The sequence below is a fragment of the Enhydra lutris genome, unplaced genomic scaffold (assembly GCF_002288905.1).
Source record: "Enhydra lutris kenyoni isolate GAN:26980312 unplaced genomic scaffold, ASM228890v2 scaffoldscaffold12, whole genome shotgun sequence".
NCBI classification, from domain to species: Eukaryota; Metazoa; Chordata; class Mammalia; order Carnivora; family Mustelidae; genus Enhydra; species Enhydra lutris.
The window spans coordinates 47,214,060-47,286,148 of record NW_019154096.1 but is presented as its reverse complement, the minus strand read 5'-3'; the positions used below and the strand labels follow the sequence as shown (position 1 = coordinate 47,286,148).

The 72,089-nt window shown below is 41.5% G+C and overlaps 1 protein-coding gene and 2 pseudogenes across 5 annotated transcripts; 2 read left to right on the top strand and 1 right to left on the bottom strand.

The window, feature by feature from the left end:
* The first annotated feature begins 4,873 nt into the window (after positions 1-4,873).
* On the top strand, positions 4,874-6,890 carry LOC111145113 (annotated as a pseudogene). The gene has a single exon (XR_002640455.1). The product of XR_002640455.1 is annotated as a heat shock cognate 71 kDa protein pseudogene (transcript).
* Positions 6,891-17,045: 10,155 nt separating this feature from the next.
* On the top strand, positions 17,046-18,950 carry LOC111145016 (annotated as a pseudogene).
* Positions 18,951-29,524: 10,574 nt separating this feature from the next.
* On the bottom strand, positions 29,525-68,989 carry LOC111145230 (leucine rich glioma inactivated 1). Of its 4 annotated transcripts, none has more exons than XM_022499992.1 (8): positions 68,419-68,989; positions 67,941-68,012; positions 48,941-49,012; positions 48,770-48,841; positions 37,368-37,439; positions 34,177-34,346; positions 33,740-33,904; positions 29,525-30,946 (listed from the first exon to the last, which is right to left on the bottom strand). In XM_022499992.1, the coding sequence occupies exons 1-8, from the start codon at positions 68,631-68,633 to the stop codon at positions 30,111-30,113; spliced, it is 1,674 nt and encodes a 557-aa protein (XP_022355700.1). In that variant the 5' UTR covers positions 68,634-68,989; the 3' UTR covers positions 29,525-30,110. The 4 variants fall into 4 exon arrangements, with proteins under 4 accessions (XP_022355700.1, XP_022355701.1, XP_022355702.1 ...); XM_022499995.1 differs by having other exon boundaries at positions 30,128-30,165; positions 68,419-68,633; XM_022499993.1 differs by lacking the exon at positions 67,941-68,012 and having other exon boundaries at positions 29,760-30,946; positions 68,419-68,633.
* Positions 68,990-72,089: the final 3,100 nt, after the last annotated feature.

Here is a 72,089-nt window from a genome sequence, read left to right as displayed (position 1 = left end):
CAACCACAGAGATACTTGTTCAGTTAATCAGGTGAGGCCTGGGAATCTGTATTTGTAACCAGCACCTCCAGGTCATTGGGATGTTGTTTACCTGTGGGCATTTTGAGAAACACTTGCATAACGGATAGTAGGGGACCATTGCCCTACTTGCTCTGACTTCTTCCTTGTGTGACAGGGCACTCTGTTTTAAGACAGGATCCTAACACTCGCATTCATTTAACATGTATTAACTTAAGCCGAATACCATACTAGGCATTCAAGGGAGTAGAGCCATAAAAATATTTGGGACATAATTATACTAAAAAATTATCCATTGTTTATCTGAAATTTGGATTTCACTGGGCAGAATTTTATTTGGCAATAAAATTGGCAGGGATTAGGAACTGTTGTAGATTGGTTCCTTTGGCAAGCAGACCTTGAGATGGAGTTTAGTGTGCAGAACTTTTACTAGGAAGTGCCTTTGAGATCAACACACTCAGAAGGGGAAAAGAAAGCTGTACTGGGTTGAGAAAGAAGGCGAACTGAGATGTAGGCCCAATGGCCTCAAACAGACCTACAGGCAACCAAAAGCATCCAAGTTGTCTCACATGGGGCTAAATGGCTGGGACTTTCTACCCCTGCGTCCATCCATCATGGGGTATAAGCTGTCCTAGGAAAGCTGTGGCCTCTGTTGCTGAAGCTGACCCTGAAGGAGCTGACAACTGAAGTTTCCTTGCTGACAACAGTACTAGCAGCCAAAAAAATCCTTCCCTGAAGGATGACCTGGGATTCACCATCCCTGTGTCCGCTACAAACTCTGAGATCTAGCAATGATCCCAATGGTTCCAGTCATTCAAATGTGGACATTAAAAATTAATGTGATCTTGTTTTATACTTGAGAGATAGTAATACCTGGTTATAGTGGGTGAAAAAAATTTGTTTGGCAAGAAGCCTCTGGCCTATAGTCATATATTGTCATTGGCTTTCTTGAGCTGGCTCATAGGACATAGTGTGATTTTTAAACACCTACAGCCCAGAAATAGGTTTCTGAAAATTGAATGTGTGATTCATAGTGAAATCTCTCAAAGTTTAAGGAAGAGAACTGATGGAAGGCTGGGATCAGTAGTTAATCATCAGGTAAAGAACCCCTCTAATTCCCATAACCCAAGTGAGGAGTAAAGCATGATCAGTTTATCCAACACTGTCTCAGGGTTACCTTGTATCCCATTATTCATCCATCCATCCATCCATCCATCCATCCATCCATCCATCCATCTAGTACTAATTGACTTTGTTCATAGAAGTAAGGGCTCTGATTCCTCACGTAGTAGAATTTCTGCAAGTTTTCCATTAGTACAATTTAAGTGCAGAATGAAAAGCTCTTCTTGTTACTACTGTGTTCAGGTTTTTAATTTTTTAAAAATATCTTCCCATGCCTCATTTGTTTTTCTTTGAGATATGGAATCAAAGTCTCTTTTTCCTTTACATAAATAATTTATTTTAAAAACACTGGTTCCTATAGCAACTTCAAAGGTTAACAGCACATGTAGGCCACAGGAATCTTCAGAAAATTGTTTATGATAGAATTACCAAGTCTTCCCAAAAAAGGAAGAAGAAAGAAAGAAAGAAAGAAAGAAAGAAAGAAAGAAAGCTGCTTAAAACATTTAAAAGCTGCTTAAAACTGTGAGCAAAACACACACATGGAATTTGCTGATGGTGTAATGTGGGATTTTCTGCATTCTAGCAGCTTATCAGGAATGTAAGGGACAGAACTCCCTGAGATGGATGGGTACACACCATGCTAGGGGCTCTGGGGTTAGAGAAAAGGGATGGGCCCTAACAATAGTGACAATAGTATTTTTCTGCTGTAAAATTTCAAAGGGGCCTCTTGGAGAGCTGGGGTTCCTCATCTTTGTCAGATGTTAGGAAAATGCATAAGGTTTGGTACCATCTTTTTGATTTTATAGAGGAGGGATAAGAAGCTCAGAGAAAAATGATGCTTGGGAGATCAAAGGCCAAGAAGACTAGAAAGTAGAGAAAGAGGATAGGGTGGCTATGAAAATATACCACCTGTATTTTCTACTGTGAAGAGCAAAATTCCCTAGCTGGCCACAACCTCTGCCTTTCTAGATCTACTGCCTCCATTGTGTTGGGACCTGCTTCTCAGGGCTGCTCCCTCCAATGACTGAACATGGCAGAGGGACTAAGTTGAGCCCATTCTATCGAGAGGACCCTGACCTTGGCTTGACTCCACATCAGCTTGCCCAAGACTCTTCCTTTCCAATCTTCATTTCTTTCCAGTTTTTAAAATGAAGTAATTTATTTTCTCATTATTGAGTTAGAAGAATTATTTATATATTCTGGATATAATTCTTTGGTCCTATATATGTATATGAATATTTTATCCCATCACATGACTTATCTATTTCTTTTTCAATGGTGTATTTGAAAGAGCAGAAGTTTATAGTTTTAATGAAGCCTGATTTATCAATTTCCTTTTATATTTTGTGCTTTTTATGCCCAATCTATCTTTGCTTACCCCAGGGTCACAAATATTTTCTACTATATTTTCTTTTACAAGGTTTACATTTTTATTTTTATTTTATTTTATTTTATTTTTTTAAAAGATTTTATTTATTTATTTTACAGAGAGAGAGAGATCACAAGTAGGCAGAGAGGCAGGCAGAGACAGAGAGGGGGAAGCAGGCTCCCCACTGAGCAGAGGCCCAATGTGGGCCTCGATCCCAGGACCCTGGGACCATGACCCGAGCTGAAGGCAGAGGCTTTAACCTACTGAGCCACCCAGGTGCCCTATATTTTTAAATATTATATTTAGATTTATGATTCATCTTAAATTTTTATTCATGATAAAAAGTAATAGTTGAAGTTTATTTTTTTCATACGGATTTTCAGTATTTCTAGCCCATTTATTGAAAAGACAATTCTTTCCCTTAATACTTAATAAAAAATCAATTGACCATATATGTGTGGGTCTATTTTAAGATCTTCTATTCTTCTCCACTTATCTATATGTCAAGTCTTATGCCAGTACCACTATTTCTTTCCTTTTTTTTTGAAGCAGTTCCCCCACCCCCAGTTTTATTTATTTTTTTTAAAGATCAACCTAAGTATACCTTTTTTTTTGGTAAATATTTTACTTATTTATTTGACAGAGATCACATGTAGGCAGAGAGGCAGGCAGAGAAAGAGGGGGAAACAGGCTCCTTGCTGAGCAGAGAGCCCGATGCAGGGCTCGATCCCAGGACCCTGAGATCATGATCTGAGATGAAGGCAGAGGCTTTAACCCACTGAGCCACCTAGGTGCCCCGCCTCCCAGTTTTATTAAGAAATAATTGACATACATCACTGCATGAAGTTTAAGCATGCAGTATGATGGTTGATTTACATATATCATGAAATGATTACCACAGTAGCTTAGTTAACATCCATCATCTCATAGATACAATAAAAAGAAAGGAAAAAGATTTCTCCCCCTGATGAGAACTCTTAGATTCTACTTGTAAGGTTTTGCAGGCAAGGTAAACACAACACAGGTGAGGTAGGCGCAGGGCAAGATTTATTGGCACCTCCCGCAAAGTTTCAGGGCTCAGGAGAAGGGGAGCCAGGAAAGTCGCACCGGGAGGAGGTGGGCACCCTCCGGCGAGGTTCCTCGACTCTGGAAAGGGGAGTGGGGGAAGTCGCACTGGGAGGGAGCTGGCGGGGGGGTGGGGGGGTTTATTGGGCCAAGGTAGGGCATGGGCTCACATCCATATTTGGTGATCAGAAGGTATGGGGTGAGGGCTCCTGATACTGCTGTTTCCTGCATAGGTATCGGGTTACCTATGCAGATGTGACCTGGGCGTATGCCCTTTTGGCGGGAGAGTCTAGGGTTAAGGAAGGGGTGGGGAGGGGACTGGAAGATGGCGGCCCCGGTGGTCATGGCGGCCCCGGTGGTCATTTCTATTGTTCTTCCTGCATTCCCTGAACTGCCGACCCAACACTACTTTCTTAACTGCTTTTCTATATATCATCTAGCAGTGCTGACTATAGCCATTGTGTTGTAGTGATATCTCTAGTACTTATTTATCTTATGACTGAAAGGTTGTACCTTTTGACAAACTTCCTTCAAACCCTCCTTTTCCCTTCCCCACCTCTGGTAACCACAAATCTGATCTCTTTTTCTATAAGTTCGGTGGTTTTTTCAGATTCCAAATATAAGTGAGATCTTACAGTATTTATTTGTCTCTGTCTGACTTATTTCACTTGGGGTAATGCTAAGTCCATCCATGTTGTCATAAATGATAGAATGTCCTCTTTTTTTAAGGTTACATAATATTCCATTATATGGGTATATATACCACGACTTTATCCTGTCATCCATCAGTGGACACTTAGGCTGTTTTCATGTCTTGGTTATCGTGAATAATGCTGGTATGAACATGGAGGTGCAGATATCTTTTCAAGTTAGTGTTTTTGTTTCCTTTTGATATATTCCGAGGAGTAAAATTGCTGGATCATATGGTAGTTCTCTCTCTCTCTCTCTCTCCATTATTATTATTATTATTATTTATTTTTTATTTTTTTTGGAGGACCTCCGTACTGTTTTCCCAAACTGGCTGCACCAATTTACATTCCCATCAATAGTGCACAAGGGCTCATTGAACGCGGGGCTAGATCTTTGGATTACTGTCTTCTTCTCAACCCGAGCCAGACCCACACATAAGCAACCATATCTCAGGGACCTGCAGTTGACATTGATCTTGGCACTACCTACTCCTGCGTGGGTGTCTTCCAGCATGGGAAAGTGGAAATAATTGCCAATGATCAGGGAAACCGGACCACCCCAAGTTATGTCACCTTCACGGACACTGAATGATTGATCAGTGATGCTGCGAAGAACCAAGTTGTGATGAACCCCACCAACACAGTTTTTGATGCCAAACGCCTGATTGGACGGAGATTTGATGATGCTATTGTCCAGTCTGATATGAAGCCTTGGCCTTTCATGGTGGTGAATGATGCTGGCAGGCCCAAGGTCCAAGTAGAATACAAGGGAGAGACAAAAAGCTTTTATCCAGAGGAGGTGCCTTCTGTGGTTTTGACGAAAATGAAGGAAATCGCAGAGGCTTATCTTGGGAAGACGGTTACCAATGCAGTTGTCACAGTACTTGCGTACTTCAATGATTCTCAGTGTCAGGCTACCAAAGATTCTGGAACTATTGCTGGTCTCAATGTACTTCGAATCATCAATGAGCCAACTGCTGCTGCTATTGCTTATGGCCTAGACAAGAAAGTTGGAGCTGAAAGGAATGTGCTGATCTTTGACTTAGGAGGTGGCACTTTTGATGTGTCAATCCTTACTATTGAAGATGGGATCTTTGAGGCTAAGTCCACAGCTGGAGACACCCACTTAGGTGGAGAAGACTTTGACAACCGAATGGCCAACCATTTTATTGCAGAGTTCAAGCACAAACATAAGAAAGATATCAGTGAAAACAAGAGGGCAGTTTGTCGCCTCCGTACTACTTGTGAACGTGCTAAGCGTACACTTTCTTCCATTACCCAGGCCAGTATTGAGATTGATTCTCTGTATGAAGGAATCGATTTCTATACCTCTGTCACTCGTGCCCAGTTTGAAGAATTAAATGCTGACCTGTTCTGTGGTACCCTGGACCCTGTAGAGAAAGCCCTTCAGGATGCCAATTTAGACAAGTCTCAGATCCATGATATTGTCCTGGTGAGTGGTTCTACTCATATCCCTAAGATCCAGAAACTTCTCCAAGATTTCTTCAATGGAAAAGAACTGAATAAGAGCATCAACCCTGATGAGGCTGTTGCTTATGGTGCAGCTGTCCAGGAAGCCATCCTTTCTGGAGACAAATCTGAAAATGTTCAAGATTTGCTACTGTTGGATGTCACTCCACTTTCTCTTGGCATTGAAACTCCTGGAGGAGTCATAACTGTTCTCATCAAACATAATACTACCATTCCTACCAAACAGACACAGACCTTCACTACCTACTCCAACAACCAGCCTGGTGTGCTTATTCAGGTGTATGAAGGTGAACGTGCCATGACCAAGGACAACAACCTACTTGGAAAGTTTGAAGGCATACCTCCTGCTCCTCGTGGTGTCCCTCAGATTGAGGTCACTTTCGATATTGATGCTAATGGTATCCTCAATGTCTCTACCGTGGATAAGAGCACAGGAAAAGAGAATAAGATTACCATCACTAATGACAAGGGCTGCTTGAGCAAGGAAGATATTGAGCACATGGTCCAGGAAGCCGAGAAGTACAAAGCTGAAGATGAGAAACAGCGGGACAAGGTGTCTTCCAAGAATTCACTTGAGTCTTACGCATTCAACATTAAAGCAACTGTTGAAGATGAAAAACTTCAGGGCAAGATAAATGATGAAGACAAACAGAAGATTCTTGACAAGTGCAATGAAATCATCAACTGGCTTGATAAGAACCAGACTGCAGAGAAGGAAGAATTTGAACACCAGCAGAAAGAGTTGGAGAAAGTCTGCAACCCCATCATCACCAAGCTGTACCAGAGTGCAGGGGGCATGCCAGGAGAAATGCCTGGAGGCTTCCCTGGTGGTGGAGCTCCTCCCTCTGGTGGTGCCTCCTCTGGGCCCACCATTGAAGAGGTTGACTAAACCAACCTGAGAATAAATAGGTTGAGCATTGTTCCACACACAATATTCAAAGGACCCAAATTTGTAGCAAATTCCATGGCAGTTGTAATGTTGAGCTGCTGTAGCAAAAAAACTGGGCATTCTTGATACTTGAATATGGAATATGTGCACAGGGAAAGGAAATAAACATTGCACTTTATAAGCACTGTATTGTTAAGTGGAAAATGCAATGTCTTAAATAAAACTGTATTTAAAATTGGCAAAAAAAGAAAAAAATAGTGCACAAGGGTTTCCTTTTCTTCACATGCATGCCAGCATGTGTTATCTCCTATCTTTTTGATGATGGCCATTCTAACAGATATGAGGTGATATCCTATTGAATGCCATTCTTCTTGCTTATGGCTCAAAATCAAGTATTGTAAGTCCTCCAACTTTGTTCTTTTCTTTCAAAATTGTTTTGGCTTTTCTAGGTTTTTACATTTCTGTATGAGTTTTAGAAATAGCTTATCAAGTCCTACAGTAAAGTTTATGGAGATTTTGATTGGGATTGAGTCATATTTCAATTTGGGGAGAACTGATATCCTAACAATACTGAGTCTTGTGAAATAATAGGAAAAAATATATATATACATATATATACATATATATATGTATATGTATATATATTTCTGTCCCTGGTTCCTGGCACAGAGATCCTAAAGCCCTTGCAATTTCTTAAGTGTTGAGAGCACAAGTAGCATATTCTGCTCTAACATTTAGTCTTTGATCTTGGTTTCTAACATAAATCCCCTAAATCTCTTGGGATTTCCTGGGGTAGAAATGTTTTTTTGTTTTGTTTTGTTTTTTAAAGGTTTTATTTATTTATTTTAGGGAGAGCATTAGAGAGAGAGAGAGAGCATGAGCCAGGGGAGGAGCAGAGGGAGAGGGAGAAGCAGACTCCTAGCTGAGCATGGAGCCCAATGTGGCTTGATCCCAGAACTCCATGATCATAACCTGAGCTTAAGACAGACACTTAACTGCTTAACTGACCGAGCCACCCAGGTGCCCCAATAGGAATTTTTTTGTGAGGTGACTCTTTGTGGGTTCCTGGATAGCTTCAGGATGCATGCTGGTCACCAGAAAGATGTAACCGCAATTAGAAGCTTTGAACTTTCAGCCCTGCCCACTATTCTTTGAGAAAGTGGAAGGAGCTAGAGATTAAATTAATGATCAATCATGTCTACACAATACAGCCTCCAAAAAAATCCCAAAAGTATAGGGTTTGGAGAGTTTCTGGCTTGGCGAACACATCCATGTACTGAGAGGGTGGTACACTCCAACTCCACAGAGACAGGGGCTCCTACATATGGGAAACTTCCAGACTTTGCCCCATGCATCTCTTTACCTGGATGTTCCTCTGTGTCTTTGATCATGTCTTTTGTTATATACTAAATATAGAAAGTGTTTCCCTGATATCTGTGACCGGTTCCAGCAAGTTATCAGACCTGAGGAAGGAGTTACAGGAACCCTGACTGACAGCAGGTTGTTGGTCAGAAGTATAAGAGATAATCTGGTGCTTTAAATAGGCATCAGAAGTGGGGACAATCTTGTGGTACTGAGCTCTTAATTTGTGGATCTAATGCTAACTGCAGGTAGTACAGAACTGAGTTGAGCTATAGGACACTCAGCTGGTATTGGAGAGTTGGTGGGTGTAGGAACAGAGCCACACTTCTAATACCCAACACTGTCAGAAGAATTTAAGTATGAGAAGAAAGGAGAAACAAAGAGTTTTTCATAGACAAGTCTATAGTCCAGTATGAGGAACACTGACATCTTAATAATGTTGAATCTTCTAGTACCTGAACATGGTATATGGCTCCATTTTGGATTGTAAGTTTACTTATTTATTTATTTTAAAGATTTTACTTGTTTATTTGACAGAGAAAGACACAGAGAGAGAAGGAACACAAACAGGGGGAATGGGAGAGGGAGAAGCAGGCTTCCCGCCTCACAGTGAACCCAATGCGGGGCTGGATTCCAGCATCCTGGGATCATGACCTGAGCCAAAGGCAGATGCTTAACGACTGAGCCACCCAGGTGCCCCTGGATTGTAGGTTTAAATACAAGTTTTTTTCCAGTGTTTCATGTCTTCTTCAGGGGTTAGGATGATCTATATCCTTAATTTTTTGTCTTCCATTTCAACCACTTTCTCTCTGAATCTTTTTACTTCTTTCTTTATTTTATTTCATTTTCTTGTTTATCTTCCTCCCATTCCTCAATACTCTATTAAAACTTCATTTGAGTCTATTCTCCATTGGGTACTTGTAATAGAGCTTTCATTCCTAAGATGATTTTATCTTTTCTTTCCTGACTTTGATCAATCTGTCTATCTATCTATCTATCATCTATCACTTTGTCCATTTCTGTTCTTGGATTTTGAATTTCTGATTTAAGGTAATTTTTCATATTTTCAGATGTTTATTTAAGGATATTAATTCCATTTGGAATTTTGTGTTTTGTGGTTACTCTGTGGTTGATTTTTGGTAAAAAATTTCTTCAGCTGAGCTATTTTTATCTTAGTTGTTTTCTTCCCCCCGGAGTAGCTTTGTGTGAATTTATGGTGCTTAATTTCTTGTCATGGGATATAAAGTAATTTGCCATTGCTTGTTCAAGATCACCCTCTTCTGTCAATGTAGTGAAGTACAGTTCCTTTAAGGACTGGTATGGTTTTTAAGTGCGGGGGTGGATGAGTTGTTTTTTTTTTTTTATATTCTTTTCATTATTTACCTATTCCAGTTTTAGAATATCCTATTGATTTTATTAATGTTACGTTATTTTTTTCTCTGAAGGTTTCAGACAGCTTCATTTCAAACTTCTTTTCAGATTCTTGTATATCTGTCACCTCAGGATATAAATCTTTCTTTTGTGACTACTTTTCATTGCACTAAACGTGTTTTTATTTTTTTTATTTTTTATTTTTTTTAAAAGATTTTATTTATTTATTTGACAGACAGAGAGATCACAAGTAGGCAGAGAGGCAGGCAGAGAGAGAGGGGGAAGCAGGCTCCCCACTGAGTGAAGAGCCCGATGCAGGGATCAATTCCAGGACCCTGGAATCATGACCTGAGCCAAAGGCAGAGGCTTCAACCCACTGAGCCCCCCAGGCACCCCCTAAACGTGTTTTTAAACTTTTCCTGGAAATCTCATATTGTGTGGGAATTTTCTTCTATACCTGCCTTGTCTGTGAGGTAATTTCTTAGCTGCCTTAGCCTTGGTCTTATAGGTTGACCAGACTCAACCAATGTCATATATTTGTAGTTCAGCTCAGGACTCCCCATTTCTGGAGAGACAATTCTCTACAATTCACATGGTATAGACCAGAAGGGGACTCTGCTATGGACACTGGCCCTGAGTAAGTAGTGTGTTTCTGCAACAATTCTAGATGCATGGATGGAGCGATATCACCCACCTTTCTTCAGGTTCTTGTTACAGAAGGTGTATTCTGGCTTTTTCTAGGAGGTATTTAACCCCACTTCTGCCTGCCTGGCTCCAGTCCCATCTTCAGTTCCTGTGACTTAACACTTTCCTTATTGTTTAAGTTTTACTCTCTGTTTTGAGCCACTGAGATTTTTCTCTTGTGTTTTGAGAGTAGTGTATAAATATATATCTTAATATATTATCTCATTCTAATGGATTTGGGGTACAGGAAAGAAGATTATGAGTATATTTACTTTGAGAACTTTATCCAGAGATTTTTATGATTTTTAAAAAGTGATGATGACAATACGTATCAAAACAAACAAAAAAACAAAATCCTTTGATCCAGTAATTCTGCTTCTGGATATCTGACTTGAGGAGGTAATCCAAAAGGTAAGGGAAAGAAAGCTACATGGATAAAGATGTTCATAATTTTGGGGGGGGGTATAAAAATCTGGATATATTAAAAATATTTTTTGACGGAGCACCTGGGTGGCTCAGTGGGTTAAAGCCTCTGCCTTCAGCTCAGGTCATGATCTCTGGGTCCTGGGATCAAGCCCCGCATAGGGCTTTCTGCTCAGTGGGGAGCCTGCTTCCCCACCTCTCTCTCTGCCTGCCTCTCTGCCTCCTTGTGATCTCTCTCTCTCTCTGTCAAATGAATAAATAAAATCTTAAAAAAATATGTTTTTTGACAATAGGGAAACATTTCATAAATATACTCATTCAATGTAATATTGTGCAGGTACTAAAAATAATAATTTACAAAGAATGTGCATATAAAAATGCTTTTATAATGCAAGAGAAAAAAAATTGCCTTCAGACATTTTTTGTTGTTTTAAACAAGTGTGCTTTAAAAAAAAAGAAACCCCCAAAAAACCCAAAAAACCAAAAAAACAAAAAAAAAAAAAAGAAAGAAACTCAGGAAGATAGAAAAATGGAAAGAAACTACATCAAAATGATGAAAGTGGTTGTCTTTTGGTGATCTATCCTTTTATTTTCTGTATTTCCAAAATTTTATGTTATACTTGTATATCATTTTTATAATAGAAAAAGACCTAAATAAGTATGTTGTCAAGAAGCTGAATCATAAAAGAATGAAATTTTAAATAGGAATGCTTTCGTGATTATAAAGAATGGATTGGCCACATAACTGTTAATTACAAAACATGGTTCTGATGGCCACAAACAAGAGGAAGCTTTGTGGTGTGGGCTTGTGGGTTGTGATCAGATCACTTTTCAGGAGCACCAGTTGGAGGTACAGAGTAAGAAGGCAGGGCTAGGAAGGGATGGCAGATGGCAAGAACCTCTAGTTTGTAGGCACCTGGCCAGGATCCAGGCTCTGATGAGCAATTAGGAGACTGCAGTAGGGGCAAATTGGCTGAAGGCATAGTGGGGAGCCAACATTTATTGAAGGGTTGCTGAGTTTGGGCCAGGCACTGTTTGGACCCTGAAGATAGAGACGAGCAAGACCGACACAGTTCTTACCTTCATGAAACTTACAGTTGTCAAATGTCAGGGGTTGTCAAATTTTGCTTGGATAGTAAGCATTTTAGGTTTTGTGGGGCCACGAAATCTCTGTCATAACTACTCAGCTCTGCTGTTGTAGCCCAAAAGCAACCATAGACAATAGTCAATGAACAGACATGGCTGAGTTCCAATAAAACTTAATTTACAAAAACAGATGGTGGCTGAATTTGGACAATGGGTCATCATTTTGCCAACTCCGATCGAGGGGGAAGACAGGCAGTAAATGAATCAACATAAACACTAGATTGTGATCATTGTTAGGAAGGAATAAAAGGGATGATGTGGTTATGAATTACTGTGGGCGGCCCACTTAATATTTTATCTTTCACTGAGTTGTGACATCCATACAGTAAAACACACAAATCCTCAAATAATACAGGATGCTTTTAGCACCTTAACCCAAATGATGTGTGAACCCATTTCTTTTCTTGTGTTTGGTTTTTTTTCTGTAGTGGTGCTTGGTTAGGGCCAGAGCTGAGGAGGCATGAGTGAGAAAAATCCATCAGAGAACATCAGTACCACTGCTGAACCGTAGACATCGATCTGTTTTGTAAAACACTTCTTTGAAGTATTGCTGTGATGGAATTTATTGATATCTGCCACTTAATTGGTGGGCGCTTTAAGAGTTGTGCATTAATCACGGGCAAAGACCTGAGAAAAGTTGGGGCGCCTGGGTGGCTCAGTGGGTTAAAGCCTCTGCCTTTGGCTTGGGTCATGATCCCAGGGTCCTGGGATCGAGTCCCACATCGAGCCCCACATCGAGCCCCACATCGGGCTCTCTGCTCGGCAGGGAGCCTGCTTCCTCCTCTCTTTTTGACTGCCTCTCTGCCTACTTGTGATCTCTGTCAAATAAATAAATAAAATCTTAAAAAAAAAAAAAAAAAGACCTGAGAAAAGTGCCCACAGGGAGCTCAGAGGTAGGGTCAACTGGTACAGGTATGGATCCCGCAGGAGCAACTGGCAGCTGCAAGAACACTTAGTGAGGTCAGTGTGAAGGCTCCAGGTGAGGCAGGAGACGAGGTCATCACACACAGGTAGTCGCCAGGAAAAGACAGCCTGAGCTTGTAGGAATCAGAGAGGTTTGGTTTGATTGTGTGTGGTTTTGTTCTGATGGGATTGTTTGAAGACACTGAGTAGGGAATAGTTAGGGAAAGTTCTGTGATGGCGAGAGAGAGAGGAGCGAGCAGGAATGGAGTGTGTGTCAATAATTAGAAATGAATCATGCCATGTTCAGATCCTCTCTCCCTCCCTCCCTTCCTTCCTTTTTGCCCTCCTTGTCTCTCTCCTTTCTTTGTTAAACATACAGGGGATGAGAGAACAAGAAGACATTTAATTAGTGGGTTGCCATGGAACATAAACCTACTAAGATACTATTTGCTGCATGCAAAATTAATGGGCATCCTGTATTCACATCTGCTGCTTATGGGCATCCTGTACTTCCGGTGTTGGTTTTTCCACTTCAGCCTCGGTAAGGGAATCTCTTGGAAGACAGCTGCCACCAGGAGGCAGCCGGATGCTGTGTTGACTCTAGATGCCCACAGTCTCTGGGCTTCTGGGTAGTTCTGAGTGTGCACTCCTTTCTCCTCCAACCCTCCCCATCCCCACCCCAACCCAACCACAACTTTCCACTGCTCACTCCTAATCTCGCTTTGTTAAAATAGCTAAACTCTAGAAACATTTAAAGCATTTTCTAAATGTAAAAGGAATCCATAATGTAACACGCATCCTGCCTTCCTGGTTAATTGCAGTCACAAATTCTTTCTTCTTTTAAAAACCTGAATTTAGGAGCGCCTGTGTGGCTCAGTTGGTTGAGCGACTGCCTTTGGCTCAGGTTATGATCCCAGACTTCCAGGATCTCGTCCCGCATCGGGCTCCCAGCTCCTTGGGGAGTCTGCTTCTCCCTCTGACCTTCTCCTCTCTCGTGCTCTCTCTCACTCATTCTCTCTCAAATAAATAAATAAAATCTTTAAAACAACAACAACAACAACAAACCCCCTGAATTTAGCTTAAAAGCTCCTGTCACTCACCATGTTGACCTGGGTGTCCCCTCCCCTCCCAGCCTTCTCTCCTGCCCTCTAACTGCACTGGCTCTTTGCTCCCTCCTCTTCCCACCACTTCCTTCCTCTGCTTGTCACCATGGTTACATGGGGACCTGTTTCTGTGGTGTCTTCATCCATAGCTGGTTTCCGAGATAATTTCCCCAGTGAATTCCAGCTCCTCTCAGTTATCTCTGCCCTCATCTTCCTCCAATGAAGAAAAAAATCTGGGAGAGAGAGAGGAAATCCCAGCTGCTCAGATATCAAAATTCTATCTGTAACCAGGAGATTTTCTCTAGGTAATGTTACCTCTTCTGTTTGTTTTCCTTTTTTAAGAAGGAAAAGCCACTCTTGTCCCCATGCCTGTTACTCTGGTGTCACCCTCAATCCACATGTAACATTTAATTGATTAAGTGCCTTTGGGCCTTGGATCTGTAATAACACCCAGCAACTGTATTCTTCTTTAAATGCCTTCAATTATGGAAGTGAAAAGGACAGAAAAAGTCACCGAACCAAGATCACTGGCTGTCATGTGGGGGAGGCATCAATACAAGAAGGCATCAGCCTGGTCAGTCTGGGTCATGGTGAGAGCTTTTGCAGGACAGCCTCAAGCTGTGTAAAGAGATAGTAAAGCTAACGGTCCCTAGAAAAAGAAACTTTCCAAGAGCGATGGAGTGGAAATATCTCCAATAGTTTTCAAGCAGCAAAGATGATTCTAAAAAGCTTTAGGTGCAACAACATGGAAATGAAGATCAGAAATGAGAGAGTTTTGATAAGTATTTTTGGCTTTTGATTTGCTTGGTTTTTGGTATGCTGAGATTCTGTGAGTTAGGTAATTTTCCACACTCCTCATGAGCTACAGGATAACCTACTCAAATTATGCAAATCATTGTTCAAAGGAAGAGGCAGAATTATGTTAGTGTCTTCCATAATTCTATTGGAACTATGATTCATAGGGTCTTCATTCTCAAAGAGGACTTGCACCAAATGAACACAATCGAGCAACATTTCTTTTTTTCATGTCAGGAAAGGCTGTAACTCACAGAAACACTTCTTAGAATCCCCATGTCCTCACCCACCCACTCCCCTTCCACAGCTGCTTCTGGGCCTCTCTCTTCTAAAACACAGATTTGGACATCCTCCTTCAGCCTGATCTGTGAGTTTCTTTGTGTTATTCTCCTCCCAAATCTGCCTCACGAGAGACCCTAAAACAGGAGCCTGCTGGGAGGACCGTGAGAAAGGAAGAAACTGAAAAGAAAAAGGCAGAACCTTCTTTAGTTTCCAGGGCCAGGGGAAGGACTGGAAATACATTGACATCAACATTTTTGCCTGGTTAGACTTACATTTTTTGATAACAAAACTAGCCACAATTTCCTTTAAGCATCTGAGCATCTGCCCCGACCCTCTGGGACAGTCATCTTATTAGCAGTAATTTTTAGTGGTATGCTTGACCCTTGGCCCTATCTCTGCATGTGGGGTGTAAGGAGTCTTGCTATTTTTCAAGGGCAGTAAAATTCAACTATCTCAGTTATCTCTGGCTTAACCGAAGAAGAACGGGAGGCAATGAAGCAGACCCTTTCTGAGCATATTGCCCATACTCACCACCCTCTGAGTGAGAACACTGACCTTCTGGAAAAGAAGATGGAAGGCAGGACATCTGTTGGGAAGATGAGAGCAAGGTGTTTATATTATCCCTCTTTATAGTGGAGGTGGTGGACATTGGTGGCACAGGCAATGCGATGGTAAATCTGTTGGGGCATATAGGGAAGCATGAGTGACTGTTTCAGGCTGAATTTAATGAATTGTTTCTATCTTGATGGAGACATTAGGAGTTTATGTTCTAGTCTTCAGCTTTGCATGATCAAAATCGCTATTCTGACTGTCCTCTTGGGATGGCCAGGCTTTGGAAGATTCATCTTCCAGGAGGCTGGACCATGGATTGATTTTAGGAAAGAATATCATCACTGGGAAGGAAATCTCTTTCCCCAAACTTCCTTTCCCACTTTAGCTGTATCCTTTTTAGGGACTACCCTTTGTGGTCCTGGTCTCCTGGAGCACTGATGTTCACAGCAGATGCCGCAGGATCATAGGGTCCCAGGGGCAACCTGCCGGAGTAGTCTGGTTCTGCTGCCCTCTGCTGGCCACAGTGGGCATATTCCTCTTGTTAACCACTGGGTGGTGTCCCTCTCCCCCAAGAGGCTGCAATTCTTTTTTTTTTTTTTTGAAGATTTTATTTATTTATTTGACAGACAGAGATCACAAGTAGACAGAGAGGCAGAGAGAGAGAGAGGAGGAAGCAGGCTCCCCACTGAGCAGAGAGCCCGATGCGGGGCTCGATCCCAGTACCCTGGGATCATGACCTGAGCCGAAGGCAGAGGCTTTAACCCACTGAGCCACCCAGGCACCCCAAGAGGCTGCAATTCTTATCCTCCAACCCTTCTTCCTCTGCAATCCCTCTTATTATTAAGGAGATACCAAACCCTCTCATTATAAAGGAGGCTGGCATGGAGCCAGCAGCTTCCATGTAGAGTTTATCTAACGTGCCTGGAAGAATGATTCTGGCACCCATCACAATGGATAATGGGTTATTTCTGGGAAGGGCCCTGAAATATGTCCAGGAAATGTCTGAGCTCATCAACTATGCCCTGACTCATTCAGTCTGTTATCAGACAGTGATATCTCTTGACCTCATCCCCACATATTATGATAGTTTCCATTTGGGAGCCTCTAAAGAGGAAACCTCTTTCTATAGCATAATAATAATTGTTATTGTTATGATTCATCCACTATAGCATCCTTGAAGCAGTAGCTGAGCATTGCAGAAATCTCAAATGTCAGCATCAAGTTGACCCTTTCAACTGAAAGTGAAGGGGAGAAGGTTGGAAAGATGCTGACAGAGGTGAAATGAGGTATCCTGAAGATAAGGGAGACTAGGTTGAGATAGCCCAATGTGCTGGGTCATCAGGGAGCAGTAATACCTACCAAATTTTATTGTACATTGTAGACCTCCTCAGAGTCTTGCACTGGCCCCTCTGGGCCTTCCTAGCACACCAATGTAGGCTGGTAGTGCCGTGCTTGGGTTGTACTTCTAGGAGAATCCACCTACCATGTAACCTTTCTTCTTTGTCATGGAGGAGCCTTTTAGCAGATGTGTGTATATATAAGTGGTCTGCACTTTGCCCCATTCCAGTGTAAATATTACAAATATGGCCATCTGGCTCATGTCGCTGACAACGACACAGCATATTGGCCTCAGATTAGGAGGACAAGACAGTAAAATCTTCATCAAACTAACAGTGACATCTCCAAGGGCTTAGGCCCTTTTAATCTCTCTATTTTGGGGGAAACTTTCCTTGAAAAAAGTTATCAAAGTATGAAATTAAAATAATTTTTAAGGGTTGAGAACATGGAGTGGATGGAATTGATTCAACTGGGTTCTGGGCCGGGCTATGGAGTAGGTCAATGAGCTAAAAGAGAAGGGTCATAGGCCCTGAGTGCCGGCAACATCGATGACTACATCGATGCTACAGTGCTCCTCTGAGGCAAGTTAGATCCCCAGAACCACATGCTTTACAGCAATTGCTGGGCAGCCTACACCAAGAAAGTTGACTACTAGAAGGCTTATGAGGATGGTTGCAAAACTATTGACTTAAAGCCTGACTGGGGCAAGGGCCATTCACGAAAAGCAGCAGCTTTTGAATTCTTACACTGATCTGAAAAAGCCAAGGGAACCTACAAAGAAGGTTTAAAACATGAAGCAAATAATGCTCAGTTCAAAGAGGGCTTACAGAATATGGAGGCCCGGTTGTGCAGAGAGGAATTTTATGAATCCTTTCAACATGTCCAGTCTGTACCAGAAGTCAGAGGGTGATCCCAGGACAAGGACGCTGCTCACTGATCCTACGTACCAGCAACTGATAGAACAACTATGAAACAAGCCGTCTGACCTGGGTGCCAATCTGTAAGATCCCGGATCATGACTACTCTCATTGTCCTCCTGGGAGTCGATCTGGGCAGCACGGATGAGGAAGAAGGAGTTGCAATAGCGCCATCACCACCTCCTCCCAAAAAGGATACCCAGCCCGCGCCAGTGGAACAAGATCCTGCACCGAAGAAGAAGCAGGCACTGAAAGAAAAAGAGTTGGGGAGCGAGGCCAAAGACAAGACTTTGACATAGCCTTGAAGCGCTATGACAGAGCCAAGGACCTGGATCCCACCAGTATGACCCACACATGACCAGTCAAGCAGCTGTGTACTTCGAGAAGGGCGACTACAGTAAATGCCGGGAGTTTTTTGAGAAAGCCGTCAAGGTGGGGCGCGAAAACCGAGAAGACTGTCGACAGGCTGTCAAAGCTTATGCTCAAATCGACAACTCCTACTTTAGACGAGAATGGGCAAGTTCAGGGTGGCATGGCCAGAGACGGCAACTCCTACTTCAAAGAAGAAAAGGGCAAAGATGCCATCTATTTCTATAACAAATCTTTGGCAGAGCCCTGAACCCCGGATGTGCTGAAGAAATGCCAAAAGGGGGGCGCCTGGGTGGCTCAGTGGGTTAAGCCTCTGCCTTCGGCCCAGGTCGTGGTCTCAGGGTCCTGGGATGGAGTCCTGCATTGGGCTCTCTGCTCAACGGGGAGCCTGCTTCCCCCTCTCTCTCTGCCTGCCTCTCTGCCTACTTGTGATCTCTCTCTCTCTCTCTGTCAAATAAATAAAATCTTAAAAAAAAAATGCCAAAAGGTGGAGAAAATTCTCAAGGACCAAGAGTGGCTGGCTTATGTAAACCCTGACCTGGCCTTGGAGGAGAAGAACAAAGGGAATAAATGTTTTTAGAAAGGGGACTCTCCCCAGGCCATGAAGTATTACACAGAAGCCATCAAACAGAATCCAAGAGATGCCAAATTGTACAGCAATCAAGCTGCCTGATACACCAAACTCCTGGAGTTTCAGCTGGTGCTCAAGGACTGTGAGGAATGCATCCATCTGGAACCAACCCTCTTCTGCTGCTTACACTCGGCAAGCAGCTGCGCTAGAGGACACGAAAGACTATATGAATGCCAGGGATGTTGTTAAGTTAGAAAAACTTAAGGCCTTAGATCTGTACTCCAACAGTTAAGGAGGCAGACGGTTACCAACGCCATATGATGGCCTAGCACAACCCACACAACAGCCTGCAGGTGCAGCGGATAACGAGTGACCCGGTCATGCGGCTTATCCTGGAACAGATGCAGAAGGACCCCTAGGCACTCAGTGAAAACGTAAATGATCCTGTAACACCACTGAATATCCAGAAGCTGATGGAAGCGTGGGTCTGATCACATTGGGTGATGACTTGCTCACCATGTTCTTCCCTTGGCCCTCGTGTGGAAAGAGGAGCTGGAGCTGTAGCAAGGAGCTCAGAGCAGAGGGGAGAGCAAGGTAAAGCGAACAACTTCTCTTTCTAGACTTACATAGATCTATGTGGAAGAGACCCACTCACGTTACTCGTACTGCCACTGCCTCGAGACCTCCCAGCACATGCATGGTCTCTTCTGCTGCCCCGGGGTTCCGTGTTCCCCATCCTCAGTTGCTGTCTCCTTTGCTCTCCCATAGTTGTTTTGTTTTGTTTTGTTTTGTTTTGTTTTATTTGAGGCAGTGGGCATGTATCGAGAGGGGAGGGTGTTCTCCCCGACCTCAGGTCCCAACTCTTTTCACCTTAACTCCACGTACGCTTCTCCAATTAAATAAGCCAGTTGGGCGTGGTTATGAAAAGAGAAGAAAAGAAGGGAGTTTTTAAAGAATCAGATAAAGAATTCCAATCAAGGCAGTAGTAGCAGTCATGCATACTTTGCCCTGGCTCTTTTTCCCTCTGATATTGTTACTTAGTAACGTCCCAGATAGTGGCTATGCCATCAATGAGTGTATCAATGCATGCACATTATGATGACTTAAAACAGTGCTCTTAGTAACATACATAAGAAATGTCTTTATTATTTTAAGCCAGTAAGATTTCAGTGTTACCAAAGTATTACCAAATAACCCAGTTTATCCTGACAGATAACAATCAGAGTTAAGTATATGAGTGTAAGTCAATCACTAGGTCTCTGGTTGCAGAGAGATCTGGTTTGAATCCTGGTTCTGCTGTGTGTTAGTGGCATGCCTTAGATAGACTTCTCCACCTCTCTGAACTTCCATTTTTTCTTTAGAAAAAAATGATAATAATAGCATCGTTGCAGGGGTTGAATGACTAAATACATATAAAATATTCAGCACATGTTCAGCACACTGTAAGTGCTCAATAAATGGTAGCTATGATTATTTTTTTAAAATATTTTATTCATTTATTTGTCAGAGAGAGAGAGAGAGAGAGCCTGTGCGCGCACAAGCAGAGGGAGCGGCAGGCGGAGGGAGAAGCAGGTTCCCTGCTGAGCAAGGAACCCGATGCGGGACTTGATCCCAGGACTCCGAGATCATGGTCGGAGCCGAAGGTAGACGCTTAACTGAGCCATCCAGGCGTCTCAATGGTAGCTATTATTATTGCTTTCAATCATTAGCAATATTTTAGCCTATTGATCATAAATAGGCCATGCAAAGACAAGAGGAATGTGTGTGAGCCAGTAGAGTTATTAAAGTAGATGGAATACTGCCTTTTCGGAGATATAAAAAGGGGTAAGCTCTTCAAGCTTTGTGGTGAAAATATGTACACATATGACTATTTTGTGATGGGGAGGGGGTTATATTTGGTCTTTTAAAATAGTATCTCTGCTTGTTCACACTCCATTCACAGAACAAGCCCTCTTTACTAAAACTTAGAGAATTCTGTGCTAAAAATATTCCATTCCCATTTGGTGTAGTGAAATGTCATATCCATTAAACACCAACATACCAAATGCTTCTTGCAGATTCTCAACCCAGCAAACCCAAGTCAACAGGAAATCATGATCAACAGCTTGTTCATACTATACGTCTTGACAGATTAGTTTGGAGAATTATCTAAGGCTTAATTGTTATCTTACAGCTATCTTAGAATTGTAACTCATGTACTTCAGTTAACTAATTTTTAAAGAGAAGAATTTGTGAGCCAGGGAGTGAAAGGGACTTCTCAAGGTCACAAAACTATAAAGGTGGTTGAATTGGGCCAAAAGCTCCAAATTTCCAAGCCACATTTTCCTCCATTGTAACAGTTACAGATTTTCGACCTGATCTAGTTCTAATATAGAAAAAACTAAGGCCAAAAGAAACTCAATGTCTTGTTTTAGGTGATCCTTAAAGCTAACATGTCCCAAAGCTTTGGCCAACTTTTGTAACCACAGGCTTTGTGCTCCTGACATGCCCCTGCTTGGTTCAACATGGTTATTCATTTATGTATGTATGTATGCATGTATGTATGTATTTAAAGATTTTTATTTATTTATTTGAGAGAGAGAGTGAGACAGAGAACGAGAGGACAGGTCAGAGAAGAAGCAGATTCCCCACTGAACAGGGAGCCCGATGTGGGACTCGACCCTGGGACTCCAGGATCATGACCTGAGCCGAAGGCAGTCACTCAACCTACTGAGCCACCCAGGTGCCCCACAATGTGGTTTTTTAGAGTAGAGGCCCAGCAAGTGGACTGGTGATGGGTTAGCAACATCACAATCACTTAAAAAATGTTTAAAAATAAAAACTCCTAGGTCCTGTTCTTTGAGGATTCAGTTTCAGTGGCCCTGAGGTGGGGTCCCAGGAACCTATGTAGATAGTTTGCTTTCTTAGATAGTTTGCTTTCTAGGGGTTTCTTGGGGGTGGGGGCTGCAAAACCAGTTCCGGGAACCATTATTAACAGAAGTCAGTGTTTTATGTTCTTCTCTTCTCTGCTAAGATTGATCTATGATAATTTCCAGCTAATGACTAGACACCTGTGGGAAAGCTAAGTCAGGAAAAGTCCTGCGCCAGGAAAGAGCCTCTAAGATTTTAATCTTCAAGCCAAGCTCAAGGTGATTAGAGCAAGGAGAAAGCTGCCCTTGCCAGATAAAGATTGAGCTGAAGCCGAAACACATCCAGGAGAACAAAATGTGATCTAGGAATGCTTGCTCTCATTTCCCAGGGATGGGAGGCCACAGAATCAGAATTGACAGTTTGACTTCACTTGGGAAAACATCATTTTGAAACAGAGGATATCAGTTTAAATATTTTAAAACAGAATGTTTGAGAGAACACCATTTAAAGATGTATATAGAAATTGTAACAGTGAATCATCATGAATAATAGACAAAGATGGGAGATTGTATTTTGTCAAGTTTTGCAAAATAAGAGCTGGAAGGACTCTTTGAAACCTTTTAGCGAAGGGATTCTAGACACATCTAAGGGTGTGGCCTCTTCCCTAGTAACTCCAGCTCTCTAAATGGAGATTCTCCACAGAGACCACACCTTTGGCTGACGACTTTTGTTGTTTTGCCTGTTCAACATCCTTTCTTTCTTTTTAATAGCACTACAATTTCACTTTAGGGAAATACTCTTACCTCACTCTCATTGCATGTGGTTATCGCCCATGGGTTCCAGGGGTGGGCATATGACCCACGCTTGGCCAATCAGACCCTTCTGTCCTTAGCCAGAACAATTGCTTTGGGGATGGGCACTGGGCCAGTGAGCATCAGCCCCCAACTTTTGCCAGAACTACTGGAAAAGGAATACCGTCTTTCCGTTAGGCACGGCCGAGCTGTCAGGATATCCTGCTGGAGGTGCTGATGGATATCTCTCCACCATGAAAGAAGAGACTGATTTAGAAAGTAGTCAATAATCGAGTCAGAGAAAAACAGATTTATGAAAATATCATCTGAGTATCTGGTCCAGGTATTTCTGAAGCTATGTATTTTTATATTTAAACTAGTTGAGTTGGGATTTCAGCAACTTATAACCAAAAGAATCCTAACCACCCTGTCTCCTCAGGGATCAGAACCTGGGTGGAGAAATGATTAATGATTAACTTGCCTAAGTCTCTAGCATTGTGAGTAGCCACAGTAAAATGCAAACCCAGATCCACCTGAGTCGAAAACGTGTTGTTACTCATTATGTCCACTGCTCTAAAGAGAGAAATATTGTGGCCACCAACAGGATAGATCTACAGGCAAAAGGCAAGAAAACACTGGTCATGTTTCACTTCTCCTTTAGATCCCTATAGAACTTACTTTTCCCCCTTTGTTGTTTGTGCATGCTGCCTTTTAGAAATAAACCCCAGAGGTATGTAAATCCTTTAAGAGTAGGGACAACTTCTTGCTCATTTTGTTTTCTTCATACCATCTTCCAAGCACTTTGGCTATAAAAGATGTTCAAGAAAAGTTTTATTTATTTATTTATTTGAGAGAGAGAGAGAGAGAGAGACAGTGAGAGAGAGCATGAGCGAGGAGGTCAGAGGGAGAAGCAGACTCCCCGTGGAGCTGGGAGCCTGATGCGGGACTCGATCCCAGTACTCCAGGATCATGACCTGAGCTGAAGGCAGTCGCTTAACCAACTGAGCCACCCAGGCACCCAAGAAAAGTTTTTGATACAATTGAGCTTGCTGTGTCGGTTGGTGTAAAAACCAATCAGTAGTCATAGGGTACTTAGAATTTCCAGGTTCTTGATTAGGGTGTCTCTCCAGCAGTTTACAAAAGTACTGAATTTTTCTTTCTTTCTTTTTTTTTTTTTTAAGATTTTATTTATTTATTTGACAGACAGATCACAAGCAGGCAGAGAGGCAGGCAGAGAGAGAGAGAGGAAGGGAAGCAGGCTCCCTGCTGAGCAGAGAGCCCAATGCAGGGCTCGATCCCAGGACCCTGAGATCATGACCTGAGCCGAAGGCAGAGGCTTAACCCACTGAGCCACCCAGGCGCCCCAAAAGTACTGAATTTTTCTTTTTTAAGATTTACTTATTTATTTGAGAGAATGAGCGGGCTTGAGGGGCAGAGGGAGAGGGAAAATCTCAAGCAGACTTTGTGCTGAGCACAGAGCCCAATGCTGGGCTCTATCTCACAACCCTGAGACCCTGACCTGAGCTGAAAACAAGGGTTGGACATTCAGTCAACTGTGCCACCCAGCTGCAGAAGAATTCAGAATCCTGAATTTTTAGTATTTATTTTGTTTGTAAGCACTTCAGAGCATGGTGCCACTGATGGATACTATCCAAAATGAATCTTGACTTTGCTTCTTAACTGGCTATATATGACTGGGCAAATTACTTAGCTTTCTAAGCCTAAGTTTTCTCATTTGTAAAACAATACTCTTATTACAGAATCATAGAGGATGGAATGATAATACAGTTAAAGCACTTAGTATAGTGCCTAACTCATAGTAAGTGCTTAAGAAGTGCCACTATTATTATCATGAAATTAAAATGTTAAAATATAAATTATAATATTAAATTAAAATATTAAAATTCCTAAAGTTTTTTTTTGAATTATTAAATATTGTGGATAGATAGGGTTAAGGGAATGAAGGACAAAAAACAGTTGTCCTGGGATCTGGCCCTGTTGGGAGGACTGGTTTCTGGGACACAGTTTTACTGAGAATTATTGTTAAAAGCTTTAGCTAGAGAAGATGCTCCCTTTGGGGCATCTCTGAGTAGTGCTGACCATGGGTGGGGTTCCTTCTTGAGAATAGAAATTTCAAAGGTATAGACTTTCTGGAACTGTTAGTATCCCACTTCCTATTCTTTGGGTCTCCATGGATTAATTAAATTAGTTCTCACCCTTCATTTTTGTGGATCAAGTTTTAGGTAGATTTGCCGCATGAGTTTGAATAAGGATTTACTCAGGAAATAAATTGTGTATCTTTTATTTCCAGACCACCCAGTTATACCTGGGAAGCAGGAGGGTTTGGTAGGTCTATTCTTTTGGGGTAACCCATGGCCAGGATTCTTTATGAGGCTGGAAATTGGCTATGCGGGGGAGGCTGCTTCTCAGATACGTGAACAAGAGGGGTGAAGCTGGTGAGCTTAAAGCTATTTCATTTCCACCAGCTTTATGGATTTTCTACAAAGTAGGACTATTCCAAGGGGTAGAGGGTGGGACAGGATAAAAGAATCACAGACCCCTAAGGCAAAGTCCTGACCAGCAGGGATAGGTAGGCTGGTAGAAGAGATGGATAGGTCAACAACCAACCATAACACAAGGCAGAATAAATTATGAGACTTGTTTATGGTAAAAGCCATGGGCTGAGGAAGCTGGAGAAAGGAGAAACCACATCTAGCTGGTTGGATGAGGACTAAGATTTCCAAAGGTAGAAGAGTAGGGAAAGGGAATTGTTGATGGTTGGGGTAGCCTGGGCACAGAAGCAAGTACATGCTCAGATGAATAATTTGGCAAATTGTGAGCATGAAGGGAGCGTGGGTGAAATGGATGATGGTGGAGTGGAAGGAGAAGTTGGCCAGATTTTGAGTTCCACCTTTAGGACTTTATAGGGACACTTGAAGGTCTTCCTAGGCCTGGGTGGTCCTGGATGCCCCATACCCTTGATAGCAATCATCTTAAAATGCATCTACATCCCACATGAAGATCAACATGTAAGAACTGTGTTGAGTGGGTTGAGCCCTTACCGACTAGCAGTATACCTACAGATGTGGTCCTAGGACCAGTGCCAGGCGAGGAGGAGTTTGGAATCAGCTTGGGATGGAATGAGTACAGGACTTGAGAGGAAACGTTGAGAAACTTGCACAGCAATTTGGCATCGCCACAGTAATGAAGCATGTGGACATTTTTCTGGTAATTCATTTTTATTCTAATTTCAAAAAATATTGGTCCACAACACAATGGAAAGACATTGGCCAAAAATACATTGGAGATTTTTTTAAAAATTTCCATAGTTGAAGCTTTTTTTTAAACATTAGAAAACTTTTTAAAAGTAGAGCAGCTCTGATCTAGTTGAAGTAATATAATATTACTTTTTAAAGAAATTTGAAGTGAGAGATGACAGAGAAGAGAGTCCGTGAACTTGAAGATAGATCAATAGAAATCCCAGAGGAAAAGGAGATGGAAATATCTAGTACTCAGCATCATACCCACATTGAGGTAACTATGCCTAAACATTCTTAGGTGAAGATAATTGTGTGGCAATTACAGAAATCCACTCAAACTAACACAGAACAAAGCCAGACGTGTATGTGTGGTCATGGCGGGGCAGGGTTGTTATTAGAAGGCTCCAGAAGTATGTCAAGGAACTCAGGGACAGGGAGTGCCATTGGCTGTAATGAGGGATGAGCGGGAAATGGATATGAAGCCCCTAGGGATCTCCCCCGCTCTTCTCTCTCTTTCCCCCTGTGAGAGATGCTGTGTTACACTGCCCAGATCCTCCTTCAGGAATAAAAGACTTACTTTCCCAGCTTCTGGGAAGACTCCCAGAAACAGCCTTTGCGGCCCTTGCTAGCTTGTGGGGATTGCTGTGGCTGACACACAGCCTCACCTCAGGCCATACTTTCTTCCAACCCACATCCAGTGACTAATCCCCATGAAGCTGGAAAGTTCTGGTGGGTCCCCTCGCTCCAACTTGGGGTGCCTGAGAAGGAGCATCTCAGCTCCCTACAGGGATGCTTTTATTGGAACTGCATCATGGCTCAGCTGCTCTCTGCCAAATTCTCCTTTCTTCTCCTCCCTTCCAGGTGGCATTTCAAGGGTACTACCTAATAAATGTATGTACGTTAGCCTGACAGAGTCTGGTTCTCAGGCAACCTTACCGGAGCCACCAGACCTCCCTCCTCCTTCCTTTTCTTCCCCTTTCTCTCTCTCCTTCCCTCTTTCTCTTTGCTCTTCCTCCCCTTCCCTCTCAGACTATGTAGTTTCTCACCTCTCCTTCTCTCTGACCTTCTACCTCATTCTCTTCTCACCTTTCAGACCAGCTTCCTCTGCTCTTACAGCTGCTCAGTCACTGTCCCTGTAGCATATGCCATTGGTTCCCACCCAGAGGCTCCTTACTGGGTTGAAGTACCCATCCTGCAGCTGCCATGGGTGTTGGTTTATAACAGCCTACATCTGCATACCTCTCTAGAGGATTGTCCTTTGCCAATGGGAGCCTTCATCACTGGAGATGTCGGAGAGGTTATGCCCCATATTCTTGAGTTTGATGACTATCAGATGGGGGAGGGGGTATAAACGTCTATCCTCCTTGCCTTAAGGCAGGACACACTGTGTGGTATAATTCAAACTCTGGAGTTCCCCGTGGAGTCAGTCTGAAGCTAATTTCTCCTGGAAGGACATCTCTGTGTAACACCTTCCCCTGTCCTAGTCTCAGTCCCTTACAGGTGTACCAGGAGAGCACTCCCTCAATAAATACCACTGCTCTGAGGGAACCTGATTTAAGATAGTCACTTTACAAATCTGGTGCCTGTGGCTAAGTGACCCAGCCTCTGCTGTCCTAATTAGAAATATCCAGAAGAACTGGATCAGTTCAGGCAGAGCCCAACCCACTGGTCACTCCAGGTCCAATCATCTGCAACTAGAGAGGAGGCAGAGTTTTACAGTATAGGGCAGAAGAAGGGTACAGGGGAAAAGGGGGGCAAGTCTCAGGGAGGACTGGCCAGTTCCTAAGTAAGTAGACCCCACTACATGTCCTCCTCCTCAGGTTTTCTTGAATTTCTGTCAGCCTACTCACTCCTCACCTCTTCCCCATCTATAGTCCCAGGTTCAGATTGGAGGCTGAGGTGTTGAAGGGTAGTACCATGTGATGAAGATGAGTCTGGATTGAGTGTCCAGAGGCCTGGATTGGAGCTACCTCCCTCTGCTCACTTCATATCTCTGGCTCTCAGGTTTCAGGTGAATTAGAGAGTTGGTTTGCTAATTTAAATAGTCACTGTTTCTGTGAACACAAACAGAGAAGAATCTAAGCCTTTCATCTCTGCATCCCTGAATTAAGCAGAGGGCCTGGCATAGAGTTAGAACACCAGCAGTATATTGACAACAGGAGAGATCCTTTACAAAGGATCTCTGTGAATTGCATTAAAGGGCTGTGAATTGCATTAAGGTAATAAATATAGAACATGACCCCGAAGCATGCAATATTCTGGGTGTGGAGCCGGCACACTCTGTGAGTGCTGATTTGTGTCAGGTCGGTGTTAAGTACCTTGTGTGCATTTCCAATTACTGCTGCAGTGTAACAAGTCACCCCAAAACTTAGATGCTTGAATTGACCGTTTTATGATGCTCATAGATTCTGTGGGTCGGGAATTTGGACCAGGTACCGTGGGGATGTCTTGTCATCCAGAGCCTCAGTGGGGGTAGGTCCGACAGCTCAGGGCTGTCTTCACTCGCCCAAGGCATCTTCACTCGCAGGGCTGGTGCTTGATGTGGCTGTTAGATGGGACTTCAGCTGGGTGGGCTTCCTCACGATGGTGGCCTCAGCCTCGTGGGACTTTGTGGGTGGCCATTCAGGATTCCAAAAGCGATTGTCCCAGTTCACAAGGTAGAAGCTTCATTGTTTTTATGATCTAGGCTCAAAGCCAAACTGCATCATTCCCACCACATTCTATTGATTATAAGCCTGCTCACACTTAAAGACAACAGAATTGGGTACCACCTATTGATGGGGTGGAAGCAAGGTTCTCATAGAACACATGGGATGGGAAATATTGTGGCCATATTTGGAAAATTCAATCCACTGAGTGCATATTATCTCATTTAATCCTTCCACTGTCCTTGGAGTAGGCATTAGTTTCCCTTTGCAGATAAAGAACTGAGGCTCAGACCATTTAAGTAACTTGCCTGTGGACAAAGTCAGTACATGGCAAGGCTGGATTTAAACCCAGTCTGTACAAAGCAGGTGTTCTTCAACAGCATATATGCTGCTTATAGAAAAAGGGGACTGAAAAAATAAATTCAAAGGCCAGTTCTTCCTGTGTGCAAGATCGGCAGTGGGTAAGTCTTCTTGTCCCCCATAACTCTATTGTCAGTTCATATCTTCCCACGTGGTAAAGGAATCTGGCTCCTATGCATAACTTCCCAAGGCATTGCTTCTTGGAGACAGTGTAACTACTCTGTGTACCTTTGGTGCCTCTAGTTTACCAGATAGGTGCTGGCACCTACCCATTCATTTGGCAAAGGAATACAGGGAGCAATAAAAGCTGTAGGAAGCTCTGATTCACACAGAACCAATTCATGCCAGGCATATCTTCTCTGCCACGATCCCCTTTTGAAACCATATCTCCTCTTTAAGTTCAATCAAGGACCACTTCCTCCAGGAACTCATCTTTGATACTCCTGGGATCTTTATAATCAGAACGTTAAGATGATGATTGGCACTTACAACTTACTCTGCAGGTTTCTCTGTCCTAACCCTCCAATTGGTCTAAGGCCCCAGAGGACAAGGGTCCATGCCCTGGGGCCATGCCCTATTTCTCCTGAATTCTGCTCCACAACACCACAGGAACAATACCCCATTCTTAATAGGTACTCAATAAATAGGACTGATTAAATCAAAGGGACTTGTGAAATTTATTATTACATTATAACAGGAGGACACACATGCGTCTTCGAATGTAATTTTTGAGAGCCTACCCTATAGGCACTGTGCTAGGTGCTAACAAACCATGTGACTCGGGAGCAGGAATTTGGAAAATCAAACATGAGCCTCCTGCACACTCTGCGGCATGTCAGTAACATCCAAACTGATGTCTAGAAGTGAAGCTTCCTTGATAAGATTAAGAGGCCCACATATGGGGTGAATTTGAGGCACGTACTCTAAGGTTACCTCAATCAGCTCTCAGATGATTCTAGGGTCAGACACTTAGAAAGTCCTTAAATAGCATTTTTAAAATTTAAAATCTTGACTTTCTCTTTGTCTCTAAGTTTTTTGAAGAATTTTTTTAGCTAGAGCTATCAGATAGGAAAAGAATGGATCTCACTATTCTTTATTTCAAATCAGGCTACTTGTAATAAGCAAATTTCTCTACCCCACTTTAAATTTGTCACCCTTTCACCACAAAATGTTCTTAAAAGCCGTTACCTTTGGAAACACCCTTGAATGTTCCAAATCCAAACAGCCGATAAACCTGTTCATAAATCTTGGGTAATGAATATCAGTGTTTCGTTTTCACTCCTTATTCACACCATAAGATCTCGATCTAAACATAACTCTATTGTATAACCTATTTCCTCAACGTACCGTCACCGAGACTAAAGCAACTGTAAATAATTACCTTTGGGATATGAAAGAAAATGTAAACATTTTATTTGGCAGTTTCTGAACACATGAATAAATAAATGGAAAAGTACATATTAATATTTCTTTTTGGAGTAACAGATACCATTAAACACTTATTTACACATCTTCACTGCAAAGAACAGTCACACAATTCAATTTTGTCTTATAAAAGGTCACTTCCCACACCACTGGACTGGACAGTTAAGGATGGAGATACTGGTAGTGCTTGGTTCTAGCAGTCTCAATGTTTGAAAGGCATTCATTTGCAAGTGTGATAAGAAGAGTCATCATGCATTGAGTTCATCCGGATCATGTACTGTAGAAAGTTTCTGGTGGCAGCCACAGAATTTGGTGTGTCATGCGCTTAAGTCAACTATGACATGTTTGTAAATCTGTGTATTTCCCTTAAAACTGGAAGCAAAAAGGAAATTACGCTTATTAATGGACACATGCGTGAATGATCTTGGTGCTTGAACATTTAATTCCTGAAATTTCACGAATTTGGCTTTCTCTGCATCCCAGTTATACACTTGCGTAAAGGAATAATCACTTCCAAGAATTGCATATTGGTAGTTATTTATCTGAAGAGGCTGGAACACCATGGATCCTCGTGATGGCATCCTCTGAATGTCCTGAAAGGAGGAACCTCCCCATTTCATTACTTTGGAATCACCAATGAATCTTGTCAAGCAAATGTACACGTCACCTTTCACCGAGAAGTGCTTGACGGCATAGACGTCCTCCATGTTAGGGATATCCGTTTGGTTAGTGAACAATTGCGTTGCTTTGTTCCACTGATAGATTACAGGACGCTGGGAGCTACTGGACAGGATTAAATGAGGCGTTCTGAGTGTCTGAGGTGTTCTGGCTATTTCTAGATATTCCACATCAGTGTCCCTGTACCACGCATGTAAGGATTGATGGGAGTAGAATCCATTTCCATTCCATTTATAAATGGTAGTAAAACCAGCTTTTGAGCTGTCAGCAACAACAAAGTACCAGTTGTTTTCAATCTTGAATGTTTCAATGTCATTGGGTTTTCGGATTTTGAGAATTTCAATATCCTGGATTTTTATAAATTTATTTGCAAAACTGTCTCGCTTATAGATGTGAGAGCCGCCAAACAGCTGGGCCACAATAACATAGAGCTGAGTTTCAATGACTATAGGCTTGCACACTACAGTGGATGTGCCTGGGAAAAGACAAATGAGAGATTAGTTGGATGGCCATCCTCTTTTGCAGCATGTAAACATGCAACCTGAAGCCATACAGCTTCCACCAAAATCAGCCTGGAATAAGGATTTCCTTGGTTGAATAGGCGAGGCCAATCTCCAAGGCCCAATGGCAGCAGGACTCTGAGGTTCTGTGCCTTTGTGCCTCATGAGGCCTTATTATCAACAACTGAGTTGTCAAGTCACATCCAACCTGCACTAGACATTTAATAGGGCACACGGCTACTGCCCGAGTTTTCTCCTCTCACTACTTGCAGAAAGCAAGCATTGCTTTCCCTGACACATCATGAGTTAATTACAGTAATTCTCGTGAAAACTACCACTTATTGAGCACCAGCTCTGTGCTTTGCCAAATCATCTCATTAAAAATTCCCAACAATCTGAAGAGATAAATATTATCCTTCCTTTGCAGATGAGCAGACAGAAACTCAGACAGGTTCAGTGGTGCTAGGAGAAGGCAGAGTTGGGATTCAAACCCAAGTCTACCAGCGTCTCTATGCTTTTAAAACAACCTGTAGGGAGGTGAGCTATTCTAGGGCTTCCGACTTGGGCTAGGATCCCACAGGTTTCTAGAACCACCCTACAAAGTCTTGAGCAGTGATGTGGGTAGCCCATGATTCTACCTGTAATTGGTTTGTTCCTAGTGTGAAAGGGTTCTTGCTCTAAAAATAATGCGATTTTCCCCTAGGAAAGGACAAAGATGATATTTGTCATTTTCCTGAAGCTTAGGCTATTGGTGGCAAGAGAGAAAACAAGGAAGAGAGATTCTTGAGAAAAATGAAAGAGGGGTATAGTCACAAGTGATACTCCTGAGACTTATTTTGAGAAATTTCAGAGAACAATACAGATCAGTGTCCTTGCTCAGTATATCCTTTTAGTAAGAGTTTGGCATTTATCAGGAAATATAAATATCGGGGCGCCTGGGTGGCTCAGCAGGTTAAAGCCTCTGCCTTGGGATCAGGTCATGGTCTCAGGGTCCTGGGATCGTGCCCCCCATCGGGCTCTCTGCTCAGCAGGGAGCCTGCATGCCCCTGTCTCTCTGCCTGCCTCTCTGCCTACTTGTGATCTCTCTCTCTGTCAAAAAAATAAATAAAACCTTAAAAAAAAAGGAAATATAAATATCATTTATCAGTAAATATTGACTAGAGGGAGCTTGGCTCTAGGAAATCCAAAGCAAGCAAGGCAAATCTGGGGCCCAAGCCTTTTCTAACTTTAGGAGCTCCAAAGCAGTAAGTTTTGCATCAGCTCTTTCTACTAATTGATGAAATTATCCTATTTGTGACCCTTTTCAGAACTCAACTGGTTGTGTGACTTTGGGAAAATCACTTAACTTCTCTGGAATTCAGTTTTCTCTTCTGTACAATGAGGGTTTGGCCTAGATCAGGAATGGCCACTAGACTTCAACCACGTATCAATATTGATCAACTGATGAGTTGGAAAACTGTGCTGAGAAGGATTCGTAGTCCTGTCTGCACTCCATAAGCAAGAGCACTGTAATTGATTAGCGATGTCTTTCTGGGGCAAGGGAGGTCATAATGATTGCATATTGAGTATATATTTGTCATCTTAGATGAGACGATGTCCTCTGAAAGTCTGCATATATGTGATTCATTTCTCCTTCAAGTGCTCATTCTAAGATTCATCTAGAATAATTGATGGACTATACACAGGTAAGAAGAACCTGGTTTAAACTGCACAAAGCTGCTGCAGTCCATTGGAAAATTGAGGGCACTTTGCGAGAAAGGGAAGCATGACCTTCCTCCTCGAGAAAGAAGGAGGTTTCTGGGAGGACCTCAGTTTGGAGAAGATCCCTTCACCTGGGCACCTTAGTCTCAAACAAGGCCCAGACCTGTCTTGATCCTGTAAACAGTGGGGCTGACAGCCACCAACACAACTGAATTATAACTCTTCCCACCCAAGAAGTGTAATCTTTTACATAGAAGTTTGAATGCTCTCAGGAACAGATTTAAAGGTATTAGAAGCTAAAGCTGATGGAAACATTTTGGAGGGAGGCCCATATTCTAACTTATTTAAAAACCATTAAGTTGTTGAAATGAGAAGAAAAATTAAGAGGTCACATAAGTAAAAGTTTTCATGGAAGAAAAGTAGTTCCCAAGGTCAAATTAAATGCACAAAACACTGGAAAGAGGCTTCATCACTGCTAGACTTCTCAGGGCCTCTAATGCATAATTATTATGAATCTCCAAGAGGGAGATATGGTTCACAGATTTATTGGACCAAAACCCCTTTTTGTGACAAGGAGTACATTAACATATTGAGGGGGTCATTTGTACAATAGAGCTTGTGACTCATTGATCTAAAATAACATCTTTATTTTATAAATAAGAAAAAGGGAGGGCCCAGAGAGGGTGAGTGGCTCATCCAGCTGTTTTGTGGCAGAACCTAGATTAAAACTCATGATTCCTAGTCCAATACTTTTCTTTTGAAGAAAAATAATCCACCTTTATTTGGCATTTACTATGCTACATTCTATGCTGTTTCTTGAATATGTGATGACATTATCTTATGAATACATTATCTTCAACAACCCCATGAGTTAAGTATTATTATTCCCATTTACAAATCAGGAAATCAAGGTTTAGTAAATCCCCAATCATTTAGTAAATGGTATGGATGGGGATTACAGGACTCTAAGCGTGGCCAATCATCCCCCCATGCCAGTTGTCTTTTTCTGTTGCCCTCGGTCCAACCTGCTTAACTTCCTATTCAAAATACGGTCAGGTTTTTCATACCTGTAATGTTGTCATAATTTCGGAAGGTCTTTTCTACATGGTCCCATTCAAGGAAAATGCACTTTCCGGTAAAAGGCTGAGCAATGACTACATACTCATCGTTCATATAAGAAAAAGTATCTATGGACAGTGATTGATAAGGCAGGTCTTGAGACTTTGCAAATTCTGCAAAAACAGGAAATGATGAATAACTGCGTGCTAATGCTTCATTCCTTGGCTAGATCTCAAACATCCTTAAGAGATACATTTATTTAAGAGAAATAGTAAAATGATAATTTTACTTTGCTTTTAAACCCACAAAGTTTTAATGCTTTATCATAAAAAATTAAAATTGGTCGTTCGGTTTTTAAAGATATTAAAAATATCAGTTCCTGCACACACACAAAATGTAGCCCTTATTTTAGCTTTATGAGGTGGAATGATTTGGAATACATTACCTGTAATGATGCAATCAAAATCCTTGGGCGAGAGACTATTGATTTTGCGCTTCTTGTATTCTGGGGGACCTTCACAGTAGATGTCTTCAACAGTTGCATTGGTGTGGTCCAACCATTCCACTAGCCACTTGAGTTTACAGTCACAGTTAAATGAATTCCCTCTCAGGTCCCTGAAAGACAAACTTCAGTTGATTTTGCTGTATGAGGGTCCTACCTACACAGGTATGACCTCTACCTCAGCAGTTAACATATGCAGATTGCTTTTACCTGGCTTTACATCATGCTCCATCGTCTACCTTGAACGTGACTGACAACTCACTTTGAATTCAGAGATATCCCACAGTGAGTGCACTCTTGAATGCCACCCAGTCAACAGAACCTCATAAAGTATTCCTTCTTGGATCAAAGGCAGCTCTATTTAGAGCTGTGCTGTCCATAGAAATACAGTGTAAGCTACATATGTAATTTAAAATTTTGTAGGAGCACCTGAGTGGCTCAGTCAGTTAAGCGTCTCCCTTCAGCTCAGGTCATGATCTCAGGATCCTGGAATCAAGCAGGTTCTCTGTTCAGTGGGGAGTCTGCTTCTCCCTCTCCCTCTGCTCCCACTCATTCTCTCTCTCTCTCTCTCTCTCTCATTTAAATAAATAAATAAAACCTTAAAATTTTTTTTCTCTATTTCTAAAAAAAGTAACAAGAAATAGGTGACATTAATTTTAATAATATATTAAAATAATTTATCACTTATTTTAAATAATATATTTTATTTAATATCTCACACAAATCATTTAGCTGTGTAGCCAACAAACATTATTAATGAGGTATTTTATACTTTTAAAAAACATTAAATCTTTGTTGTTGTTTTTAAGTTTATTTATTTGTCAGAGAAAGAGAGAGCACAAGCGGGGGGGGGGGCAGCAGGCAGAGGCAGAGGGAGAAGCAGGCTCCCCACTGAGCAGGGAGCCTGATGCAGGACTCGATTCCAGGACCCCGGGATCATGACCTGAGCCAAATGCAAACATTCAACCAGCTGAGCCACCCAGGCATCCCCAAAATCTTAAGTCTTTGGAGGCTAGTGTGTATTTTACACTTAGAGCATAACTCAGTTTGATGCTAAATTTTCATCAGAAGTATGCGATCTGTATTTAGATTTCATAAAATTTATACTCAGAAAAAAATAGTTTCACACATCCAAGTTGTTCCAAACACAATTAACTTTTGCAATAGCTGAACAGAGAATCAGTTTTTCAATTTAAATTTAGTTTTCTACTTAATTTTTTTAAAACTAAGTGTAAATTTAAAGCTTTGTTCCTTAGTTACACTAGGAACAATGCTCGGTGACCACATGTGTGGCTACCATATTGGACGAGCAGGTCTAGAGGACAGAATATCGTGCTTATTATATCATATTTAATTAAATCAAGCGAACTATTTGCTTTTGTTCTTCCTCACAGATGTAATTCATCCTGATCCTATTCCATGGTCTACAAATTCAATTTTAATAGGAAATGACTTTGACACACCAGAGTTAACTCAGACATCCAGCAGCTCATGTCTGTAATAAAATATACAGCACGGATCGTTTAAATTTCCACATATGATCCTAACTCACCAAGTTTTCTGTTTATTTGCATTGCTTCTGTTCAGAAATTCCAGTTCCTTCCTAAAACCCTTCTTGGTCACACAGAATTCCCAAGATAGGTACTGCCTATCCTTCTGTCAGCCAGTAGGACACAAACCAAAACCAAAACAACAACAACAACAAAGAACCCACTTGAAATTGGCTCAGTCTCTAAGGAAATCCCGTAATGGGTTTGGCCACTTGGGCCTACTCTAATATGCCTAAACCAAGAATTATCTAAGTACAAGGATCCTTGATAGCTTGTCTTTTCATGGATTTCTTGGTTTTCTTGAATGTATCCCCAAAAAACATTTTTAAATGCCTCAACATTTAAAAATTATTTGTGTGGATGGGCCAGAGGACAATGTCCAAATAAGCCGTATCCCCAAATCTGCCATAGTATATCATCTAACTTCCAAGACCTTCCCAGGACTTACTTTATCTCCCAAGAATATTCTGACCCCAAATAATGACTGGCAAGTTTTCTGGGTGATTGTAAACCAGAACGGCTAACTGTGATCTGTCTGAGACTTTTTGGTAGTGTCTTGCTTCTGGTACTCTTTTGCAAATAAACCATCATTCAGGACTTGGGGTACCAGGCATTGAGGAGGGGCTAGGGAAATACCACAAGGAACAAAGAAAGTTTTTCATTAGCTTACTGATTTGAAGTTAAATACTAGGTTTAGGAGAAAATACTTGACTCAGATCTTTTGTTATTGGAGAAAAGTTGTTTTGAACATATATTCTATAGAAAAGTACCTGAGTTGATAAAAAAAAAAAAAACTTTTATGTTTACATATATCCTTTCATTTTCCCTATATCTACCTTACAACCATTTAATACCCTTCTAATGTCTGGAAGGCACTTAATGAAGCTAAATTGCTTTTGAGAGAGTTAGGCATATATTACTTGCTTTGCTTACAGCAAAATATACAAATTCCTTACAAAGATCTTTCACTCTGAGGCTTAAAAGTCAAAGTTTGAAAGCTCTTTTGTTTGAAAAAGGGTCAAAAATAATTAAGTTCATTCCTTCCTGGGGCTTAAGCCAAATTCCTGGGGATTAAGCCTAGAGTTGTTGTTCAGTCTAAGGAAAGAAAAGGCAAACTTGCCTCCCTTCCCCCACTTCCTGCTCCATTTCTCTGTTGACTGACTAACCCATGGGTGTAACCTTTCATCTGTACTCGGTCAGTTTCCCAGACTCCTTTATGTTTTTCCTTTGTAGCCCCATTTCCTGGACCTCATGAGAAAAAAGGCATCTTGAAATTTCACTTGGGGCCTTCTCTTCGCACCCCCTCAAAGTCCTTTATCAGCACTCCCACCCATAAGACACACACTTTGCCCCATGGAAAGTCTGGGCACTATATATTCAGAATATAGAATATATATTTTGAGTCTTTACTATAGAAGATTCAAACATTAGTTCAAGTACATTTAAAATGTAAGCAAATTTAAAATTTAAATTGTAAAATTATAATTTAATTTTAAAGCCAATTACAAATTCTAAAAATTAATACTAAGTTTCTTTCTTAACTATTGTAAATTAATTAATCAGTGATGTCTTAGGTCCTCTTACACATTTGTTAAAGAATCCAGGCCTTTGAAAATATCTTTTGGGAGTGTCTGGAGATTGTTGTTTGCGAGGCTCCTGGAAAAAAAAAAAAAGAGTGATGTAAACTGTAATCGAACTAAATAGATGCATTTTATGATAAAACTTAATTATGAATCCTTTTTATTCTTTCCTGACTACACTAAATTAGTTGCAGTACCTTTTTTATTTCTTCTAAGATACTACTCAGATTCCCACTATTGTATATTCAATTCTTGGTCTCTTTGCTTCAGTGCTCACTCAGTATTTATGGCATTTTCTATGTATGATGGCAAAAAAGAAGCTAACAAACCAGTAACAAAGTGGTATTGGACATTGATCTTTTTATGTAGAATGGAATATGAGACTCATACTCTTAGACATTCAGTCTAGGGGGTGTGTCCCAAATGATGACTAACTAAATGGGTGACAGTGCCCATTTCATCTCACACTCAGCCTGCCCTTGCTCCTCCCTCTCTCCTTCTCACTTGCTCTAGACAGTGGCCAAACCCCCAACTAATAGTGCCAATAGCTTTAGAGTTTGGGAACCTGTCTAACCTATCCCCCTGCCAGCACATCCTTTCTTCTTTCCAAAGCATATACTCCCTTTTTATATTTTTCTTTTCTTTTAGTTCCATTCATTTGACCTCAAAATACAACTTTGTCACATATGTCCATCCATCCATCCATCTTCTTTAAACATTTCTTTTCCTTTTCTTCCAGTTCTTATCTTACTGCACAAGAACTGTTTTCTCTTTCTCTTTCTATTTGTTCTTTCCTGAGTCACTAGAATAATTCTAATGAAAGCTAATGAGTAAGGAGTAGCCCTGATGGTATCAAGAAAAGGGAAATGTGTCCATAGTGCAGAAGTGTGGACATAACAAGGAGTAGGAAGGGATGTAGACTCTGATAATTTTCTATTTTTAACCAGTATTGTGTGTGTGTATGTGTACCCATATCGGTTATATACTTTTCTAATGAAATTTTTTCACACACAAAAAATAAAAAAACTAAACTGAAACAAAAAGAGCTTACATTGTTGGCTTCCAAAATCCTTGAAAATTCTCTCAAATTCCATTTAAAAGACTCTCAAAACTCTTCTGTCTTCTACCTGCTCTAATTAATATGAGATTTCTCAAGTGCAAACATTCAAGACTTTTAAAACCTATTTTTAAGTTAATTACGTTGTTTTCTTGAGTTTTAGAAATTACGACTAGGTTGGAAACCTCTTTTCAATGAACCTTGGAACATAAGAATGGGAACTGAATCAGAATGTTCCAGTCTCAATGACGGTCTATTATGTAAAGAAGGGCACTGCTTTGGAGCCATTCTGAGCTTGGTTTGAATTCTAACGCCACTACTTCCTGGCTGTGTGACTTTAATTCTGAATCTTCTTCAGGACTCAATATTTTCATTTTTTTAGGGGGAGGTGATAATACCTCATGTCACAAGATAGGGAGAGTAGATAAGATAACTCCGGATGGTACCTTTAGGGCGGCAGGGAGGAAGGGGAGAGGAAAAGAAGGAGAAGAGCTTGCCTAAGAAATAACATTTAGAAAACTGGCCATATGAAAGAAACACTATGACTTCAGTGGTATTAGGATTAATAAAATGTTCCTAAGGAAGACTTTTCAAAGATTTTATTTATTTTTTTGACAGAGAGACCCAGAGAGAGAGGGAACACAAGCAGAAGGAGTGGGAGAAACAGGCTTGCCCCCCAGCAGGGAGCCGGATGTGGGGCTTGATCCGGGAACCCTGGGATCACAACCTGAGCCAAAGGCAGACGCTCAACTGACTAAGCCACCCAGGGGCCCCATTTTTTCAAAATGTATTTTTTAAAGATTTTATTTATTAATTTGAGATAGAGAGTGAGAGAGAACATGAGACAGGAGAAGGTCAGAGGGAGAAGCAGACTCCCTGTGGAGCTGGGAGCCTGATGCAGGACTCGATCCCAGGGCTCCGGGATCATGACCTGAGCTGAAAGCAGTTGCTTAGCCAATTGAGCCCCCCAGGCACCCTAAAGACTTTTCAAGAGAATGTCTCTATAATTCACCTTTCTGCCTAGTGGTTGAAAGAAGAGAACTCCTTGTGTCTTGATCTAGTCCTGAATCACTCCCAAGTTATGTGTCTCAATTTATTTTCTAGCACAATGTATCTTAAATTTCTCAGGCGAACTTCTAAGTGGATGAAACCAACTACAACTGGTTTTAAGACACAAGTTTGAAGGAGGCTGGGTCACAGGACAGTGGGCATGCAATGAAGAAACAGTCAAGTCCTGAATTATTACTGCCAGCAGGGCTGCCCAGGAAGAGGCACCATGTTTGCAATGCTGCCCAAAGCAGTTCTTTTTTTTTTTTTTTTTTAATATATTTATTTATTTGACAGCAGGAGGGATTACAATTAGGAAGAGAGGCAGACAGAGAGGGGGGAAAGCATGCTCCCTGCTGAGCAGGGAGTCCGATATGGGGCTCGATCCCAGGACCCTGAGATCATGAGCTGAAGGCAGAGGCTTAACCCACTGAGCCTCCCAGGTGCCCAAGGCAGTTCTTTTATTTTTATTCTTTTTTCCAAGGTAGTTGTTTTGAACAATGAGCAAATTTAGGAGTTCCACTTCCTGCTCAGAGAGGATAGAACTCTAGGCCTTACATACCCAATATGAAGGCCAACCACAGAAGCAGCTGCTAAGACACAGACTTGGAGCTACAAGACTTTTGGGGTGGAGAGACATCATTTTTCCATGACAAGATGGGCGACTTTTAAGTCAACAAAGTTGGGGGCTGGGGCTGATGAAGGCAGACTGGCCTTCTTGGGCTGTAAAATGAGGCTTTATGCCTTTTGAGGGCTTCTTGTAACAGGGAGGCTCTCACTCTGGGGACCAAAGGGTGGCAGAGGCAGAGCACCATGAGGGGTGCCAGAGGCAGAAATGGTGGATGGATTTACCGCACTTAGTGTGACTTGTTTCCCTGTTCCACTGCCACAATTCAGTGAAATACTGACTCACAGTGGACTGTTTCTGAAAAAGATAGGAGGGAGCTTCACGCCTAGGTTTGATGAGAAGTAGGCATGAGAAGTCTGCCTGGACTCATAAAAGAGGCAGAAACATGAGGAAGTAAGACCCAGAAAGGAGAGGAAGGCTTCCGACGCCCAGGACGAAGAGTTGAGACAGCTTCCCAAAAGTCTTTGGCAGGCCTCAGTGACAGGGTTACATTTGCATAAGAAGAAAGCAGGCAGCAGGGACTGGAGCAGAGAATGTTTTAGGAAAACAATGCTGATAAAGCTGGGAATTACTCTGCAAAACAAATGTAAAGGGCCCTGATATAAATCACCCTTCCACTGGGGGCTGATGGGTCAACAGTGAAGGATACATAGGGCACATGGGAGATCAGCAGAATCTGCAAAGTCAAGAAGAGACGGATGAAATGCCTCCACACGTTAATTAGCTGGCCAGTTAAGAATATTTACCAATTTACCAAGTGAAGAGAGTTGGAATTATTTTGAGACCCACTTCCACTGGGGAAAGATATTTAATCTAGCATTATCTGTAGGAGAAGAGAATTGGAAACAACCTACATGTCCATTAATAAAGGATTGTGTAAATAATAATGGTTTATACTTAACATGGAATATTTTGCAGGAGATTTTAAAACATGAGGTAGATCTCTATGATTTGACACAGAATGATGCCTAAAAGAAAAAAAAGATAAATTGAAGAGTAGGATATAGAGGGTAATCCCACGTAAGGAGGGAGGATACATGTCTAACAATGCATAAAGAAAGGTCTGGAAGGAGAATCATTTTTTTTCATTTGGAATATTTCACTTTTGCTATATAAACATCCAGATTGTGAGAGTTTTTATCATCAAGCATGTATTATTATTTTAAATTCAGAAGGAACAAAGAATAAAGTTGAGGTTTTAAACAGACGCCATTGCTTAGTATTTGTGTATGGAATGGTTCTGTCCAGTGAAGATTTAGTGATTCTAAATCAATTATTTTACTTCACTCACAAAGTCCCAAAGTAACCGGGCTGGAGTGTGAGGGACTGTCAGGGTCAGCATGCAGGGGTCTGAGTGGTCCGATGATGTCTCATTTTTCTCACAAGATTCCCACATGGCATCAGGCCCTCATCGTCTGGGGAAATTGAGGACTGCAGTCAGTCCAGACTTGGAACCATTCCTCTGGGTTCCTTGCCTCAGCTGAAACTCAGCTTCGAGGGGGGACTGGAGCTTCAAAAATCATCATGGGCATCTGAGGGCTTAAGGTGTGTTCTCTTAGGGGGTGGGGATGCGGGTGAGGGGACTCCTGAGGGCTCTGCGCCAGAGCTGCCAGGAAGAAAAAGTAGCAAGTCCCTGATGCTCCCTGAAGCCTGCTCAGCTTTGGTCATTAGATGGTAAGAGTGAAGATCTGGTGCCTATGGGTTAAACAGCTGGAGAGACTGAGATAGCATTTCATGCGTTAGGGCTGGGGTTTTTAGGCTTGATGTTAGGATCGTTTGATTCTTCAGATTCCATCTCTGTATTGAGTCTTGCTACTGGAAGGCAAAATGGACAATCTAACGCATTCAATTTTTTTCACTTTCTCCTTTCTCTCCGTTGTCCCCCCAGCTTCACAGAGTAACAGCTTCGTGTCATTATTCCCTTTCCCCTAATAGATGCTCTGGTTGAAACATGTTCTGTGTCTTTTGTAAAACCGGCTGTCAGTCTTGTCCTCAGCATCACTGAGAGCAGTGTGGTGGTTTGGGGTTCGGCTTGGTCTCAAGTGGACAAGGGCTTCCATTTGAGCATCCTCATTCTCAGGAGTGTGCCTCTTCCCAACTTAATTTCACCTCTCTTGGTTTCTGTCTCTTTATCTGCAAAACTGAGTAAAGAATACCAATTTCCTTTATTGTGAAAATTAACACACACAACTGCTAGTATTTTTTATATACACACTACTGAAATGGATTCCAGGGAAAATTTTGGCATCTGCAGGTGAATATTTAAACCTATGTCAGATAATCAAGACTATAAAACTAATCCGTTTCTTTGTTATTGTCAAAACCAGTGATATTTAATGCCTAAGCACTTTTAAATGCTTCAATTCAGGAGCTGAGATCATCTATTCTCTTTGCCTCTCTGAGTAGACAGAACGCTATGCCTTAGTATTTTTAAGTGTCTCATCATTTACTGATACATATTATATATATTAGTGATATATATATGTATATCACTGGCATATATATATATTTTCTGATATATGTACACACATGTATATATACACATGCATACATATATACTATATACGTAATAATGCTTATTATTTCTTCAAGAAAATTTGGAAAGTGTAGAAATTATTTTTTTAAAGGATGAAATAATAATCATCCTGGAAGAAGTAATCACTATTAAGATTTTGTCATATTTTTTCTCACTCATTACTACAGAGTTCATCTCATGAGGGATATTTATGTGGAAAGCAAGTGATTCCAGAGAGGCATGCTACTGGTCCTGAAGGTCTAGAGACCTTCTTCTCTTCCCTTTTTCTTTCTGGTCCAGAGTGAGATGGCTTGAAAGAGTGTGAGCCTGAATTGGTGTGGGGGACCTCCTTCCTCTTCGAAAGTCTGCTAGGTAGGCAAGGGTCAAATCAGTGCTGGATTTTAAAACCAAATACAAGTATTATTAGGAAGAAGATGAAGACAAATTAGAAGGCTGATGGAGAGAGAGGCAAGGAGTCAGACGTGGCCACCTGAACTGTCAGGAAAAGTCATTCTGCATGTGGTATGACTGAAGGGAATCCTGGCGAACATACAAGCCAACCCCCTGTCTGTCCATCCTCTCCAGGGCTCTTTGGATTGGGGAGCAGCCAGGGGTGAGGCGGGGGTGGATGTGGAGGGGGAGGTGGAAAGGACATGGTCCAGGAATGACATATCAGGGTTTGAGCTCTGGCTGTTTTCTTTTCTCCAAAGTGAACGATCACTTGGTCAGAATCATCTACAAGTTCTATTCTAGCTCTTAAATCACATCTTTATGCTTTTCACCATGAAAGGCTATGGCTTCATCTTTAATAATTAGGAAATGATATGAGGAGAGTCAACACTCTAAGCCATGCCGTTTAGACACAATGAATTTGACCAGAGGTTTTGGTAGGGAGTAGGAGTGCACTGGAATGTCTGAATGGGGAGCGGACAGAACCCATCAGCAAGAGTGAAGAGGAGAGGAGGCAAGGGAAGGTTTGAAGATGTATTTCATCCATGTTAATTTTTTCTAAGTTGATTCGGTAGCAAGTCCTGGAAGGATGCTTTTCTTACCACCAGATTCCTAGTACCTGGCACAAAGTAAGCCCTCAGTAGATACTTTGAAAGGAATGAATGAATGGGGTAGGCTGGAATGGTGGAGAGGAAGGGCAGCAATCTAGACAAAGAAGAGAGTGGAGGAGAATGCTTAGACACCTTGTACCGAGACACTGAGTTAGGAAGAAAGTGCAAACCCTGTGAACTGCCCTTGCCACCCGCCTGCCCCCATCACATGGACCTGCTGCTCACAACATGCCCTCCCGCCTCATCGCCTCCCCATGGCAACCATTCCAAAGCAATGTGGAGGCTCTTTAAAGGTGTCTTCCACAAAGCATAAGAAACATTTTTTAAGACACAAGGAAACTGTCCAACTGAACATCTAGTTGCCTTGAAACTAGCTGAGTGGGGTCAAGCATTCCCAATGGCAGACTGTCTGTCCTTCCCAGCAGAGGGGATGACCATTACCTCCACTTTGGTGTCTTCCTGGTTTACCTGAGAAAACCTCTGATGATGACTGTGGAACCTACTGGAAAGTCTCCTCCCTGAGGCAGAGCAGACTGGCTCCAACAGCACGTTTGTTTCAGTGCCGCCGGGCTCTGCTGCTAAGAAAGCAGCGCCCACAGCCATCTGGGGTGCTCCCAGCCTCCCTGCCGTGCAGATTCCCAGCTGCAGTTGGTGTCTCACTGAATTTGCGGCGGTTCAAGTGCAGTTATTTTAATTTCATACAGAATGTTTAAAGGGGATGAAAACACTGCAGCATTTGGAATCCTGATCCAGGACCCATAGAGGTTAGGCATGCCATTTTAGTTGATTTTTCTGTAACGGTGTTTCCTACCTACCAGGCTCTGTTCTAAGCACTTTGCATAGATTTACTCATTTGATCTTAGGACAACCTTATGAGCAAGGTACTCCTAAGCACCTTCTTATCGCCTGTCTCCCTGTGTTTACAGATTATTGTTATCACTCCCATTTTACCCATAAGGAATTCTGAGGCCCAGTGAAGCTAAGTGACCTCCTGATATCCCACAGCTATCAGGCTTGAAACCCGGGGGTCTGGTGGCAGAGCTCACCCTCAGCCACTACCCTGCACTGCCCCTTTACCTGTATGTCATCGTAAAGGCTGAAAGGAAGACATTCTGCCTGCCTGACTGGGGACACACAGGCACCTTGAGTTTGGGGACTGCTATATGCACCTTTTGGGTCCCCCACTTCTGAGCAACCAGCAAGGGCTCTGCAACACATCTAGATTGATGACAATTTTCCCCAAATATTTTTATACATGCATGCCAACAGTCCTGCCCCTACTGGGCCTCAGTCACAGTGACACATACGTGATACCAAAGGAAATCATTACCAAAAAGGCTCATGGGTGTTAACAGAAAGTAATAGATATAATGTTTAGAGACTTTTGTCATCATTGGCCATAAACTATTTTTAATGCATTTTCACCCTGTAATTTCAAAAGTAATACACAGCCAGCAGAAAAATTCAAACCTTGTTGATATATATAAACTATTCAAACATTAACGTTGAACACATATAACATAGGGACAGTAATTCAAAATAAAGCAATAAATAGAGGGTCCCAGGATTTGACTGGCATTGTAAGGACTGAAATGTAAGGAATTCTCCCTTTTCTGAAAGCTAGCTTGAGGGGAAGGGGGTATATATAGTAAGTTGTCTATAATTCTCTTTTTTAGGAGTTAAGTCTATAATTGTTGTCTATAATTCTCTATTTAGGAGTTAAGTCTCCTTAGATAGATGTGTAAGAAAGCGAGATAAGTTTGTTGCTTCCTTAGGAACTAATTGCATCTGTATAAAGGCTCAGGTAGGCCCCTTGACGCAGCTTCAGTGTTAGGCCAGAGTGGGAACCAGTTGACTCAAGCTATAGGTCTCATTCCAACTATTTGTGCTTGGAGACTAAGAGCGAGGCTAGGGCCCCTGTCTTCCAGATCTTCTTCTTCCCTAATCATGTTTGCCCCTCAGACCATGTCCTGTGGAAGGATCCAGGCAGCTCAATCAAAGCTTTCTGTCCCTGCTAGAACTGACTTGGTGGAGAGGGCATGAGACATCTAATTAAAGACCCCAGGAAACTTCTGCCTTTACCACTGCTTGCTGGGGAGCAGCTTAAATGCAGGGTGCACCCCCATGTTCTCATCTGTCCACAGGGGCAGTGCTATGCCCTCTTTTGTAAGGTCACCAGGAGACTATAATGAGGTCAAGAATATGATAGACCTTTGTAAACTTCTTCTCTGGTATATGCAATTTAGAGGGTCAGATGATAACTCCTCGCTAATTCCTGTTTGCCTTTGATTGAGAAGAGCTGGTCTCAGGTGGAGGAAGGTGCTCTTTAAAGCCTAGAATCTTAAAAAAGAAACTAAATAGCTCAAACAAATGTCAGATTTATTTATAGGTGGTAAATAATGGAAAGCTAACTTGATGTGCTGAGCAGTCAGAGGGACATTTGGTTTTCAAATCCTCCCTATCCATCTCTCCTTGAAAGGAAGAAAGGAAAGGAGAAAAGAAAGAAGGAAGGAAGGAAGGAAGGAATGGAGGGAGAAAGGGAAGGAGGGAGGGAGGGAGGAAGGAAGGAAGGGAGGAATGGAGGGAGGAAAGAAGAAAGGAAGGAAGGGAGGGAGGGAGGGAGAAAGGAAGGGAGGGAGGGAGGGAGGGAGGAAGGAAAGAAGGGCATTTTGAAGAACAGCATAATTAGCAAGGAGAACATTACTTGGGAACAAAGGCACTCAGTGAGAAAATATTTGTTTGTCTAATTGCTCTTGCCAGACGGAGCTCCCCCAGGTTGGAACTGGATCTTATTCATCTTTGTGTGGCACTTCCTAGAGACTATTTAGGATGAACCATATGGCACTGCATTTTTGTAGATCAAAAACAGTCTAATATTGGCAATGCCATATGAGTCAACCTAAGTGTTAGATGAAGATGCAAGAGACCTAAGGGTCATATTCACTCAGTCAACTTTAACCTGTTTCCTCATAACACCTCCTTCCCACCTCTAGCACCTGGTCAGAGAGGTTGGGCTTCCCTTTCACTGTCTGACCCTTAAGATTCATGCCTCTCTTTTTGAAGACTGACTTTGGTGTTCCCTTGAGCTTGAAAATGTCTGGATGCTAAGCACATGTTATACCAGGGTCCCCTTCTTATAAGAGACCTCATTAAGACCCAAATTTCAATTCCCATTTCATTTAATGGACCTAACAAACAAAATAGTCTCTAGTCAAATGAAATAGATGTTCTTCATCAGGGTGTTGTATAGATTTTTTTCCTTCTCCCCTTTTCTCCCCATCTTCCCCCACTTTCCTTCTATTTTCTTTTCCCCTTCTTTTCTCCCTTTCTCTATCTCTCCCTTCATTAACCCTTCCATCCATCCTTTTCCCCTTCTTTCCATCTATTCTTGCTTCCTTCCTTCTTTCCTTCTGGGTCAGGTAGTCCTTTAGACTGGAGAGAAGATACGTTTGAGTGAACCAATGGGAACAGCAGACTTACATCACGAGTTCCAAGAGAGGACACGTGAATCTTACATCCTCCCTTCAGCCCTTGATGATGCTGAGTACCAGACAAAAGCTCTGTTGAGTAGGACTTATGTGAATTAAGCAGCTCTCAAGTTGAGGTCATGACTTCTATTTCTCCTTCCATATATTTGTATCTGTTTTTTATTATTTTCTAAACAATGGTGTTTGGCAGTGTTTGGCTCTGTGATAAAATGGCATTAACATGTATACCATACACAGCTATTTCTGTATCACATTACAGCATTGATGTGTAACGCAGCAAAGCAAACGTTTTTCATTATAACGCCTTTTTACAGAAGACTTGAAGGGTTAATGATTTATGTGTAATACATCTGGCCATCAGGGCCACTTACTGCAAATCCAAACAGCAGTTGAGACAAGGTTTGGTGAGAGGAAGTGTTCAGTCCCTATGGACACACTAGAATGTAGACCCCAAAGGCAAGTATTTTTGTCTACCTTGTTCCCTGCTGCATCCTGGGGCTTAGAACAGAGCTGACAGTGAGGTATTGTGAGGGGGCACGTTAAAGTTGACAGAATGGCATCGGGATCTCCTGCATCCTTGTCTTTACACTAGTGAGACACGTATTAGGCACTTGAAAAATAGTCTTGAATGGGTGAATAGCTATTGCAGTTCAACTATTGAATTGATGTTATAATCCCGTAACTATTCAGCTCAGTAGTCACATATCCCCTCTAGGTCTCTGTTTTCTTATTTCTAAAATGGGGATTATTGTGCCTATCTGGCAGGATTGTTGGGAGGATTAAATGAAAATCCATGTAAAGCAAATTGACCGACAAAATAGTAGGCACTTAATAAATGCTAGTGCCTTTTTTTCCATGCCCTCTAGCCTCCTTCAAAATGGATGTGGGGGGGGGAGGCTAGAAGAAATAAATTATTTCGTTCATGTTTTCCAGCGCTTTCCAACCTCAACCCTATGCCATTTCAGGCTGGATATTTCTTTGTTGTGGGGGCTGTCCTGTGTATTGCAGGGTGATTAGGAGCATTGGTGCCCTCTACCTGCCAGATGTCACGGCCCCGAGTTCTGACAACCAGATCGTCTCTAGATATTGATGAATGTTCCCTGAGAGGCAAAACTGTCTCCCGTGAGAGCAACTCTTATAGCTATAGTCATCCATTGAATAATTAAGTATTCCATTAATAAACAAATTGTTCAGGTACTCTGTAGACATTGCTGGTGGTTATAGTATATGTTTAAATGTATATAAGGTCAGGGCTTACACAGAAAAAGAAAAACAGCACATATCAAATTAAGCTATACAGTCAAACCATAACTATCCATGAAGTGAGTAATGATGTAGATAATAAAAAAGTTATTTCAGTCACACAACTTCCCTGCATTAGATTATTTTCCTAATTATCGTTAGATTAGGCTAATCATATTAATAAGGATAAGTTTCCTGGACCCACACTGGCTGATGACAGGGAGATTTGGCACATGCACATGGAGAGAAATCATTTGGGTTTCTTAAATTTTCATGGACTAACCATGAAGTGGGTGTTTGACCCACAGATTATCAAACTGCATTATCCATTAGTAAGCTTAAAAAGTAATAGCAACATTCATACTTACAGGTGAATTAAAGACTTTAGTCCCCGGAAAGTATGTCTTGATATGGACTTGATGTTGTTGTTTTCTATGAATCTGCAATAGGTTATAATATTTGTTGTCAGACAGCTGTAGGAAGCTGAGAGCACTTGTCCTGAATCATTATGTAAAAAAAAAAAAAGTTTCTTTACTTACAAATACTCTAGATGTGGAAGACCAATAAAAGCATCATCACTGATCACATCAAAGGAGTTCGATGTGAATAATCTGCCCAGAAAAAGTACACAATGAAAATGGTTAACCTGACAGATTGTCAATCTTTGCTGCTGTTATCTCTTAGAGAAATTAGTGGGAGTTGTGTATGAAAAAGTGGACATCTGCCTTTTACAGTGTTATTTATTTAGGTAATCTTTGCAGCCTTTTTTTATACCCTCAATTATCTCCTCATTAAATACTCACTGAGAGAGGCTTTATGCCCCACTTTTCACAGTGTGGATGTCACAGGCCTTGGGTAACATTTTGAGATACAACTGGACAAGTATGACAGTCAAAGCAGCCAAAGCAACATTTTGCACATTAGCACAACGAAGACACTAACAGAATCTTTCCCTCTTGCTCAAGAAACTTCTGGAACATTCTGATCAGTTCAAACAATTGTGCCTCAGGGTATTAAGCCTGGAAACCCTGGAAAAGTAGCTCCATCAAAGCCTAGTTGTGCTTTGATATCTAATAGTAGATAAGCCATTAACATTGGCTCAATGAACATCAACTAAACTTCTTAGAAAATAAGACAGGCTGAAGATGGGAAACAATGAAGCTTAAAAAAGGTATTAGATCCATTTTATTTTTAACTAGTTGAAAAGAACAGTTTCACTTGGATACATTTATTTGCAATTTCAAAATAAAAAAAAATTTGAAATTACTGATGAAAAGGAACATCAACCAGCAGTCCCAACATCCTGTTGAACAACTGGGAAGAGTTGTCAGTTTCTGAATGGGAGATTTAAAAGAGGTGGTTGTAGGCCAAATAATACAAAGGGTGGGGGTATTTTTGTTTGTTTTTATTTGTTTGTTTTTTTAGAATGAGTTTTAATTTATGAAATTCATTGGCTAAAGTGTTGATACAAGCTAAAAATAAGGTTTTAAATGTACTGATGACAATTTTATACCTCAGTTTAAGTGATGTTCAGTCTACATATTAAGGTTCTCATGTGGGGGAACCTCTTATTCCACTTATAACTATTATCCAAAATGTGACCCTGGTCATGGACCAGACCAGATGTTTTACTTAATTTGACAATTTGTGTCTCATACATACCATTTAACTGCACTATGTAAAGTCCAATATTCTCTGTTAGTAACCTTTTTGACTTACTTTTGAAGTCTAGGAATTAAAAATAATTGCTACTAACCAGCTTGGTGACTTTGCCTCTCTGTGCCTGTTAACTAAGGAGATTAAAACTAAGAGACCTCACTTTCTGAACATTTATGAATAACTTATTTGACAGCTGGGATTGCTTTAGAACAGTCAGAGGAGGGGAAGGCAGTGGGTTAGAGATGAATTGAGCATGATCAATAATCTTTGAAGGTAAAAGATGGGTACATGGAAGTGAATCTTACTATTATCTCTACCTTTATTTTTTTTAAAGATTTTATTTATTTATTTGACACAGAGAGAGATCACAAGTAGTCAGAGAGGCAGGCAGATGGGGAGGGGGAAGCAGGCTCCCCACTGAGCAGAGAGCCTGATGCAGGGCTCAACTCCAGGACCCTGAGATCATGACCCAAGCCGAAGGCAGAGGCTTAACCCACTGAGCCACCCAGGTGCTCCTTATCTCTACTTTTATATATGCTTGACACTTTCCATAAAAATGGGGGAAAACAGGAACCAAACAAATAAAACTAGATGATCTGTTCCATTTCTTCTTAAGCTATCAATCCTGGAGTGATGTTGGGTTTTCTATCCCTCCTCCATCATACTCAAATCATTCACTAGGCTTTGAAAAGTCAACCCCAATGAATAATGATGTATATTAGATGCTTGTAATTATTAAAAGAAATTCAAAGGTTTATGATTTCAGTCCAACTTTGGCAATTGTTTCTTCTTATTTCATGGTTCTGGAAAGCAACAAGATTGCTCAGCTTTACTCCAAAGTAAGCTAACATCCAAAGCCTTCTTTAGGTTCCAGATTTTTGTTTCATTCTGTATAGGCATTATCAAGGATGGAGAGAATAGAATAAGGCAAAATAGATACAGAGCAATACCTCCCATGCTCACTGGTTTACAAACTGTCTCATGGTTGGACCAGCCACTTCAAAGCTGTATACTTCAAGTCGCCAGAAGAAATAGCTTTCAGCACCAGCTCCCCTTATGTTGAAAGCAGATGCAAAACAGAGCGGGAAATGGGTATTAGTGGGCAGCATGCCCACTACATGTCAGGGAAGTAAAACAGAGAATTTCCACTAGAATTTGTATCTGCTTGTTCATTGCTTATCCCTAGCACCTGTAACATTGTCTGCCCCATAGTGGACACTGAATAAATATTTGTTAAACAAAAAAGGAATTCATTTTACATTAAATTCTTGTCAATGTTACATTACTAGATTGAATGTTTCTTATAGCAGGGACTTACCCTTATTTGCTTTTGTGTCCCCAGCCCTGAGCACAGTTCCTGGTTAAATAATGCTTGTTTAACTAGATTTCAAGGATCAAAATCTCTGGCTAAAGGTGAAACTACATGCAAAAGTATGAATGAATCTCACAAACCTAAGTTGAAGGAAAGAAACCAGAACACAATAAAGTATATCATATGTGATTTCACTTATATAAATTAAAAAAAACAGTAAAACTCATCTATACTGGCAGAAATCAACATAATGGTTATCCTCAGAGGTGGATAGTCACTGGAAGGGAGCACAAGGGGAGACTTTCAGGTATGGATAGTGCTGAGTTTCTCGACCTGGATGCTGGTTACAAAGGTGTTCACTTTATTAAAAAATCATGGTGGTGGGGAGGGAGGAATGAATAGGCAGAGGAATTTTAGGGCAGTGAAAACACTCTGTATGATACCATAATGATGGGCACATGTCATTATACATTTGTCCAAACTGTAGAATGTACAACACCAAGGGGGAACCCTAATGTAAACTAGGGACGCTGGGTGATGATGTAGGTTCATCAATTGTAACAAATGTCCTACTCTGGTGGCGGATTTGGTAATGGGGGAGACATGTGAGGGTTGGGGGTATACGGGGAGTCTCTGTGCCTTCTCCCCAATTTTGCTGTGAACTTAAAGCTGCTCAAAAAAATAGTCTTGGGGGCGCCTGGGTGACTCAGTGGTTAAACGTCTGCCTTTGGTTCAGGTCGTGATCCCAGGCTCTTGGGGTCGAGCCCTGCATTGGACTCCCGGCTAAGTGGGAAGCCTGCTTCTCCTTCTCCCACACCCCCTGCTAGTGTTCCTCCTCTCGCTGTCTCTTTCTATCAAATAATAAATAAAATCTCTTTAAAAAAGTCTTTAAAAACCATTGAAACAAACCCTTAAGATATATGCACTTTTCATTGTGTATATTTCAATAAAAAAGTTTCTTAATAAAAACAAGAAAGATAATAAGGTAATAATGAATATCTTAGTCTTTTGATTCTAAATTCAATTGTAGTTTTCTTTTTTTTTTAAGATTTTATTCGTTTATTTGAGAGAGAGAGAGTGAGAGAGCATGAGCAGGGGGAAGGGCAGAAGGAAAGGGAGAAGCAGACTCCCTGCTGAGCAGAGAGCCCCAATGCAGTACTTGATCCCACAGCCCTGGCATCATGACCTGAGCTGAAGGCAGATGCTCAGCTGACTGAGCCACCCATGTGCCCTCAGTTGTAGTTTTCTATGGACAAGGATTCTGTGGACAAAGATATATAAAATTTATATATACACAGTAAATATAGTTGAGCAGGCTATTCATTTTATTGCCCTATCTATACTTAAAAAAAGACTAAAAATCATGTTCTATAAAGAGGGTAAAATTCTGATCCCTAATTTTCATGAATTTCTTGGAAATATATTTGTTTTCTATATTATGATTTGTTGTTATTGATCCAGATATTAAAGAATCCCACAGTCACTGTTAAAAGGAAACTGTGCCACCCGACACCATCTTCACATGCAACAGATCTGGAGAGGACCAAGGTGGCCATCTTTTATAGCACACGACCTGTGTCCCTTCCCACAGATTATTAGGGCAAGAAGGGCTCGGGTCTTCATCCAGGGTAGCTGATTCTGAGGTGGGTCAGCCTCCCAAGGCCCAAATGTCCTGGTCAAAAAGGCTAGTTGGGTTAACAGTGAGTCCCCTTCTGGGGATTGGGAATCAGCATAGATGGAGCCAACCAGTAGAAGAGCCGAAGGAGAAAGCATGCCTCAGGTTTAGTTAGCTCCATGGCATGCAAAGTGTGTGCAAGCCACACTCAGGAGAGAGCAGAATGTGGAAGAGGCCTCACAAAGAGAGGGAAATGTTGGAGCAGTGGGGATGCCTAGATCTGTGTTCAATCCCAAGCCACTGCTTCTCAGTCTTGGTTGCACTTGGGAATGACCTGAGAAACTTTAAAAATACTGATACCCAGTTTTGCCCTGAGGGGTTCCAGTTAAATTCTACATGTGGGGTGTAGCCTGGGCATTGGAATGTTCAAAAGCTCCCCAGGTGACTCCCCAGGTGCAGCCTGGGCTTTCCTTCTGGTCAGTTTCCCTACTCCTGTTCCCCTCCTTTACCTGTGGCCACCGAGAGCAGTCAGCTCTCTTTAGAGCAAATCTGTTTGGAGCGGTGGCTCTGGACATGGAGGTGCTGTGGACTGTCCTGTCCCCATAACTACATGTAGTAAGAGTCTGCAATAATATGATTCAGATTTGACAATCATCCTCACAATAGCATCATGCAAGGGTTGGTGGGGACCAGTGTACCATGTGAATGAACTTGGTACTCTGAGCCACAAATCAGAGATCTGGATCCCACAGACTTTCCAATCAGTCATCCTGTGGATTTGTCTGGAGATAGTTTAGAATCTGCCCTTCACTCCTGGTCTTGTGGGAGCCTGTGAGATCTCTGCCATTTCCTCTATTTTCAGTGAAGGAAAACACCAGGCATTTCCCTGTAGAGTTTTGGTGGAGTTGGACACAGGGATGTGCGATGAGCTATCTGTATCTCACCACCAAAGGTGATGCACTTAGATCTCTTAGCACCCTCACAAATTCAATAGGAAAAGGAACTACAGGAGGAATGGGGAGGACTTTTTCTCCCTCTGCAACCAAGGGAGTATATATTTCCTTACGAGAAGGAGATTTAGGAAGACCGTACAAACCAACTGTTAATTCTAGACAGGCAATAGCTCATTATTTAAAGAATGGTGTTGCCTTCATAATAGCCTATATTTCATAGACTCCTGCTGGATTATATTCTTTGGTCTTTGGAAAAATTCTGGAAAGTGGTAGGGAAGTTGCTAATATCTGTTTGACGGGAGGAAACTGAGGCTCAGAAACTCAGGGCTGTTAAAAGCTTTGCTTAAGATCATGAGGCCCAAGACTCCTCGTCCGGTAGCTGCTCAGAATAGGGTCTTAATATCTCCATTCTGGCAGATAATCATGACAACACTGCTCAGCTCATAGATTTAAGAAATCTAGTTAAATAATAATCCCTTTTTAAAAGGAACTAATTAATCAATTTAAGTAGTCTCAAAGTGACATTAAGATCATTTAAACCCATATTTTTCTTCAAGTGAAGATGTTAAAATTTTGGAATGCACTTCAGTGTATTCTGTTTATGAATACAATATCCTCATTGTAGAGATTCTGAAAAACACAGAAAGTTTAAAGGAAAAAATAAAGATTGCATAATCAAACTACCCAAAGATATTGATACGCATATTCATGAACATATATGAGATATACACATGTATATTTATAAAATTGGGATAATGATGTTATGTTCTTCTGCCTTTTTCATGTACTTATTTTATCATGAACAATTTCTCATGACAATAAATTTTCAATATAATTTTAACAGATGAGTATGTTTTCTGTTATAGATGTAATTAAATTTTTTTCTTGTTGATTCCAATTTTTATTATTAATCACTACCATAACCATCCTCATATACAAATATTTTTGCCTATTTACCACATCAACATTTAGAATTATAATTTTTGTTTCTTTTTCTATGAAACCATGTCCTTTGATAATTTCTGTTGCTTTCTGAGCCCTTTTATATATTAAAAACATTACTTACTCTTTTCTTATCTTTATTTGATGCTAAGAGTTTTTCCCTATTGATTATGATTTGTCTTTTCATTCATGATTTTTATCAGGTAGACATTTTACATTTTTAACAAAATGTATCAGCTTCCCTTGTATATTCTTTGCTTTTATTCTTAAAATGTTCTTTCCCACATAAAAATCAATGAAATATTACCTACATCCACCCTCTTAAATTTTTTCTTTTAAACGTTTGACTCCTCAATTGATTTGGGACTTCCTTTTATGTATAATGTGAGGTGAAACACTGCCTTGATTCTTTCCCAAACACTTACTCAAATTTACTCAAAACCTTTTGTTGAATAATCGATGCTTTCCTCATTTATGAGTGTTTCTTCCTTCAAATGTCTCCTATTTTATTGGATTTTTCCAAGAACCAAATCTTGGATTTATTTAGTATTCCTACTGCTTCCTAATTTGTTATTGTATCTGATTATTATTTATGTTCTCTTGATTTCCTCAAGATACTGAGTTTAGTGCTCAATTCATATATTTTTATTCTTTTTGATTTGAAAGGAAAGCATTTAAAAATATGACTTTACTTCCGAGTAAGGCATCCAGTAAGTCTTGAAAGGTAATAATCTTTTAAAATTGCATATCTGATTTCTGCAAGTATTTAGAATAATATTATTAAAATCCCCTGTCAATGATAGGATTTTTTAAAAAAAGACTTCATGATTTTATTGTTAATAGTTCACTGGGAACAGAAGATGATATCTCTGAAAAATATCTGTTCACCTTGAGTTCTAGTTGCTCCTTCTGGTGCCTGTTATATCCAACTACCTAGATGGGTGGGTCATATTTCTTCACAAGCAGTAAATTAACACCAAGGTTGTAAAGTTGTTAGGGGGTTCCTGGTTGAACTGAAAAGCTAAGACCAGAGCATTTAATTCAAAAGGAGAAAAAAGTGGGCAACAAGGTTAGTGTGGAGCTCAGAGTCCTGAGGGAAACCAAGGTGGTGACAGAGAAGTAAAGAAATGAGCAGATCAGAGAATGCAGATCTAGCTACAGGGGAAGAAGGTCAAGTTTCAGGCTGTCAGATATCCAGCCAAGAAGCCAGAGATGGGAAGCCACCGGAGCAAAAGGACTGGGCAGGCACAGGTGTTGATGACGAGGCTGATGGGCTGCTGAAGTGGTTTCTTGCCAAGGTTCCTCACTTTTCCAGGTTCCAGGGAAGGAGCACAGTGAAGAGCGAATCAGGAAGTCTGGGTCTTAATTCCTGTGAATTGGTCATAAATCCTCTGTGTGGCCTTAAGACTTATCTCTACATTGTCAAAGGAGGAGGCTAGGTGGTTTCTAGCTTGAGATATATAGGAGTCTATGCTTGCAGACTGTGGGCTTCATTCATGGAAGAGTAGGCATGAGCTCTGCACGGGGAGCAGGGAGTGGTGTGGAGGCAGGTCTGCAGACAGCTGAATGGCAGGTGTAACCCTGCTGAGAAAACCTCCCTTGTTTAAGCCAGACTGCTCACCTGGTCGTGTGCAAGGGCCCCCTGGTTCTACCGATACTTCTTCAAACTTCCTCTAGGTACTTATGACATCTCCATGATCATCAGAATTGTCATTGACACATGAGTGGCCTGCACGGCATCAGAGCATGATCTTAAGCCAGAGCAGATTCTCCTGGCTACTCTCCCCTCGGTGAGGGCTACTCCAGATGAAGAAGAGTGAACAGCCAGCACTTGGTTGTCACTTGGAGATGGCATTGATCAGATACAGAACAGAGAATCTGGTTTTTAAGTTTGTAACTGCCGCTCATTACATGCATGATACATGAAGTAGGTGAATCTGTTTCATCGTCTGTCAGGATAGGAATTATAATAGCAAAAGGACTTCCTGGAAGATTCTAAGAATTACATGGGATAACATATGTGAGCATGTCTCCTATGCTTCTGTCAAAGAATATCTAAGCAAAGAGCATAGACATAAAACATTGGAGCTGGGAGAGCCTTTAGATAGATTTTCTTACTTCTGGGGAAACTGAGAGCTAGTGAGATTGTCACCTGTCCCAGACAACTGTTATGGGTGTGGTCCTGGGAATGAGGCAGTCACGGATAGTGTGTGCAAACACAGAAATGCACAAATCCAGGAACATCTGTGATGTATACATGCATATATAGACAAATGAGAGGTGAAGCCACCCAGGCTATAAGCTGCTGGGAAAGTTAGGGGCATAGCTGGAGTGATTTGACAACTTGTGTACAGTTTACTGTGCTGAAATGATTCAGCCCCTTGAGATCCTAATATTCTCCTTTATCCACAAGAATAGGACTGGTTGGATGATAATTAATAATAGGCTGATGATTCACTTTAGTTAAATGCGCACATTCTAAGGGCATGAGACGTGAATAATTTACATTTGAATATTTAAAAATATACTTTTAAGACAGGAAAGCATTAAAATGGGAAGCATCACACGTGAGCACCTTATGTCATGGTGTTTTATTTTGGGGGGTTTTTGGGTCTCTCATCCTTGAAAAAATTTTTCAGTGAAATTCAGCTGATCCTTAAGTAGACCACCAGGTCTGCTTTATCCGGGTTGATGGGAAATAGCCCTACTTTAGCTTCACATAAGTCTGGTGGTAGGTGAGGGACATTCCAGGGAGATAGGTGGTTCCATTCCTCTTTTAACAGGTGAGGAAACTGAGGTCTGCAGAAGTTAAGGGATTTACCCAAGGTCACATACATCTTTTATCAGCAGCAGGGCCAGGATTAGAATGTAGGTTTTAGGGACGCCTAGGTGGCTCAGTTGGTTAAGCAGCTGCCTTTGGCTCAGGTCATGATCCCAGCGTCCTGGGATCGAGTCCCGCATCGGGCTCCTTGCTCGGCGGGGAGCCTGCTTCTCCCTCTGCCTCTGTCTGCCACTCTGCCTGTGCTTGCTCTCTCTCTCTCTCTCTCTGACAAATAAATAAACAAAATCTTTAAAAAAAAAAAAAAGAATGTAGGTTTTAGATCTGCAGGGATCCCCTTGGGAATATTCTTGACATGATGCCTACTAGCAAAGATCAAATCATGGATCTACTTCTTTGTTTGTATGGTCTATTACCTCTTATCCCAGGACAGTCAAACTTTTCCTTTCTGGGAGTTGGCATAACTAGTCTAGGAATTGACATAACTAGTCAACAGCCCACCCCTCCCAATGTTGTTTATAAATTCAGTCTGTATTGCCCTGGTCCTGAAGCACCAAGAATAAAGGACTTACATTTTATGGAAAGCCCATTCTGTGCCAATCCTCATCTTCAGCAGCTTGCCATCTATGAACTCATTTTAATCTTAAAGTGAACACTATAATTTAGGTTTTATATTCTCCTCTTAAAATATGAAGGAAACTGAGGTAAGAGAGGCAAAGTAATTTGAAGCTTGTAACTGGCAAAGCTGGGATTCTGTGCTCAAACTGGTGTCGGTCATAGGTGAGACCATGCTTTCTCTTTTTAGTCCCATCAGATCTGCCCATTGTCTGCTGTAGATCTAGAACAGCCTTGCCTGGAAGTTCCCAGAGTCTATTCCCTAGAATACAAGGCCTTCATAGGGTTGAGAGGTTTTACATGAACAGAGAAACAGATAAGTCTTGGGAAAGTGAATAAGTAAAGATCATTAGGGTTCTTAATCACACTAATCTTTCTATCCTTAAATAAACTGAGACTCTTCAAAATGGAATGAAATACACAGCTTCCCAATTTTATTGATCATGGGACCCTTTTATCATTGAGCTTTATGTTTAATGAATATTCCATGAAACATACCCAGGGAAATGCTGGATTAGCCATTTGGGAAATGGCTGTTAAGGAACCTGCTCCAAACAAAAATAGTGAGAGTGTAAATATAAGCTCAGGGGCTTTTTCCTGTTAAATGTGCTGTGAGGGGTAATCTACTTCCTCAGAAAAGTGGAGCATCCCCTGGGAGGTCCCCAAAGCAGCTGTGTGTGCCAAGCTGCTTGACCAGCTGGACAGTGTGGGAGGCAGGCATGCTCCTGGATATCACACTCCATGAATCCACACTAATAAAACTGAGTTAACTCCTTATATGGAGATAGATGTTTTAGTGTATCCTTTAAGGTGGAGTTCTTTGCACTTGCCTAAGCACTGCTAGCAAGCCTTTCTAGAACAAGGTGAGGTATAAATAATTAAGTTAGTAAATGCTATGAATCCCAAAAGCATAGACTCCAATATCCTATGAGATGTGAAGAGAAGTGAAATGACATAAAATAATTCCAGAGGCTTTTCTAAGCCAAAGTGCATTGTGAGTAGCCAAGGTGGGGAGATAAAATGTACAGTTTCCCAAATTTATTTGAGCACAGACCCGTTTCTTGCTGGACAATAGTTCCACAGGACACAAGTTTAGAAGATGTTGGTCTAAGGCATAACTTTAATGTATGTAAGTCCTTTTTCTTTTGCTATTTTCTTCTCTCTTTCCTTTTTCCAAACAAGGAGACCAAGGCTTACACATACAAATGAGAATTAAATCCTAGGGAAACGAGTTGCTCTTGCCAGTAATGCTGCCATTCTTTCAAAGGGCTTTTGAAACTCCTTCTCATTAATTGTCCTCAGGAATCAGGACACATTCCCCTGAATACCCCCATTAATGGCAAAGGTTGACCCTTTGAGAGGGGGTTGGATTTGGGGAATGGAACTATGCGAAGTCAAGCCTAGTGATTCATGTTCAAGAGGAAGTAGATGCAAGTAGTTAAAAGTGAGGATGTGAGGTTAAGCTCCAGATGTGCCACTTAGGAGGGGTGTGACATAGAGGAGGTTACCTAAAACCCTTTTATGACTCAGTGCTTTATCTGTGGAATGGAGGCAATCATAACCCCTCATGGGGTTATTGTGATGATGAAGTAAAGAAATGAGGTCAATAAAGTGCTTAGCCTCAGGCAATACAAACATGACAAACACCCCCTAACAAAACTTTGCCTGGTTTTATTGTATGGCTTGTAAACTGGCAGTAAAGATAGTTCTCAAAGAAGGATCTAGAAATGTTTAGCCGTGGAAGTATAGCTGGAAGGAATCTAAGACCTCCCACAGGAATTCTCTAATGACTCCAGAATTGTTTGTACATATGAATTCTGGACTGTTTTTTTAAGGCTTATTGCTTTTTAATCACATTGTACACAGGCAAACACCTGCCATCTTGTCATGTAAATGGGCATAACAATTTCTCTCTAGTCCCTGCCCATGGGAGAAATAATGAAATATTGTTTTATCATCTGTCACCATGGGGAGGTCTTGGTAAAATCCCAGAGGATCTACTTGGAAAATTGAGAACCACATCATTATTTTTAATGATGACTTTATAATAGCCAATTCCATATTATGAGACTCTTTCATTTAATAATCTAATTTGCTGCTTTGTTAGAAATGATCCAATAAATTTTCTTCATTTCTTTAATGAGACCACCTTCTATATTATATTAATTTCTAGGAATTCTACTTGTAGAATGGAATACAATGCAATAGAATTTTTTTAAGACAGGAAGACACCTTAGTTAATTGAATAGATAGGTCTTGAACTGTCAACTTATGTTTTGTTTGTTTTTAGCCTTTTAAAAAAAATCTGCTTCCAGATTTTTGCCTTACCCTGAAAATTAGGAAAATATGGCTCCATGCTCATGTACCATATTCTCATCAGCAATGATCCGCTGGAGCTGAGGATCTTGTCATTTTTAGGTAAGGCATGTCTTCTCTGGTTTACCCTGGTCACTACCACCCACTATTATCTTATACTCAACTGCTTCCGTTATTTACCCTACCACCCAATCCCCATTGGCATTTGAGTTTGAGAATCACAATTTTATCTATCTCTGGTATTTTATACATATAAAATCTGAGGCCCAGGGGCGCCTGGGTGGCTCAGTGGGTTAAAGCCTCTGCCTTCAGATTAGGTCAGGATCCCAGGATCCTTGGATCGAGCCCCACATCGGGCTCTCTGCTCAGCAGGGAGTGGAGCCTGCTTCCTCCTATCTCTCTGCCTGCTTCTCTGCCTACTTGTGATCTCCGTCTGTCAAATAAATAAATAAAAATCTTAAAAAGAAAAAAAAATCTGAGGCCCAGGGGTATTTCGTGACCAACCCAAGTTCAGAAAGCCCATTAGTGGGTGACCTGGATTTGAAATTCATGTCTTCGGGTTCAGACCTCTTTCCTCCTACCACAGAACTACTCATCTGAAGACTCGATAGTGTTAATTATTTTGAAGAAAATAATGTTTTACAAAATTTGGTGCCAGTTTTTTTTTTTCCATGAGAAAGAAGCGAGAGGATTCTGCTTCCTCTCAGTCCTCTAACCCCAGAAAGGCAAATAGTTCATGTTTTTGGTGAGAGGAATTTGAAGGCAAGATTGCTTAGCAGGTTCTGATGGACACCTATGGGTAGAACAACAACATTTTGAATGTAGGATCATAAGCAAACACAGCCCATACAATCAGATGCTAATCCAATATTGTGGTTGGTCAAATTAAAGTGATTTTCAAAAACCATAATAAAAACTAATGTTTATTATTGAGTTATAGGAACTGTGCCAAGCACTTTCCATCTATTGTTTCATTTAGTCCTCACTGCAACCCTGTGCAGTAGGTATGATGGTTATTCCCCATTTTGCAGATGCAAATCATGAGGCTTGATTAAACTTGCCCCAAATCATGAAACTGCTAAGCAGCAGAGTGGAGACTGGACCCATGTTTATTTGACCACAAAACCTGTGCCCTTTGCTACTTGCCATATTGCCAACTCTCCAGGGTTAGCCATTTTGATATCACAGCTGTCACCATAAAGGCCCTGTAATCATTTTGTAGCCCATATCTCAATAGTTGGCACAAGTCATCATCATCGCCGATCAACTGAATATCATTTTGAACAAAATGAGAAAGCCCATCAAGACTACCTTAGGATAAGAAAATTTAAAAAGAGAACACCTTGTGATACATTCAAACACAGGCGATTATAATTTACCTTTTTAGGGATCACTGCCAAATTGTATCTGCCATATCAGAGCAGGGAGGGAGAGAGAGCTGACTCTCATCTTCGTGTCCCTCATCTTCGTGTCCCTCACAAGCCCAATGCTGTGCCTGTTGCACAGAAGAATCCCACAATGCATTTACTGAGATGGGAGGCTTTTGCTTTCATTTTGTTACTGCCTGCAACACTACAATGAATACATACTTGTAGCTAAGCAAGTATAAATAAGTCAGAAAGGAAATTACCTTTCTGTTAGGGAACTTTGTTTTTCATCTTAATACTGCTTAACCAACATTTCACTTTGGAGGTCTCATCAGACTGAATAAAGGGAGGGTTTTACCCTTCACCCACCCTTGATGCTAGTCAACCTCCAGAATCACCAGAGAACCTGGGAAGCAAATATGATTTTTTTACATGTCAAAGGCCTAGAAGAAGTCCAAGTGGGACAGAAGAGACTCAGCAATGGGTCTAAGAAAGGCTTTGGATGCTTTGCCTTTTAAATTCTGGTACACTAGAAATCTCTGTTCAAGAAGTTTAACATCATAACGCCATGTTTTTTCCTTTTTCTTCTTTTTGGAAATATAATTCATATGTATAACCAATACACATGATGCAGACGAGGGGATTGAGATAGCCCAGGAAAGTGGGTGAAGAGATAGGGAAAAGGCAGCAAGAAAGTGAAGGAGCAGTGAAAAGGAAGGAGGTGTTCGCCAACAAACTGCCACTCTCCCGAGCCTCTCCTGGGGAAGAGAATGTGCCCTTGCCTCCCAGACTGCCCTCCACTATTTTGTTCTGGTCCCAAAGGCAAGGTAGTTTCCTGACTAGACTTTGCCTGACCCATTCAAATTTAGTCTGTATCCAGGCCTTCAGGAGGGAGGGTACAGGTCCTCCAGGAACTGGAGCCTCAGACCCGGGGGCTCCCCAATGATGGCCTGTTGTGTTTTGTCTCACACTTTCTAGGTTACCTGGGTCCCTAAGACAGATTGGGGAGCTCCTCTTTAGCTTGAGGGAGTATCACCCAACCATTACTCTCTTTGTACAGGTAGTCCTTGGTTCCTCGGGAAGGAGGCCAATTCCCAACGTAAAATGCCAGTACGCGGGAAGTAACTGAGCCAGTGAACAGCGCCTTTACTCTGAGGCTGAACAGAACCTCTTCACATTGTTTTGATTCCGTTCACTTTCTAGACCTCCACACAATTAGTTCGCGTGAAATCTGATAGGGTACACTACCATAAAAAAGAATGTGACTATCTACTATTAGGAAAGCAAGACTCTTTAGTACAAAATCTGTGAAAATATAGATTGAATTCAACAAATATGACCTTGACTCTGGATAACCGTCCATGAGGTCCAGAGACATGGGGCAGATAGAAGCACAGATAATTCTAGTAAATGACAGGAAGAACTGAAGATATCCAAAAGGTCTATAGAGTTTGAGAGAACAGAGGTCAGGGAATTAGGTACTTCAGTTTGTTATGGATGGAGCTTGGGGAGTGTCTGTGTGCACGTGTGTGTGTGTGTGTGTGTGTGTGCATGTGTGTGCGCATGCACGTATGGTATCAATATTATAAACGATGACCTTGCCCAAATATCTACATTCTATTAATGCCAACTCGGGTGTTCAGACTTTCTCTGTTTCTGGGGAACCATTAAAGATGTCCAAGCACAGGGTGACATGATGAGATCGGTGTTTCTGGAAGTAACACTAATGGATGGAGGTGGGTAGCAGGAGCACCCGATGCAGAAACTCCCACAGCAGCCCATCAATCCCTGATGGCAGCTTTAATTAGGGCCAGGGCCTTGGGGTGAAGAGGAGGTGGCAGGTTCTCATCCTATTTGAGAGAGGACTTGTCTGGTTGGAAGTGAACAATGAATGAGGAGGGTCAGTAACTCCTAAGTTTCTCTCTTGAATAATTGAGAGGAAGAAATCCGTTTTCGGAGAAGACATTGATTGCACAAGGTTGCTTTGCAGTCACAACAACTAAGTAATTAAAAAGTTGAAAATCAGAGCCATGGGTCATGAGGCGTATTGTAGACAACACAACCTAGTTGCTAACTGAAACTGTTACTTCGTGGTCTATTGTGAGGGGCATCAGCTGGCCCCAAACAAAACCAGGCTCATCCATAACCAGCTAACAATTCCCCCAGAAGCCCCCTTAGCATTTAGGTCTGGCTTGAGTAGTCATTAAAGGGTGCTACATTTTTCTTATTCTTGTAATATAAGGAGGAATAGAAAAAGGGCCAATCACTTCCAAAGGTGAGATATGGTATTTTTTTCCTGGACAGATAGTATTTTGAAAGACTAAATGATAAAACCTTAATAAGAACGGACATATTATTTATCTTGTTCATGGTATTTACTTTTTCCTTTTTTAATTTTTTACTTCTTAGGGGCTATGTACTTGTGTGCTGACTGTGGATTAATAAAAGAAATAGTGATTATTTTTTTTTCCCCCAGAGAGATCAATTCTATTGCTTCAGATAGGACCAAATCTCACTGGAATAAATAGAATTTTTTTTCTGACCACATTGAATTCTTATATACATGGATTTTTTTTCTTTTTCTTTTTCTTTTTTTTTTTTTTTTTGAGCACAATACTTAAGTCAACCCTGTAATTTGCTCCCTGCAAACAGAACTCTTGCAAGAGTTGGAGGGATTTGGTTAATTAAAAATTTTATAAACAAATGGCAATGTGGCCACATTTTATACTCTTCAGTTAGAATTTTACTTCTGAAATGAGCCTTTGTCATTGGGGATTTCAGTCTGTAGTTCAGAAGAACAGGGCTTTAATGTGTGAAAACACATTTCTGCAAATTCCATTTGCTACAAGCACTGTTCCCCACCACTAAATGCAAACCCAAATGAATAATCATTCTCATTGGTTATGTCTCACAACTGACTCTATGGAAAACATGAATGAAATTGCGTTTGCTTGGGCAAAGTTTTGTTATTGTGGCTGTTTAAAACCAGAAATAAGATATTTTGTTCACTGTTTTTGATGAATTTTTATTAGATAATTCTATTCTTCCTCTCCTCTCTACAGAGTGTGGGTTTTTGTTGTTCCTGTCCTCCAAAACACATTGTCAGCCGTGGCCTAGCAGGATCTTTTCTCCCCAAACACGGTGTGTAATTTAAAAGGGCACTGCATCTGTTTTCCTCAGTACCCCAGGCTGACATTTCAAAAAAGTACTTCTCATCATGCTTCTGCAGAAGGTCTGAAAAAGCATTTGGGACCATAACAAAATTATCAGATTGTTAGCATGGATCATGGGAATGGGCCATTTCTTTTCCCTTTTCAACAACAGAGCAAGAAACCAACTGTCTTTGCACAACAATGAAGCAGCATCAAGTCTGAAGTTTATCCCTTCACAGGATAGGACAGGTCAATTTGGTAATCCATGGTCACAAAGGCTGTTAGAATTCATTGCAAAACACAAGCCACCGCTGCTGTGATCCAGGCCTTGTCTGAAGGCCAAAGTCACACAAAGGCAAATTCAGGCCCCTTCCTCTTCATGTTCCGGGAGGGACTGGCAGCCCACGTGGGGTTTTCAGGGCACCTGGTGGCCCTGCCCCACAGAAGAACTCTTCATCCGTGAACCATCTATTCCCATCAACGTTATGATTATGGCACAATTCCCATTTGGAGCCTTACGATTTAGTTCCTCCTCGGTGAAAATGAGCTTATTAGACCCTCTTCTGAAGAGGAGGAAGCAAAGAACATTGAGCAGGAAGAATAGGGAGCAAAATCTTTAGGAAACAAGGTGCCGGGATCAGAGACAAACTTCGACACCTGACACTTATCCATAAGCTCTGCCCAGGCACAAATTTGCATGTCGAGGTTAGCCAATGTGAGTTAAGTAAGGACATACAGGGCAAGAATTACTTGCCCTTTTGTTATTTCTGAAACCTGAACTGCTTTTAGAAATAAGGGCTGGAATGTTCCATAGGAACTCAGAGCATGGGACACAGGGGCATGGCACACACTCGGTGTGGGCTATTTAAAAACCAGCTCCTTGGCTTCCCTCTGTGATTCTAAATACGTGTAATCACATTACCCCGCAGCAGCCGGTAACTATTCCTATACCACTGTCCAGCATCTGCGCTTGGGAGGCTGGGCCCTGGCAAAAAAAAAAAAAAAGTAGACATGTTCTAACTGATTGGGTTGCTCAGTCCAGGTTTTCTGTGTCACAGCTAATGTCTGTTTAGTGTTGGAATATTAGAATGTGTTGACTGACGCTTCTCCTTGAATTTTAAGGACTCACCTATTTAACTATCCTGGGAAGGAAAGAGGTTCCTTAGCTCTGGAAAAGGATGCTTTTTAAATGAGCCATTTATTTATTTAACAAGTGGACAACATAAGCACAATTATCACTTTTTCAGATACAACCAATTCTTAGGCTGCAGAAGGATCCTGCCATGGGAGACTTTGCCTCTCTATGTACTGAAGACTCTTTTTTGGATTTGTCTGATGTGCTAACTCTTCCCCTAATCATACCACTAGCCATCAATCAGATAAATCCCTTAAGAATATTCTGCTCAATTGCATATCACCCCAAGACACTCGCTAGTAGAAAGACATTAGCCAACATTGTTACATAATGTCCGAACACCTGATCAGGTTTGTGAATTCAAAGAAAGAGTCAAACCAGTTTTGGAATTTCATATAGATAAAACAACAGATTAACAGGTTTAATTTATAGATTTTTTTTAGCTTTTTAGCTTTATGTAAAAATTAAAAACACTACCTTTCTTAAAATGTGTAAGCATTTGTCATACCCAATGCCAAGCATTTATCTACTTAAATCTTATCTATCTCTGATAAAAATCCTTCAATGTATCAACATCTCCATTTTATAGATGAGGAGACTGAGGCTCAGAGAGATTTAGTCATTTGCACAAGATTCCTTGTCTAGTTTCTAGTGAGTGCTGGGGTTAGATTTACACAGGTCTCTCCAGTTTCAAATCATGCTGTTTGTCTCTGCATATATAACCTCAAACAGCCAAAATGGCTAATTAAGGAAAAAAAAAAAAAACCCAAAAAACAAAAAAGCAAGCAAAAAACTTGTGTCCTGAATCATACAGTTCAGATAATGAAAACTCAGTTGATCAACAATTGGCTAATTTCCTCCTGGAACCATATCACTACAACTTCAATCTGTCGCCTGACACCTGAGTCTGAGGAGACCTCTTGACCCTCACATGGTCCAGCTCTAAGAACTAGCACTCCAATGGCCAAACATTACACGTCAGAACAAATGATACATGTGATATTGTGCCGGTGGAGAAATTGAATTTCTTAGTCAAATATTGTTTTTTGACTATTTTGAGACATAGCCAGAATAGGTGGTTCCCTCGTGGCTAACTCAAAACATACGGCAAAGACTAATCCTTCGCACCACCCTATATTAATATTTTCTTTGCCTCCTTGTAAGGCGACTAGTTATAAGTGATGGGAGATTAGAAAACAATCTCACGAGAGTTAATATATTAAGGAGTTACCTAGAAAGAACCCGAATTTGTTTTTCCCCACATGGTAAATCATACAGAGTAGCAGCCTGCCCCAGATCCCCGGGAGACAACATCTTGAGTGCATATGTTATGCAGGGTTCTCTATTGACTAATTCAAAAACTCCAGGGCAAAATAAGCAAAGTTCCCAAGTCAAAAATGAAAGTAAAATAGTGGCATGGAATTGGGAGCATTGTTGCAAACATTCCAACAACTTCATAAATAGCCGTTAGAGTAGACAGCATTACAGGTTAGCAAATTACCATTGCAAAGAATCAACCTGCACTGCTCGTGTCCAGTCCCAAACAAACCCAGCTACCTCTGACTTTACTGATTGTCTTTTTCTTCCCAGAAATGCAATCACATTTGACAAAATTAATATTGAGATCGTTTTACTAGAGGGCTTATCCAAATATATGCTATATTAAAAATAGTCATGATATAAATATTTCTCACAAGAGCTGCAGCGATGGTGTGAATAAAAAACTCCCTTCTGAGATTTCAGTAAAACCAGATCTCACAAAGGATCTGAAAGAAAACAAACAAAAAACAAACAAACAGACGTACACAAAGAGACACACACACACACATAGAACAAACCTTATGTTAATCCAGTTTAGCAAAACAGTCACTATTTTGACACTATTTTATGAAGTACCATACTGTTCCTTCCCAGATGGAGCAGGAGAGATGGAATCGGCTACAGGTTTCTCATAATAATGTTCAGGGGTGGGGGATATCTAAGCATGTTCCATAGCAGCTTAATCAAAATCAAAATTTCTAAATGCAGCAAAATGTTAGCACTGTCAAATGGCCAAGCACGCAAGAGGAAATTCTCTCTCCATGCCCTTCTACCGATACATACAAAGCCCCAAATACATCGGCTGGAATTTTTAAATCGTAAATTAGATATGAAAATGCTTACGGGCCTTACAATGAGATAACATCAGGAGGAACGGTGCGTGGAATGGATCTGGCATTCTCACATAAAGCATTATCTTTGGTACAAGTACACACGGCAGGGCATTTTGGCTTCGCTGGTTTCTTCCCCTCAGTCAGCAAAAGCGCAGATAAGAGACATAGGAAATAAGCAATTCTTTTCAGGGGGATGCAGGCAGTTCCCATCCTTTGGCTTCTCTCTGATTCCATGCAGTCGAAAAAATATCCCCAAACATGAACAGGGCTTCTGGAATTCAGCTGGTGATTGTCTTGCTCTGAGACCAGGTCACACAGGAGTCCACCCGTTTCCTTTGCCTCTGTATCTCTGCTTTTCAAAACGGGGACCTGCAGCTGATTCGTGAGCTGCTCTTCGCTCCAGCAACGCACTGCTCAGGGAAGAGACCTGTGAGGTGCTGTGCGATGGGAGGGACCCAACTGCTGGAGGAGAGAGCCGACTTGCATCACCACGAGAACACTGAGCACAGACCAGCCTTCGAAGGCAAAGTGAAGTGATGTAACAGAAAATAAACAGCGTTTTGCTTGCACCGAGAGGCCCTTTAATTGTTACCAAAAATAGGACTGCTTTATGTCTTATTAGTGGGTGGGTGGGCGGGAGGGTGGGAGCAGTCATCTTGTATCAGATCTCGGCAGTCTCAGAAACCTCTGGGAATTTGCTGTGCATGTAGCAAAAGACCGAGTGAGAAAAACTCGCTTTGGAGCCAGCCCTGGCTGGAAAAATGAAGTTAAATGAAACTCTCTCTCTCTCCGCAGCATTTGGCTAAAACCTTGGTCTTGCTTGCTGATTCCACCTGACTGATGCCACCGTTGAAAGACAAATAGGAACACATGGAGAATGTGACTTTCAGGGAATGAATGTGAGTAAACAGTCTTCTGACACTTATCAACTCTTATGAATTCTTGCTTTTCATAATCCGCCCCCCCCATGTGTAACCCATCCCCTCCTTCCATGATGAAGGAGGAAATGAGGATGTAGACTGCCCCTGTGCATAATCCTCCCTCCTCCTTTCTCACACTCCCTTCAGTCAGCTGCAGGACCAGAAGCCCTGAGGGAGCTCCCTGCCAGCAGGAGGCAGCCGACTTTGGCTTCTGAGGGCCCTGTAAAGGCCTGGTTTAACCCAAGAGGCTCAGACAGGGTGGGGAAAGCACTGGATTAAAAGCCAGAGCCCTGGTTTTGAGGTCCCAGGTCTGCTACAAGCGAATTAGCCTTATCCCTGCATCTGTTCGTCTGTCTGTGAAATGGGGATGGTAGCATAGGTGTTCCATAAATATCATGAACATTACATCAAAGTGCTAAGTTATCTCACTGTCATACCTGATGGGAAGGAGAACATATCTTTGGAATAGGAAATTTATTTAAAGAAAAAAAAAAAACAAACAGACCTTGACACTGGGGCAAGGTGGTTTAGTCCAAGAGGGTGGGAAGACCCTTGGCTTGGAGGACAAGGAGGAGAATAGACCCTTGATTCTCTTACCATGCTGAAGTCGGCCACTCTGGAGCTGGCCCAGCTGGCCAGGGGATGTCAGTCTATAGTTCTTTCTCCTGCTCAGCTTCTTAGACTGAAAACAGTAAAAGGACTGTTTGAGTAAATGCATGATTATGACCAAACTCGTCCTCCACGGGAACTTGATGCATTGGTGGTCTACCCCTTCCCTCCCATCACATGCCCCACGCTCACTGCAGTCACTTGTTTAATTTCTCTAAGTTCTGGAGGTGGGGGGAGGGGGGACAGTGGCAGGCATGTTCACTCTTGTATTTGGTTACTGTCTGTTTACCCAGAAGACTGTAAGCTTCATAAGGGCAGAGACCCTGCAGTGACTCCAGTGCCTGGACAGCATTGTGCACATGCTGGGCAAACAGTTCACCTTCTAGAGCAACAACTAGAGTAGAGGCTATTCATGACCAGGACATGCTCATCCAATGAAACTTCACATCCCGTCTCAGAGTTACAATAGAGGAATTTGATCTCATCAAGGGGGCCAGAGGACAATTCCCTAAAGAAGTAATGATTGAGCTGAGTTCCCAGGTAAGGGGGAATGAAGGAGAGAGCTGGAACTTTCCAGGTGGGGCAAATAGACCCAAGGACTCGGCCTCGACCCTGAGGACAGCAGACACCTCTGCAGTGTTTTGGGCAAGGAGTGATATAATCTGATTTGTGCTTCAAAAGGACCAGTAGATTATGATCATTAGACCGATTTTTGAGGGCATATAAATGTGTTATATTTTTACAGAAAAGGAAAAAACCTCCATGCAAGAGAAGTAATGATTTTAGAGTAGATTCTACTAACGTTTCACTATCTAGTCTCTTTGGAGGGAGGGAATATATGATAGTGTTTATAATAACCGTGACCCATGGGCAAGCCCCACTTGAAATGGTAAAAGTGTCACTTAAAAGTTGGCTGCAAGCCAGATTTCTATAAATTGGGTCTTGTTTCAAGTGCACACTGGAAATTTGTTCCATAAAATAATTATGTGGTAAAATTTCATAGAGGATTGTTTTTATTCTAACTACCCATCCCCTAACTTATCTGACTTGTAAATGATGCATTTTGTAATTATAAAATAAAGATCCCAAGAACCTTCAGGGACTTCAGAGTTCTCAGATCCAGTCCCCAAAATGTTACAGGTGGGGAAACTGAGTTCCCAAGAGGTCATACAGATGGTGGGGAGCAGAGCAACCATTCTGTGTGAGGTGACATTCTCAGAGACGTGGTGAAATGGATGAGTGTGGTTAAACAGGGTAAGTCACTCCCTGTGTTTCACTTTCAAATGTACCAAGTTACCAAGATTGCTTGATCAGCCCTTCGCTTTGCACTCTGTAGACACAGTCAGAGAAAGGGTGAGCACTTTCATTTTTGACTGGACAAAGGCAGAAGGGCAAATGAATGAGGGAAAGAAATCATGCCCATAACTTCACATGGCAGCTATATTTATTAGTGTGTCAGTTCTAGTGGAAAAGGGACCATGGGGAGGGGAGGGGGGTCTCTAAGGACAAATTACAATGGGCATTCTGAAAAGACAGTAACTTTTTCTTTCTCTTTGGCATTTAAAGCCCAGACTTGAATTCCTTATTCAGTTAAAACACCCACTAACCCACTAAGATCAGGCAAAATTGTAACCGTGTAATGTGGAATGCTGATGGCCTTTTAAGGGAAGAGAAACTGCCTGGTTCCCAAATTGGATCTGAGGAGGGGGCTAGGAAGAGCAGTTTGCCATACTGAAGTCTTGAGGGGCCTGGAGAGGGGGCTCTTGTTGCTGATGAGACTTCCTTTCCCCACAACTTCCTCCTCCTCCAGGAAGCCCTGGTACGGCACAGAGAGGATGTGGGAATCGGGAGGGTGGAAGCTAGGGGTTTCCACCAAGTCGGACACCTTAGATATAGTTTGATAACCCACCTGTGGATTTATGATGGGGATCCTTGGGAGAGTAGGCTAGAAGGGATGAAACAAAGCTGGAAGGATGCCCAAGGGGGCTGGGAGGCTTGGCTGAGGAAGGCTAGATGCACAGGCCCAGCTGTAGAGGAGGAGATGAGTGGATCTCAGGATGGCTCTGCACGTTGCCAGCTGTGTGACCACAGGCTACAGTGTAAACTTTCTAAGCCATAGATTTCTCTTCTGCATCTTGAGGATATTAGTAATACATATCAC

Excerpts from the sequence above, each read along its gene's own strand:
- LOC111145230 (XM_022499992.1), bottom strand. The coding sequence starts at position 68,633 with ATGGAATCAGAGAGAAGCCAAAGGATGGGAACTGCCTGCATCCCCCTG. Across the intron at positions 68,013-68,418 it reads CCTCCTGATGTTATCTCATT|ATCCTTTGTGAGATCTGGTT; the intron begins GTAAGGCCCGTA and ends GTTTTCTTTCAG. Across the intron at positions 34,347-37,367 it reads CTGGATTCTTTAACAAATGT|GGACCTGAGAGGGAATTCAT; the intron begins GTAAGAGGACCT and ends TTTGTCTTTCAG.